The 67234-nt window shown below is 40.4% G+C and overlaps 1 protein-coding gene and 1 long non-coding RNA gene across 2 annotated transcripts; one reads left to right on the top strand and one right to left on the bottom strand.

Moving 5' to 3' along the window:
• The first annotated feature begins 6747 nt into the window (after positions 1-6747).
• LOC139828069 (uncharacterized) lies at positions 6748-30266 on the top strand. The gene is made up of 3 exons (XR_011739249.1): positions 6748-7152; positions 26771-27091; positions 27614-30266. It is a non-coding gene; the product is annotated as an uncharacterized lncRNA (long non-coding RNA).
• A 1105-nt stretch (positions 30267-31371) lies between these two features.
• Positions 31372-40958, bottom strand: ARL14EP (ARF like GTPase 14 effector protein). The gene is made up of 4 exons (XM_065840183.2): positions 40811-40958; positions 35492-35997; positions 34337-34467; positions 31372-32895 (listed from the first exon to the last, which is right to left on the bottom strand). The coding sequence occupies exons 2-4, from the start codon at positions 35912-35914 to the stop codon at positions 32667-32669; spliced, it is 783 nt and encodes a 260-aa protein (XP_065696255.1). The 5' UTR covers positions 35915-35997; positions 40811-40958; the 3' UTR covers positions 31372-32666.
• Between the last annotated feature and the right edge of the window lie 26276 nt (positions 40959-67234).

Below are 67234 nucleotides of genomic sequence, written 5' to 3'. Positions count from 1 at the left end.
CTGTGAGAAAAGGAACAACACAACAAATTTGGGTTTTTTGTGTGCTGTGCACAAGCATTCTCAACATTCGCTGTCATGTGAGTAATTCAGCAAAATAGTTATATTTTATTTATATTTTAGGGCAACGAAGATGATGAAGGGAGTGGAGCATCTCCCTTATGAGGAAAGGCTGAGGGAGCTGGGGCTCTTGAGCTTGGAGAAGAGGAGACTGAGGGGTGACCTCGTTGATGTTTACAGATATATAAAGGGTGAGTGTCAGGAGGATGGAACCAGGCTCTTCTTGGTGACAACCAATGACAGGACAAGGGGTAATGGGTTCAAACTGGAACACAAGAGGATCCACTTAAATTTGAGAAGAAACTTCTTCTCAGTGAGGGTGACAGAGCCTGGCCCAGGCTGCCCAGGGGGGTTGTGGAGTCTCCTTCTCTGCAGACATTCAAACCCGCCTGGACACCTTCCTGTGGAACCTCATCTGGGTGTTCCTGCTCCGGCAGGGGGATTGGACTGGATGAGCTTTTGAGGTCCCTTCCAATCCCTGACATTCTGTGATGCTGTGGCTGTAGAGATTCACTGCAATTGGAGGGAGAGCGTAACTTTTGGTTAATTGTCAGTGTATCTAGTACTGCCCAAAGTCAGCGTGCATCTGGTTGGTTTGGGAGCTCGTTATGCACATAACAAGGGATCTCCTGGGTACGGCTGAGTCTGAAGGGGCAGGATGCTGAAAAGGCAGAAGAAAAGGAGTCTCTTGGCTTAACAGATTGAAAAGTGATCATCTTGCTCGGGATCACGCAGATCTCACAGTCCTAAGAACTGAATCCACATCTCCTGAGCAGCGTTATAGGTCTTTAATCACAGTTTTAGGTTTTGTACACTTTTCTTTGCAAATAGATGGGAGAAACCAATTCCTTTGTTACTCCAAGAGCAAGGCTGCTCTTACGAAAATCTTCCCAAAAACCTGGACCACAGGCTGGCTTGTGATAGGAGGCACTTCCAGCTAGACAGAAAACAAAAATCAAAGCAAATTCCTGCATTTTTAATCAAACTCTAATAGAGGGAGTATAAAAAGGTAAAACCGAGCTCTTGGTGACAGAACAAGCAATCTCTATTAGAGGCACAGCAAAACTTCTGTCAATCATCTCAAAGTGTTAAAGTACATCTTATGTTTTTTTCTTCAGTGGGCAAATAAGTGATGAATTAGCTTAGTTCAAACTCTCTGAAGATGATCACTGGCATAGATTCTTTAAAAGGTCTGAAGCAGGTACACAATCTTTACATTGCTGTAGGATACAGACTGCAGCTCTGCCAGTAACAGCACATCGTTATTGGCTTTGTGTTATGAGGTATCTAGAGAATTTTGGAGACAACGTATTTGAGCATTGTATTGACATTACAAGGCATCTGGCTAAAGCCCAGCTCAGGCTGGGAGAGTGGCAGTTCCTAAGAGGAGCTAAATTGTATTGATTAAAGTCCCCTAATCAACAGAACAACTTCTGGTACAAAGTACTATTGAATTTACTGTAGACTTAAAACCACAAAATACCTAGGCTTATTATTCATAATCAATTATACTAGATATAAAACTTTGAAATTCAATAGCTATATCAGCTTAAAATGAAACTCAAGTGGTTTATTTTTATCTTTGATTTGGGTTTCTATTATCAAACTGAGGCCAGATTTTCAGATATCTTTATGTTGCCAGGAACGTTTGAAAAATCCTATAGGGCACCCCATGACTTTGGTGGCATATAAATCTTTCATCTTATGGTGTCTAGAAGTATGTAAAAAAACAATACCGGTTTTGTGACATTTCCTATGCAGAAATCTCAACCTGTTGCCCCAAGATTTCTTTGGAGCTACTACAGTTACCCATTAGACTTAAGCACAGTGGGTAGTTGCAAATAAAATTCACCGTTCTTGGTATAATGCCCTACAACAAACAAACGGTGATGCAAATACCGGCTCAGAAATGCTCCAGCTCTGGTTTGCATGACAGTGGCACTCCGGTCAAACCTGAGAACTTCTTGACATGTCCAACATTGTAAGAGAGTCCAAGTCCATGGTAAGAGTAAAGTCCAAGTCAAGCAAGAATCAAGGAAAGCAAAAAGCTGCTAACTATGTTATTCTTACTTTTGGAGGAGCCATGTGAGAAAAACAAAGGCAATCAGCTGAAGTCACACCAGTGACCTGTGGCCAAACTGGGGGTTGAACCCATATTTCCTGATCCAACAGCTTTTGCTGCTGCTCTGCTCCCCACAGCTTTTTATTTGGAGAGATCTCACAATTCTGAGCCAGCTTCCTAGGCTTAACTCGGAGAAACAAAATCATTTAAAAACACACAAAACCATTCACATTAAAGCTATAATTTGAACTAATGATAACCAATGGATACCAGAAAGTGCATTCTAAAGATATACTGGATTTTCAGGTTTAAGCACATATATAACTATATGTATTATAACTATAACTACTATCTATAGTATATATGCTATAACTGCTGGCTATGACTACTGGAAATGTTAGACAAATGTGATTTTGTTAGTTACTTACTGAAATCTTCTTCTGATAAACCTTACACTGGGGTGTATCCAGGACAGGGAGGATTTTGAGACCATCTCACCTCAGATTTTTGACAGGGAGGAATGCTTGGTTTGGTTTTTGGTTTGGGGTTGGTTTTTTTTGGTTGGTTGGTTTTTGGTTTGTTGGTTCATTTGTTTAGTTTGGGTTTTGTTGTTTTTGTTGTCGGTTGGTTTTTGTTTGGGTTTTTTTGTTTGTTTGTTTCCTTTCTTGCCAAGCAGTTCTCAAAGCACTACTTCTTGAGTAGGACTTTGTTGAAATCTTAAGCCCAGTTTAATTTGTTTCCAGACCAGCCTGTTGGACTTCCATACGTTGTGCAGTAAATCTTTTCCTTAAACTGTGTTTTGATAGATGTAGCTCCCAGCTGCAAAGACACGCTCGGCCGGCGGGGGCAGGTGAGCGGCACGGTTGCTCTGATGATTTAGAGTTTGCCGGGTTCAATACGGAGCAAGAGGAAAGCTGCTCTGGGTCAGCATTTGTTACCTTTGGTTTGCGATGTGCTTTCCTGGCACGGTGGCGATTGAGGGGCTGCTTTGTAGCCACGTTACGAGGAAAACAGACTTTTCCAAGGAACGAATTATCTATCTGGAGCGTAGTAACCAAACGCAGACAACCCCAGCTGTGGCTTTCACTAGTATCGTTTACAGGCCCGAATATTTGTATGAATGCCAATTAAGCTGTGGTAGCATTATTTGTCACAGAAAGCTTGGCTGTATAATGAAAATACCTCAGTTTCTGTTGCCAGACAATTTGAAGATGACTTTTACTACAATAAATCAGCCTTGCATGATTACAGGAACTGCGTTAAGTAGTTTCAGAACTTCTGTGGATCTGATTTTGTGAAGCTGGTGATGCTGCTTATGCGGGTGAGGGATGAAGGACGAGGTGCTGTGAAATCACTGACGAAACAGCAAGACCTGACGGGTTATAAGAAGAGCACTTCTATCTGATAGAATAACCTTAGAGACCAAGAGTATGACAATGGAAAAAAACACTGGAAATGTGTTTAGAATGAGATAACACAAAATTTACTCCCACCTCCAAATATACATTCAAACAAGAACATCTTGTCCAAAGTAAGTTTGGCCACCAGCAATTACAGCGCTGATTTTAGAAATGAACGTGAAACATGTTACACGTGCCTACGAATCTTCCTGTGGATTAATTTATATATTTATGCTCTGAAATGGCTGTCTATACTTTGGTAGCCTCTAAAACTCAGCGTGTAGCCGTGCTATTGTGTATCTGTTGCCGTACGCCCAGGCCAGCGCTGCGGTGATGACCCGGTCCATCCGTGGTAAGAAGCAGGTGACGCACCATCTAGGTCAACTGGTTCTTTTTCCTTCGAGACAGGATGGTAGCTCTTCACAGTAAATGAAGCCTCTCTAATCTCCAACCATTGTCCATTTACACATGAGTAAATAGGTTAAACTGTTCGTACAATGACAGAATCGTACCGACGAGTAATGCGAAGTGGCAGTAGCAAAACTGAAGAGCAGTCCATTATTTTCTGCTCTGCATAGTACCTGCCAGCAACCCCCAGACTGAGCTCAGTATTGGATAACGATCAAGTTAATGGCTGTGGGGAAACAGGGTTATTCAGAGCAGAGTCTTGCCCTCATTCCTCCTGTGCTCTTGCCACAGCCCTCCAGAGCTCAGCACAGAAATCCAGCGTTTTCCTGCGAGCGAGGACCTGCCCCAACAGCTAAATGGCCATAAGGGAACAAAATGTGCCCGATTACACTGTGATTGTGTCTCTGCATAAAAGCAGAGTGAGTTTCATCACATAATTAGTTCTTATCTTCCTGCCTACTTTGTGGTTTGGGTGGTACAGTAACCTTTCGATCCTATGGCACAGCAGTGTGGTATTCTTCTAAATAACCATAAAAAAATCAGTATTACTCTATCAAGCAGGAATTATTAACTGAGCTAGGCAATTTCTCATAATCCCTTACACTCTAGAAAGCTGCTATGATCCTATAATAATCACTGGACATTATCTTTCCATTTGGGTGGTTTGTCCAATGTAATTCAGCCAGGACTTACAGCTCATCCCTACTGTAATAGGTCACCATATGCTTCACATCTGGTCCTACAAAAAAAGCCATGTTACGCATACGATGGCAACTATTTTAGGGGACAGTCTCCAGAGACCCGTAAGTGTGACTAGCAGTCTTGACAGTTTAACGGTTTTATTAATCAGCATTAAAACCTCATTTTACTGTTACAGGCATAATTACTACTAGTTCAACTGATGACTAAAATAAGCAGTTTCATGCGTTTTGTTGTTTAGTGAGCTGATATAGCAATTTTTTTCTAAGATGTAGGCACTTAAAAAAACACAAACAAACAAAGAAAAAACTCCAGCACTTTGTCTCATCAAAAGTTGCTGGACCAAACTGACCCCATCAGTGATGGCAGAGCAAAAGTGTATTTAATCAGGAAACGAGAGAAGGATGTAGGCTGCTGTGTATGTATTTTTCCCAGAATTCAGATCTCTGTTTTGTCATGAGAGAAAATTCTATATTATGATTGCCTGTAACATCTGAATATCTGCTGTCAGATCAATATTTACATTTACAATTGGGATCTAACTCAAGCCTTATGTGGAGGGAAAGGGAAGGGAAGGGGAAAGGGAAGGGGAAGGGGAAAGGGAAAGGGAAAAGGAAAAGGAAAGAGAAAGGCCCTCTCTTGCCTCACACATCTCATCCTGGAACCCACTGCTATTTAAAGCTTGAAACATTTTATTTTCCATAGGTTTACCATAGAGGACTGAGTAGAAGGATACAACACACATTGCCATGTGCAATTCTGTGCATGTGTGTGTATTATTCTTCTCCAATGTCCTGAAACACTTTTCTTAACCTCTCATCCTCTAAATCCTCAATGACGGGGGGTGTGCAGGGTGGACAAGTATGTTGTAACTTTCAGTAGTTCAATAGCACTGGAACAGGCTGCCCAGGGCAGTGGTGGAGTCACCATCCCTGGAGGGGTTTAAAAGATGTTTAGATGAGGTTCTTAGGGATGTGGTTTAGTCCCAGAGTCAGGTTATGGTTGGACCTGATGATCTTGAGGGTCTGTTCCAACCAAAATGAGTCTATGATTCTATATTGTGAGACAGCTGCCTGCAAGAAGTCAGCCTGGCAAACTGAGAAAAATGTCCTTAAAAAGAGCCAGAGAATAATAATTTGGTTCCGGTCTCCATTACCCACTGAACCAGCATTCATCCTGTTGTCCACAACCCACAGCTGACAGCTTTTGCCTTCACTGGCTCCAGGTCCTCAACCTTAGGTAGGAGTCCCCCCAGCAAATGGGCCAGGAAAAGCAAACTTAAGCAAGATGCTTTTTTCTTCCCTGCTGAAAGAAGAGTTACTTTCCATCGAATTTAGTGAACATTTGGGGTGTCTGCACCTCAGACTCAGTGTAGCAGCAAGGTAATGTACTGCCTTAACACCTGCCAGGTAAGGGCTAATTTCCAGGTGGTTCGTTGTAACAGGAAATTTTCTATAAGTGCTCTGGAATAGCGGACGTGCCTCTGCTCTGTGTATGTCCTCCTCCAGAACAAATAATTCCTTCAGCACTTGCAGCCCAGATTTCCCCTTTCCCTGCTGATGGGCAGAAAGTTGTTTCATTCTCCCAACACAAGAGTGAGCGATTTATCGTGTGTTTGGTGGGCAGCTTTTGAATGCTCTGCATTACAAGCTATGATGTACCCATTTCAAATGAACTATGTTACAGGTACAACGCAAGGAAAGACGTTTATCCCAGGCACTGCAATTAAACTGAGTTTACTATATATCCCACTTTCAGATAAGGTAGATATTGGGGTAAATGAGCGGGGATGCTGGCCCAGAGCTGCACCGTGAGGTCCCTTTAAAGGCCACCCGCTGTCTTTCCTGGCTGGCTCCCTGCCACGCTCCAAACTGGAGCAGGAGGCATTGGAAATCCCTTGAAAACTGTCATTTTTCGACCTGCCAAGAACTGTGATGCTAATCAGGGAGAGCACGGGAGATGTACTGGATTCTTTACATAAGCGGGTCCCCAGGGTTGAAATATATTTTAAGCTTGGGCTTATTTTTAGAGAGTTTCTTGCTGTTGTTGTCAAGCCTATGCTAAAGCAATTATTGCCTGTGAGGGTCACCTGGAGTTCAGTATTAAAACTTAGGCAGAGCAGCCTGCACAGACTCTGTGGCTTAAAGAAACAGAGCAGCTTCCTTCCCACCTCTGCCTTTTTTTAATTCTTTTTTAATAAGAAGCAGGTTTGAACCCTTTTCTAACTGAAACGCAAACACTCTTCTTAAATAACATCTTTTTGCATTTAGACAAGTTGAGAGACTAATTTTCCTACTCAGTCCCTTGGGTTGGAATTACAGAGTAATGTGAGGCAAATGTTCCTGCATTTGAAAGCCCCAGGACTAAGAACTTGCTTGGAGAATGGAGCCCATGCTGGGGAGGAGTGTGATGAGAACTGCAGGGATCCTGGGCTGGTTGCTCAAAGGGAAGACAAGGATTTTATGAAGCTGTGTCAGAGCACTCTGGACATCCTCTCCACCATGGAAGCAGAACTCAGCAACCCAGGTTAGTACTACATTTCTAGTGTGAAAGCCACATTCATTGCTTTTCTCCCTGCTATAAAAGAGCAGAATGCATGTGGGGCTGGAGCTGTCTCAAAATGCATTGTATTTTGACAGTTATGCTCCAGAAAAAAAGTAGGATGGATGCAGTTGTTGTTTTAGAGAGAGAGGAAAGATTTTTAAAAATAAAACAAAAACAAAATCATCAAACTGCTTTCTTTGACTAATGTACTTTTTAAAGCAGATCATCAGCTGCTGTGAGTTTGAACACAGGGCTGGGAAGCTAAACTGTTTCATTTATAGCAGCTGCAGGTGGAGGGCTGCTTTACCTATGTGTGTATTTTTATATGCGTGTATACATACAACGTCATATTTTTTCACCTTTTTATGTGTCTGTGTGTGTATATATATATACACCAAAAATGAAAGCATGTTGATGCTTTGTACATTGACAAAGCATTGTACATTGAACACAAGACCTATGGGGAGAGGCTGAGGGAGCTGGGCTTGTTCAGTCTGGAGAAGAGGAGGCTTAGATGTGACCCCATCACTCTCTAGAACGACCTGAAGGGCAGTTCTAGCCAGGTGGGGATTGGGCTCTTCTCCCAGGCAGTCAGCAGTAGGACAAGGGGGCATGGGCTTCAACTCTGCCAGGGGAAATTTAGGCTGGATATTAGGAAGAAATTCTTTGCAGAGAGAGTGGTCAGGCATTGGAATGGCTGCCCAGGGAGGTGCTGGACTCACCGGCCCTGGAGGTTTTTAAACTGAGATTGGCCATGGCACTTAGTGCCATGATCTGGTCAATGGACTGGAGTTGGACCAAGGGTGGGACTTGATGATCTCTGAGGTCTTTTCCAACCCAGTTGATTCGATGACAAGCACTCACAGGTGTTAAGGCAGCTGGTTTTACGGGATACATACACACACACAATTTGAGGGATGTTTTCATTATACTCAACCAGGAGGATTTTTAATACCAGGGCTCAAGAAGTTGTAAAAGAGATTTACTTTCAACTCTGTCATTCATGCAAAATGCCTGCACACAGATAAACCTGTTTGAGCTTAAAGAGTTGTGATTATATGCGATCCTCAGCACAAACCTCTTAGACAATGTAGAAATGCCACAATTTTCATCACAAATGGCTTTTGTGAGGTACTGTGGAGCTGCAGAAGAGCAGGTACAGGTGATCCTGCACCCAGTGGAGTCACAGGTTTTGTTGCAAGTCTCCAAACTGCAGGCAAGCTCTGGTGCTGCTAATGCTAGCCAGGCACAAGGGGTTTATTGAGTAACAGAAACAACATCAGAATTCTGATCCCAGCTTTTGATGGAAATTAATACATTTTGTGCTCTGATCATGATTCTCATATTTAATAATGAGAAGTATGTGTACTAGGTGAGCGCAGCAGGATCAAAATAATTTCCTGATGAGAGACTGAGGCCTTCAGGAAAGGGTCAGTCTTTATTGCCTGTGAGGGCGCTGTCAGCATAAATAATTATCATGAACTTCAACTTCAAGCAGTCAAACTTCATCGCATTGAAGGCGCCCCATTAAATGCTCAGATTGTCCTTAATTTGATCTAGTGCAGTCAATTCCTTAGGGAAAGAGAGGCTGAAAAAAATCAATACAGCGTCGCAAAGGAAGCCGAGGTGTCTTGGTCGCTTCTACCAGAGGAAGTGGAACCATCGAAAGATGGAGTTTGTCTCAGATGAGACACAATGGAGATAAAGCTTGCTCAATGTGATGCCCGCTGCTCAGAAGTCCAGTTCCATTTATTTATTATTATGTTTTTTAATCTCTACTCATCACTTTCTTCAGAGGAGATAGTGAAATACTAGACATTAAAAGGGAAATATCCTGGATTTGTGGGCAAAACTAAAACTGAAATATAACCCACCAGGGTCGAGCTTTAATTTTCATAACATGTAGACATATTTAACTATATGGCTGGGACCTATACAAATAACCCTTTGCCATGAATTTCCTACCCTATATATCTTGCGCTGTGTGCTTCTGTAGCATTCCCTGTCACGACTGTTATTAGAAGGCACTAAAGAATTGTAATAATTGGCACAGATTTTTCCATTAGAACGGCTTTTATCTCTCATGAATTAAAAATGACCCTCTGTTACCTTGTAGTTATTCTTTTAACCAAAGTTTGTATTGAAGCATTTCTAAACAAAAGAACAGCTTGTGGTAAGCAGAGTGGGTTTTTTGCTTTGTATTTTGACCACAGAACTGTGGGAAAAAAATAACTAAAAAAAACTCCAGAAAAATTAATTAAGCCAAGGCCATTTATGAAGTAAAACGCCTTTTCATTTGAAAGCTCTCAATACCTGCCCACTTACAGGAGTGGGGATCACGTGTGTGCTTCAGACATCCGAGTTTTCTACCAAAAAGAGAATGAGAGAAGTTTCTTCTGAATTGTGCCTCAAAGAACTAAATTCATTTTGTGTCAGAGATATTGCAAATGATATAAAGAAAGATTCTACAGAAAGATTTCATGATATTTCCCTTCCTCATTGCTGGTTGAATCTTGGGAAACTTGGCCTAATTCAGAGCAGGAATAACAACGCCTACTCGTTCAAGTGGGCTTCAGTGGACCCAAGATGCCTTTTGCCTACTTCTGGGAGGTAAAGAAAGAAAACAGGATTTCGTATCGCTGTAGCCTTTCCCCTCCAGCAGGTTCAGAGTGCACGCTTAAATCTGCAAAGGGACGGTGCCCAGTGTTCCTTGTCTTTTCAAAATCAATGAGAAAAACTTTCAGCTTGCTCGTCCCAAGCAGCCACCTTTTTGCATGGCTGAAAATGGCTTTTGACTGACTGACACGGCAGGTGCCGCGGGAGCCAAGACAATTCTGCATTTCAACTGAATGTTGTCACTACCAAAGCCTATTATCTAGGGTAATAAAGTTTAAGATTAAGGGGATTCCGCATGTTTGTGTTATTCTCCACAAAGCTTATCTTCTAATAGACCAGCTGCTTTATTGCACTTCGCCCACCCCTTCTCATTGTATAGAGAAGCCACATGTGTGAATGGGAACGCGCTGAGGCAGACCTTGGCTACCAGCTGGGAATATCGTATCACCCTCAGACTCCATCTGGGAGTATTAAGTTACCAGCAGTTGCCAGCTGGGAACGTCACATCTTCCACCTTGCCCAGCAAATCACATTGCGTTGTTGTCAGGCGTCTGCCAAGACCATAACCTGGTTGCGTTCCCACTCTTCTTCTTCATGACTCGGGTGCTCCACATGCAACCGCCCCAGCTCTGCTGGCCATGCCTGCTGTGTGCTGGAGATGCCAGTGTTGCGATGAGAATATCTCCTCGTTCTGTTCTCTGGCGTATGCCCTTGGAAAAAGAATGTTAAACATCTGTAGCAGAAAGTACTCAAATGAAACTGCCAACCATTCATCACTCTGAGAATTTATGGATGTCTTTCCCTCAAGTTTTAAACCTTGCATTCACTGAAGGCCACAACATTGAGATATTATTGCCGCATATCTTATAACAAATGGACTCAACTAGCCTCGGGTTTTGGGGTGGAGGGGCAAGGAGAGATATTGTGTGTCACTGCCTCTTCTCCTCTTATATTCAAGATGCATTTTAAGAAATAGCGCCTTACCAGGATAATGCCCTGCCTTCCTCACAGCATATGTGGGAACGCTAAAATAACGTTAGCATTTCACTTCTGATCCAAAGATCTTGGAGTGTTTTGGAGGGACAGAAGCGGACTGGAGGAACGGGAACTTTACAATATTCAGCAAGGACAAACGCGAAGTGCTGCACTTGGAGGGACTAACCCTGTGATACGGTGCTGGGGAGCAGCCACGCTGAAAAGAAAGCGGTGGGTCGTGGGGGGCAGTGAGCTGATGATGAACCAGCAACATCGGGGCTGTGTTAGTGCACAACCAGCAGCTGAAGTGATGAGACACCTGTCCTGGGCACTTGTTAGACCCCCCACCTGTAACACTACATCTGGTTCTGGGCCCTCAATGTACAGAAGATGAAGAAACTGTGAATTACAAAAATGATTTGATCTGGCTTCTCTATTACCATCCAATTCTGCAACAGGAGCATCCTTAACAGCCCCCCCAATAATGCAATGGATGAAGTACAATAGCGTGTCAACCCCAAAGTCCCCGTCCTTCATTCAGGGCACTCAATATCAGATCTTATAATACCTTATATCTCCAAAATGAAGACTACAGCTGACAGTTTTGGTCTTTGGGGATGACGTTACCTTGAATTAGCAGATAAGACTACCCTTAACTTAGAAACTGAGTCGTCTTTGGGATTGACATAGCAAAGCCAGAATAAACTGTCTTGAGGTTTGAGAACAGCTTCAAATATCACTTATTTCCATGCCTGATTCAGACACGCTATCTTCATATTGGCTCAAGAAAACAAGCACATCAAAGATCAATATACTTTAGGGAACATCTGTGAGGAAGAGAAGAAGAGTAATGGTGAGATGATTCTCATATTTCTCAGAAGCATATTAATATTTCTTGGCCACAAAACATAGATCATAGGTGGTTTAAACTTCAAAATAAAGTAGGTCTTTGTTCCAAGATGCGTAATGCTTGTATGAGCTGGGAGACCTGCCGGGATCTTGAACAGGTACCAAACTTTTATTGGGAAAAAAAGGGGAAAAGAGTGGCAACTGGGAGCCCAAACAGTCTGCATGGGTGGGAGGACTCAGGCTCTTCTGTTCTGAAACATTTGCAACACTAATACAGAAACGCAGGCAATAATGTGCCTTGCTCTGCAAACTCAGAGCCATGGATAAAAAGACTGGGTGAGAATTAACCAAATATCAACAAAAAAGCCAAAAGAATATCAAACAGGAGATTTTCACTTCAATAATTCACTTTTGGGAAAATATCTAGCCGTTCTGACTAGAAACTGGGATCAGAGCACAGAGTGTCGATACACTATAGTGACAATACCACAGTTCACACTCCTGTAAGCGGCTTTATCATAAGGCAACAGCACTTAATTTAGCTCTTAATAAAAAGTGTCAGAAGATTAAGACCAAGCTGAAGATTTCTACTGCCATCCTGGGATTTAGAGGTTATGCTGAAATCATTAATACAACCACTATTTGAACTCTTTTGATCACCAAGTATTAAATTCATCCATAAGCGCATAAATCCTAGGAAGCAGGAAAGCAAAGCTACCCGGCATCGACGGTCCTTCTTCACTTGATTTTCTCATCATTGCCTGTGGTTGTAACATCTTCCAATTGTCTCCTGAACTACGTAAAGAACCACTACTACAGTCCCTCCTGATAAAATGCCGTCTTAAATTCTCTCAGAAGCTCCGTTCTCTTATTTCAGACTCAGAGCATGCATTAAAATCCCAGAACCTGCTCTACACTCAGGTTTTTGGTGAAGTACAGTCCCTTTTGTTTCATGCTAGTATCGTGCTAGTGTGTACAGCTTTTGGATTTACCCCTAAAGAGTTTATTCTGTATTTTATTATGATGCTGAGTCCATGGCTATGAATACTTATCTGCTGGCAGAGCTGATTTAATAGAGGTGTTCTGCCTTGAACATGCCACCGTAGTAGGTCTGGCTGTAGGTTCCACGACCTTATTCCTGTGCTGTGGTGATAAAAAACAAAACCTTTTTTTCCTGGATTTTTTGTTTTGTTTTGTTTTGGTTTGTTTTTTTGGTTGGTTTTTAATAAAAATGGGTGGCTAACATAAAAACCACCCTTTAAAGTCAGAAGACCTCGAACCAAGTCTGCGTTGGAAGTGGATGAGTTAGCACAGCAGTCAGGGAACTCCAAAAGCAATCTTTTTGACGTTGTTTTAGAAGTTCTTAAGAAACATTTCTGAATCAGACAAAGGATTATGCTAATGGTCCTGCTGAGTTGCCACTGCCTGCCCACAGCAGCAGCTTTTAAGACAACGGCCACGTTTTCTTCTGAAAGCAACTCATTCATTAAAAGAAAGACCTCCAGAACACACCGATTTTCACAGAGAAACAATTCCTCTAATTATATTTTCTATTCTACTTTAAAGAGTATTTGGATAAAGCTGTCACTCCACAATATTATACCATTGTTTCATATTGTCTCTTTTCACATCCTTTCCTACTCTTAAAATGAAGATTCATATGAAACCTCTATTTACTATTACAGAAAAGTGTTGTTTGGGTTATTTTTGTTTCAGTGCCCCTCACTGCAGCACTGACAGCTCAGGTTAGATTAGGGGATCTCTTTGGAGGTGAAATGGTCTTAGCAATGCTTTCGACTTTCATTACTCAGCCAGATTGTGGAGTCTATCAATTATACCCACATTGACACGCTGGTGAATTAATTGGTGCATTTGACAAGGACAGCTATTACCCTGTGTTGTTCTGTCAGCTGGGTTTGATATCAGAAATTTGTCAACCTTCCCCTTCACGTGAGCTGCTGAGGAACAGTTGAGTAGATCAGGTGAGGACATTGCAAGGCTTTTTAATTTCCCCTTGTACAATCTCAAGAGCTGGTGACAGCCTAAACCCTAAATAAAATCACAGACATTCATAACATCAGTAAGCAAACCACATGCCAGACCTGCACTATAAAACAATCTCCTGTCTGAGCTGACAAAGCATTCGAGGAGTCAGAAAACTAATTTCTTATCAGAAAAGTTAGCACCTTTCAGTAATGACTTTCTACGTGTCCTTCAAGCGCCAGTTATTGGGTGGGAGTATTTTAAGTTTATCTGAGTTTGGGGGTTGGCGGTTACGAGACAGCTGGTGACTTAAACTTCACCTCGCTCAAGATCAGGGGCAAGATTTGAGTTACAATTGGATGTAAATAGCTCTGGGTATGGAGCACCTTGCTGGAGAGCTGTGCTGCTCACTGCCTACTGCCGCCCCATTTTGACACCGTTCCTGATAGTTTCTCACTTTCTTTCTTCTCCATGGCTGCTCATGAGAGCTTTTCCCTTGCCTTTTAAGACCAGATTAGAGAATTACTCCGACTTTTAACAAAGAAAACGACATGCTCCCCTGGAGCTGGCACAGACTCACTGGTCCCACGGCCACGGTTGGTCTTAGTGCTCCCTCCTCCAGAGGGAAACACTTTGACTGGTCCCCAGTTCAATGAGGGATCATTCGTGTCTTGGGGAAAAGCAAAGACCAAGCCTTGGCTTTGTCCCCTCTGCATCCCATCGATGGGCACTGATGCCCTTGCAGCTGCAGTCCCTCTCTGAGCCTGATGGGACAGCAATCAAAATAAACTTGTTCTCACAGCCTAAAGCAGCTTTGAAGTGAACCCTCAGACATGTGACTTCATTAGGTCTAGAATTTAGCAGCAGTCATGCTCAAAAGTTAATTGGTAAACAATTAGCATATGTTGAAGCTATTAGAGAGTCAAGACTTACAGCAGCTCTGTAAAATGGAAAAAAAAAAAAAGAAAAGAAGAAAAAAAAAGAACCCGAAACTTCGTAATTCCCCAACTCAACAAACAAATAACAGCTACTTGGCTTTCCAAAGGCCCCATGGCAAATTGCAGGTGTAGCGGGGAGAGAACCAGGTGCTTTGGGACAGTCCTTCAGCCACAAAGCATGTATTATTTTTTTTCATGGAATAGAATGATTGTATTTTTTTTTTTTTTATAATAATCTGGAGAGCAGGTTATCAGCATCCCTTACCATAGGAATGCAGACATGGATGGACTTTCAGCTGAGCTCTGAAGGGGACTAAATCCACATGGAGACTGGTGTGTGTGGTTGGTGGCACCATGAGAGCAGAGTCCAAGCCTGACAGGAGGCCTCTCCAGGCACTGCTCGGAACTTCTCTGGTCCTGTATTTTGGAAGACAGCGTGCTCAACAGAGCTCAGCTCAGCAGAGCTCAGCTCAACAGAGAGCTGCCCAGAGCTGCATGAACTGGCCAGCAAAGGATGGCTGAGTCCCGAGCCCAACATTTTCCTTCAAAGCAAGTGAAGCGTTTGTCTCCACGTAGGCGGTCACTGGAAGTCCTTTCTCTTACAAGAAAGGTTCCCTTCCTTGAGAAAACACAAAGAAGGGGAGCTGCTCCCCTCCACCCGTTAGCCAGTAATCCCTGGGTTAATTGTGTGCCTTGATGGGATTCCAGCATGAGCCGGGTACTGAAGATTTCAGTAAACTCTGGCTATGCCAAGAGCATTTAGAAAGGTTTATTGGGAGACACTTAAACACCTAAGGGGTTAAAGCACAGTGGCTTGGTGGTAAGGCTGAGGGAGCTGGGGCTCTTGAGCTTGGAGAAGAGGAGACTGAGGGGTGACCTCATTCATGTTTACAGATATATAAAGGGTGAGTGTCAGGAGGATGGAGCCAGGCCCTTCTTGGTGACAACCAATGACAGGACAAGGGGTAATGGGTTCAAACTGTAACACAAGAGGATCCACTTAAATTTGAGAAGGAACTTCTTCTCAGTGAGGGTGACAGACACTGGACCAGGCTGCCCAGGGGGGTTGTGGAGTCTCCTTCTCTGCAGACATGCAAACCCGCCTGGACACCTTCCTGTGGAACCTCAGCTGGGTGTTCCTGCTCCGGCAGGGGGATTGGACTGGATGAGCTTTCGAGGTCCCTTCCAATCCCTGACATTCTGGGATTCTATAAGAGAGAGGGAGGATGGAGGTCTCATTACATTCATGGCAGTTAGATGGGTAGGGGTTTTTTGCACTTTCCCAGCCTCCCCACACTAAGAAGCTTTTAAGACTGTGTTTCTTGATATTACTCTTGCTGCTCAGAAGACTGAAACAGACTTAATTTTTAAATATAGTTAAGACCATGGCATGATAAAACATTGTTATCCTGGATAGTGCTTGGCTAAAAGCTTCAAAATGCCAAATGACCATATTATCACTAGATCTGGAAATTACTGATCTTTTAAAAAGATAAAAATGCAGCCAGGTTTTTGATAGTAAGTGGTATACAGTAAAGATTCAATCATCCAAAGCCTGGTGAAGAGGTACACAGGAACTGCTGTTACAGTGTTTGTGACTCTGTTGAGGGGAAATAGCTGTAACCAGCTTATTTATTTTCTGTAACCTGGTCACACGTTGGTGGATGGCAAATTCATTTTGACCGACACACGGACACATGGCTAATGACAAACTTCTTCAGCAGCTAGTCCGAGAAAAGTAAAGTTAAATAAGTAAAGGTCTTGTTATAACACATTGAAAAAACTAGCAGAAGGCGATCTGGCAGGCTCAGTCCCGCAGATTCTCATAGGAAAAATTTGCTTCATGAAAGTCAGTTGTTCCATTTACACAACCGGGGCTGCTCATGTGTGCGAGGGATCCCAGAGCTCAGCTGCGGGGCTGCTGCCCCTGGAACGAGCTCTGTGATACCATAAATAAACGGATCCCTGGATGGGTTCTTATTCTGCATTTCATCCCAGAAAAACAAGATGTGGGAAGAATGCAAGCGCAGCAGCTTGCTTTTTCTTTCTGCATCCAGCTGCAAGGCTGGGAAGTGATAAATTGTTTGCAAAGAGCTGGAGATGTACAATGGACAAAACATATCCCAATTTCTTCAGGTGTGGTGATATCACCTCTGAATTAAATGGATTATTTAAAAAGGTGATTTAATCAGCGATCAGAGAAAGCTGCAAAAATTAAATGCAGTTTAATGGTTAAAAATTTCCATTTTTGAGGCACTGCATTAAATTATGCAGCCGTACATCAAACTAACTTTCAAGTCAAAGTGACCTTTGGTTAAAGTATATTGAAATAATCTTAGTTTATGAAATATCTGTTAAGGGAAAAAAAACCTCAACATGTGACATACATGAGTTTTGCCATTACAGATACTCATCTTACTAAACTAATAAATACAGCCTTGTAAATGTTCATTAGCAGCAAAAGAAGCCCAGGGATACACACAGTTAGTGTGATCACACTAAAATGCTGAATTACCTGAGCCAGAACTGCAGGAGTAGATTTCTTTTAGAAAAAAAAGAAGATGGTCGAGTAGACATGGATGGTAAGATTACCCTTAAAATGTTTTACTGTAGACCTAAAATAGCTACCCAGCTTTTTTTTTTCTTTTTTTTAAAAAAACAGAGAAGAAAAAAAGAGTGAAGAGGAGGGGGGGAAGAGAGAGAACATAATTTCAAAACCCTTAGCTTATTTTTAATTTATGGCCCTTGGAAAAAAAATAAGTGGATAGCCCAATCATTTATATGCCTGGGCAAAAGCAATACATCTATATAAAAGTACAGTGATATATTTCTGTTGCTAGTTTAATGTGCTGCTCTGTGCCCTGCGTGTTCTGATTCATTGGAGAGCAGCAATCATGTCGACAGGAGCTGTTCTTCAGTTCCCATCAGCGACAACTAAAGGCCAATTCAAGGTTGTGGTGGGGTCATGAATCTCACATAGTCACTGATAGAACAATTTCCCTTCTGCGTGACACTGTCGGTGGGACACAGAGGGAATATACAGCAAGGACTGCTGCAGGTATGTCTTGTTATTCCCATCCCTCCTCTCCTTTCCCCCCTCCTTTTCTTATTTTTAATTTTTGTGTTGTTAACAAGGAGCCTCTGGGGAATACAGAATCTGTCAGTGGAAAATAAGAAGAGGGGAAAGTTCTAAGCCTTTGAGAAGCCAGCACACTCCTGGCCTCTGCTCAGGGCAACTCAGCAACATCAGCTCAGTTTGAAAGCCGGATCCACCTCAAGAAAATTAGAACTGTATATCCCTGCCAGTCTTATAAATGAGAAAGATGCTGGACCAAACTCTGCAGTGATTTCACCTCTGGTCCCACACCCTTTGAATTGAATATAGAGGCATTTTTATCTGGATATATCCCCACCAGAGTCACTATAATTTTGCAGTATGAAAATAAGTTTTGTCTGACACTACTGTTTTTGCACAGTGAAGCTCGTAGATGATCCTTCCAAGGGACTTGGCACGAGCTTCGAACAAGTCACAAAAAAGAAGAGCCAACCCCCACTATAATTTCTACCATACATGTCCCAGGGAGAGCAGATTTTGGACCAGATGAGTAATATTTCATTCTCATGCTGGTATTAGTCATCCCGAGATTGTACAGATAATACTGTGTGGCTCAGCCCTGCAAATGCTGACCACCGGCCATGGGGCTGGTGTTGAGGAGCAACTGCATTGCAGCTGGTAGAAATACCTAATGCAGGAAGCTTTACACCTCAGTTCTGCAGACTGTACTGTTTTCTGCCTTACCTATCAGAGGCAGCAGACTTGGTAAATGTGGTTTTGCAGATTTTCTTACAAAGAGACCACATAGCACTACAGTTCATTTGCATTTAATGTTGAAATGATGCTAGAAAGAGCTGCAGACCACCAGTTCAAAATCTAAAACTATCAGCTGCAGCAAGGTGCATGGTTATACTCAATGCTTTTTATTTCCCATGTATCAAAAGCCTCGGTTGTACCTGCAGTGAATATGGATAGGTCTAGGCTTTTCTTATGACCAGATTTTCCTCCCTCATGCATTATGCTTGTTCACACCCGGAGCAAGGCTGTGCTGCAGAGGCCTCTGGAAAGGCCATAACTGAGCTTGACCTCGCTGAGGCTCAAGTTCCCCTTCAAGAAGCTGAGCACAGAGGGCTGAAAGGACAACCACCCTTCCTGTTCACATAGATGCTGTTTGATGTGGGTATGGGAAGCTCGTGGGGTTGAGATGCTCCCAGATCCAGGCTTCCCCTGCTGATACAGATGCGAGGATGGGGGAGAGAGTGTTGCAGCAGTCCCAGAAAACATGGGGAGCCCTGAGATGATCTCTGATGAAGTTTTGCCCTTCCTTTAAAATAAGGCAGTTGCTTCCTTCTTTTAAGCAGCTTCAAAGCTAGATCACAGAATCACAGAATGTCAGGGATTGGAAGGGACCTTGAAAGCTCATCCAGTCCAATCCCCCTGCCGGAGCAGGAACACCCAGATGAGGTTACACAGGAAGGTGTCCAGGCGGGTTTGAATGTCTGCAGAGAAGGAGACTCCACAGTCTCCCTGGGCAGCCTGGGCCGGTGTCTGTTACCCTCACTGAGAAGAAGTTTCTTAAATTTAAGTGGAACCTCTTGTGTTCCAGTTTGAACCCATCACCCTTTGTCCTACCATTGGTTGTCACTGAGAAGAGCCTGGCTCCATCCTCCTGACACTCACCCTGTCTGCCATTCCCCTTCGATACCAAAAGAGTTTCAATGATAGTTTACATGGAAATATAAATACAACACAATTTAGTTATTGAAACGAAATTTGCGTCCTCTTCCTGTCTTTACTGCTCTGGCCTTTAGGACTTTTAAAGACCGTTGGCATTTCACAGCTCAGTGTTAGGAAACTTAAATGCACCTTGGCTGGCACATCCGTGTCAGGACCCTTGGGGGTTTCACGCGGGTTGTGTGATGGAACCAGCACAACCTCAAGCCCCGCTGAGGCCTCAACACATTCAATAACGTTATAGAGAATTCAGATGGTGTTTCGGTGGCATCACAATCACATCCCTTGCACAACTGGTATTGTGAATAGGACCTTAGTAGAGATTGTGGTGAAGGACCTTGCTGTGAGCACTCTTAAATCGGTGGGCAAAGGTGTTGGGGGAGGTCACCTGCTCTTTTGTGGTGGTTGCTTTCATGGGCACTGCTCATACATCTGCTTACACACACTGATATTAAAACACAGACAGTGAATGAGCTAAATCGTCCCTTTTTCTTGGCCAGTGATTCTTCAACAACGAGCAAAGCAGCTTTCTTTGCCCTTGCCCAGATTTGGATGGGTCTGTGAAGCTCCAGACAACCTTCTTGGCCCCAGAGATGATCCTTCTTGGGCTGAGGCCCATTGGCAAAGCCTGAAAAGTGACAGCGGGTCTGTGTATATGCTGGGTTATTAATATAAGGCCTCAAAGCCCAGAGTTGTTCCACACTCACCAGCTGCAAATACTAAAATCACAGTGTTTCTGGGAAACACTTTAACCAAATGAACAGAAAGCTCAAATCTAAAAATATAGCTGTAACTTACAATTCTCTTTAACAGAATTGTATTCCTGCGCTTGTTGTAATCGGAGATATTTATAGACTGGAAATTTGTGTTTCTGAATAAAAATGAAGAGCTGTAAATGGAAAGAAAAGAGGTTGTGCAACAGTCCTGCTGAAATACAGGCTCCCCCAACAACGTCCCATCAAGAATTTTAACTCTTACCTACTAACTCTCGACTGGCTCGGGCTGTCAGCTGTACACAGCTGTGTTTAAGTACGGGATTTCTTTTCCACTCTTGTTTATACTGTTGTGGTTGCTCCTCATCAAACTCACTGCTGATAATATCACAGCATGCATTTGAACTTGAAGATGAAAGCACGTCTTCATCTTTTTACTGAGCAACTTCCATGAGTGCATGTGCGGGCATCTGTCACACCTCGGGTGAAGAAAATGGAGAGGCATTACAGTTAAAATTCAATTTTTAGCCTTTCTTTGGGCAGAATGTTTTGCCATATTGATTTCACTTGTGTTAAAAATTCCTCTCTGGAAATGAGAGGCTTGGATCTGTCTCATTATTTTAGATTTGAGCTGGCAACTGAGTTAGTATTGAAATGACATACACACAAATCACATTTCCTGTGTTACAAATAACTGGAGCAAAGCGAATATACCAACATTAATAATTTAACTTATGAGCTTAGCTCCTTTTTTCTTTCTTTCTTTTTTTTTCTTTTTCCTGGAACTTCCACAAGCAGATTACAATTTCCTCCTATTTATTCATTATTCTAATTCAGTCAACAATTTAAAAGAAGATGTTTACCTAGCAGATAGCTTGCATTTTTCTTCCATTTTCACCACTCAGTATTTGTGACAAAGTGTTAGTTACAATTGTGTAACTACATCACATAATTTCTGTTTCTCAGCTAAATAAAAATGTAATACTTCTGGGAAAAAGTACTGTCCATGTGTCTATATAAAACAAATTTCAACAGTCTCATCTATGAGGCCTGAATTTTATCTGCATTCATTCTCACAGCTCAGCTGCTCAGATGTTTAGTGAATGATCATTAAAACAGGCAAAGCAGCTTGATTTCCTTCTCTGTAAAGAAAGACAATACCTTTTCTTTCCTTCAGCAATTTTTAATTCCTGCTACTCATTTCTTCCCCTTCCCATTACAAATAAAAGGCTACTGATACTAACCGGTTTTTAGCTGATTTTTATTAACTTCCTAGAAGTGGTCTTTGGGTTTCTGCAGATCCATGGGCCACAAGTGGAGATCAACACTAAGCCAAAGCAACCTCGGGTATCAGGAGCCGAACAGTAAGTCTTTTACTGTCCTTCCCACTTCACATTTTGCTTTCACTTTTCTTACCCAGAACCAGGTTTTTCATCCTTTTCTTGTTATTTTTTATTAATTTCTATTCTTATCCTCGTTTATTGGGGGTTAAGGAGACATGAAGCCTGAACATAGAAGCTTAAAAGGTACCAGGCAGACCTTTGCCACTTGCCCCAGTTTGAGATTCAGGTAAGCATTCAGGTGTTCCTCGCAGTCTCAGAAATTCGCAGCATCGTGGTAGGATTATTTCCATTACAGCTGGAAAGACAGCATCCCACCAGCCCCAAGTCCTTACCACGTACTGCAAATCCAAGCAGAAGACCAAATTTTATCAGACACAATCCTCTTGTGTGAACAGCGTAAGGTTTTTCATCAAGCCCCGCGGGCTGTGTGGTTCCTGTGACATGAGCCACCCCGCTGGCTCCTGAATATCTCTACCTTAAAATGAGAATAGAAACAATAGAAATAAAGATACAAAGACAAAAAAAACCTGTCCTGGGAGGCAGCGTTACTAAAGCGTACTTAGGAGAGGTTTCTCTCTGCTGCCTCTCTTTGATGATAGCATAATTTTCAGCTGTCTGCCACAGCGATCACGGAATGTGGTCACGTTGCATATGGAACCTGCGGACTGCTCTGTTAGACACTGTGACATTAAACATACCCAGCACAAGCACTGCGAGACCTACAGTGGGAGATGGAGTTCTACCAAAAAACAATCATCACTTATGGAATTAACGAAGTAAAGATGCGACGCCAGGTGACAGCTGTATGCAAACTGTGGATCTTCTGTTGCTAAAGCGTGAAGGGCTGCTCTTTGTGAGAGCGAGATGGGATTCTGCAGCTGTACTTGGCTGCCCCATCAATAGGGTTTGTCCACAGCGGCCACCAGCTGCCCCAGCAAGAGCTGTTAGATACCTCCAAGGTCTGTCCCACATTAACAGCAGCTGCTGGATCACAAAGCATAGATGCGATTCAACCGTGCGAGAAGACGTCATTCCACGGAGGATTTCAGCTAACTGGGTCTTTGATGCCGCTAAATGAATGTAACGGTTTTAACGCCAGTTTGCGTGTGTAGAGCCCTTAGAAATAAGCGTTTTTCCGAAGCGGAGCGGCAGCGGGAACCAGGCTGCGGGTGGGAGGGATGTGCGATGGCAGTGCCTGCAGCAGGTGTGCGGCTCTGGGAGGGCAGGGATCTCCCCTGCTCAATCTGTTCCGCCCGTGGAGCCGCAGCGCTCCCGCCGTCATTTTGGAGGAGGCAGAATGGATTTAGAAAGCGGCTGCTTATCGATTTATAGCCTTTACGCTGGACATAGCTTTTTATTAAGGAAAGCAGATACTCAATAGTGTTAACTAGTAATGGGAATTGACTTTTCACTAATTGCACAGAACCTGGCATTAATACACTTTAATAGAAAATAGGCCTGTGCACTCCGGATCAATCCAGAAGTTTTTCCTGACTACGCTACAGATAAAGGGCTCCAACAACACCACCACGGCTAAATAAGACATTTTATTTATTTATTTATTATTCCTCCCGTTATCGAGATAAGGACATATCTCCAGGGAATGAGGGAAACACTTGAACTCAGCTGCTCTTCCGCTGTTTGTTTGCTCCGTGGAGATTGTTATTTCCCGGTGTGCTATTCTGCCTCATTCACCGAGTTTGTACATGTTGGACCTTTTTGCCTGCCCCAGTTACTGTGGGATGCAGGCAGAATAAATATCCTGGAAGTACGGTTGACATTAGAAATAAACTGATTTATCATCTAATAAATAGAAATATTGATAAATATTATTTTTGTTATGATTATAGGTTTGTTTTAAATGTTAACGTCATGAAACAAATTCTCCATATGTTCAGCTTCGCCTAGTTTCTCACTAGAGGAGCAGAAGGGGATTAACAGCCGTGCGCTCCCCAGCCCTTCACCAGCCCTCGCCTCAACTACTCCTTCACTTGAGAAGCTCCAGCTTCCACTTTGCTGGGTTTCTCTCTTTTTGCCCAGAGAACACGTAGCCTCTGAAGTAATTCTCTGTGAGAAAAAGGCTGGTGGTTGTTAAAAACCACCTCAAGGTAATCTCAAGTGTGCAGCCCCCAGGGCTCTGGAGCTGGTTGCTTGGATATCCCCATGAGTTTGTGGGGTACAGCAAAGGAAAGCTGGTGTGCTCAGTTACAAACACCGCGTTTTTCATCCAAGCATTGCCACTAATTTTAAACATTTAACAAAATACGTTTTGCTCCTATTATGCAGTTTATTTTGCACTCCTGTCAGCCACCTCCATAAAAAGCTGAAGACAGAGAAAACAGGATGAAAACTCAAGTGACTGTCCCACTGAAACTCTCGTAGAAAATTAGAATATGTGCTCTCACAGCAAATAGTGGTTGAAAGTGGAGCAAACTGGAGTCCTGGACCCTTTTAGGCACTATTATCAGTCAAATAAAGCAGCTAATAATGAAAGATTGCTGTTTTATTTCATACAGTTAAATAAAACAGATTGGAAAAAACCTTATTAATGCTTTGTGCCACTCAGGCCTTATACCTGGAGACAGGTTCCTGCTAAAGGGCAGGTTTTTCCACCAGCTTTAGCCTTGTAAAAGGTGTGAGTCCATGATTCCAGCTGAATACAGTATGAAGCACCATCACCTCTAGAACCACCTCTCCCTTAGTGGTTATTTTAGGTTTCCCTTCAGCCTCCTCTGAGCCCAACAGAGAAACAAGCCCCGTTCCCCAAGGCAGTGACACAGGGGCTGACAAAGGGCAGTGCTAATTGATGCTTCATGCTAGTTAATGATGTATGCTCGTGTCATGAGAAAATCAGTTTTAGGTCCCCGTAGTTTGCACAGCTTGACTTCTATGGCCAGTCTTGCATCAAACAGACCTCGAGGAGCCGGGATGCAGCAATGCTGTATTTCTCCCCATAGAGGTGAAAGCAGCTCTGAAAAAGGGATCCCAAATTATAAACCCATATTACAATACTTCCTGTAAAACACTGCTAATGTGTTGTTAATACCCTATCCTGAAGTGAATTTATGGCGTTATTATTCAGTGAGAAACACACCTATACTTGTCATCTCATAATATTGAGTTTATACGCAAAGAGCCACCCTACCAGTAGTGCCTGACATTTGGTTTCTTCTGGATACCTGCAGATATGCAGAGTAATTTGCCCCACAGGAAAAGTTTTATTTAGTAAGACAGGACCTAGAAGTGAAAGGGTAATGATTTCTGATCATAACCTTGGCTTTGCACTTCTGGTAGTTATCCTTTAATTGTATCACTCTGTTTGAAATAGAGTTGTAATTGGAAAAAAACCCCAGCAATTTGACAGTCCCTGATGCGTGCTCCGACATGCATTATTTGCTTTTTATTCAAATATAAATGTTCTCTACAATATTATCAAAGAAAGGGGAAAAACAAAGCAAAATTGAAATGTCAGTAGCAATCTCTGACATGTGAGAAGCATCATCAACTAGTGCTGGATGGTAGGCAAGGGTTTTCTACTCACTTTAAAAAAGAATTCAAATTACAAAATTAGCAGAGGCAGAGGAGAGATGTAAAGGGCGAAAAGAGCTACCGCTCCATTACTCCAGGAGCTCGCTCTGTTGCACATGGTAGTACCAAAATACCCAACCAGCTACAAGCCATGACTGGGTGATGAACGGGCCTTCCAGGTTGTGTTGGAGCAGAAGATGCAGAAGGATAATTCCCAGCCTTCCAGTCAACTACTGAATAATTGTTAAGGCCAACAGGAATCAATGAAATGCAGGTTCCCTTCACTCATACCCTCCAGGACAGAACATCCACTTAGGTGGAAAAGTGGTTTTGCATCTTCCTTCTCAGCTCTTCTCTTCAAACAAATCCACTCTGATCAGTGGGAACTTACACCATGTCATTTGCACCTTGTATTTCTGAGAGATGAGCTTCAGCTAATTTGGCTGTAACAACTACATATACAGTCCTATATGCACTTAATGTACACACACAGCTTTACACAGATTTGGGAGAAGTAAAAACTACCTGATGGGGTTCAGGATCTGAATCAGCCTTAGACCTCTTGGCGCACTATGCCCCGAAATAAAATGTAATTATCTAAAATAATTAAAAATTAAATACATTATGGATACAAAGTTAGTGGGTTAGGTTTTGTCATTCTGAGGAAAATATATTACTTAAAACCAAGAAATCAGTATATGCCCAACCAGTACATGAGGAAAACTGTGGCTTGGTATGTTACCCCAATTTGGGATGGAAGAACTGGCTGGGATGGGGGTGCGTGTGTGTAGAGCTGGATGTTCCCGTTCGCTCCCACTGGAGGAGGAGAAATTGCAGACATCTTCTGCAGTGATTCCTATGATGGATGTCCTTTGTCAGCGGCCCTGCATTCTCATTTGCTCCCAACCAGATCTAGCCCGATGTTTTACTTCAAAGAGTCAGCAGTTCACAGGCAAGGAATTAACACAGGGGAGTCGTAAAGCAGAGGCAGTTGGCACAGACAAGGCTGGATAAATTGTGCCTTTCGGTTTTTTTGATAAAAGCAAAACCAACCCCAAAACACCACAGCAGCAGGAAAATCTTCTCTTGAGAAAAATAAAATTCTAGGTTTGCCTAGAGACATAAACAACTTTAATTAGTGTAAGTTAATTATTCTGTGCTTTCTACCCAGACAGTTTATTATGACCGCATCCAGCAGAAAGCATTTGAAAAGTCATCTATTCTTCTCCTCTGCATTGGGCTGCCTGACCCTGACCCCAAACGGGAAAGCCAAATATTTGAGTCCAGACCCAGGCATTTGGCACTTAACATTTCATAAAGATTTTGGCTTCTCCAGATCTGGTTGTCAGGGGACAATCCTGTAAAGATTACCCAAATATTTTATTTTGGGATCCCAACACCAGAAGGTGATTTTATTTTGAGCATACGCTGATGGTTGCTCTGAGCTGCCTTTCCCAGCAGCTTCACGAGATCTCGGGCACAGTTTCTGCTCCTGTGTCGGTGCAAAATCAGGCGTAACAGGTGAGAGTCAACAGGGTCTTTGTCCCAACAATCCTGTCAGCTTCAGCATTTTATCATGACACATTTCACTTGTGCAGAACCCATCTCTTTGCTTGGCCTGCTTACTAAGTCATTGCGCTGAAGTCAACAGGACACTTCGTATAAGCTCAATATCAAGACAGAACAGTTTGCTTTTGCTAATGAAATACATAGAAAAAGTGGCTTATTGCAACAGTGTAGCTGAGATTTGGGGCTCCCTCAGTGATCTGAGGAGTTTGTACAATTTAAGCGGTCTGGCTGGAGGTTAGGTGTACTACACATGTGTATTTAACAGAATCATAACTCTGATTTTCTTCTTTCTTTGAGACTGGGTGGAAACTTCCAAGAAGCAACACAAAGCTGAACCCTAAGCTCCAATATAATCACTCTAATCAATAAGATAACTACTAAGAAGAGGTGGTTACCAGAAGAAAGGTTGCAGCAACATTGAAGTCAGCTGGCAGGATCCAGCCCCCTTGATTGGGAACTGCCAAGGCCATCACCTGAGCACTACCCTGTTCTAAAACAGAAGGGAAGGAGCATCTTGGAGGTTTGCTGGTGGTGGTTTTTATGTTTGTTTGCTTGTTTTGGTGATGAAAAATGAAGTGAAGAGGAAACCTGTTCTTCTGAATACATCTGGATTATCAGGTACTCTTGGGAAGTATGAACTAGAACATGACATACTGAGTTCTGGAAATGTATTTTGCTACTGGAAGTCAGTAAAATCTGATTTTTCTGCTTTTGAGCAAAGCAGTCGCATTAGCGGAATAGGTCTGCAGTCTTTATATATATATATTAGATTTTGATGGTTTCTTCTTCTCTATCTGGGATGGGCTCTGAAGAACACACTTTGATCCCCAGTTACAGTTTCTTAGATGGCTTATGAGGCCTTATGAACTGTGAATTGAGTAGGATTTCAGCGATTTCTCTTTAAGAAGCTTTTAAGTTCTGACAACTCTAGTAAGTGGCTCACTTAGGATGCTTAGCTGGTGCTTGCTGGGACTATTTTGTTCCTATTTTCTGTATGTTAATTAAATTGTCTGCTCTGTGGTATTAATTTGGTAGCTTAAAGTAGGTAGCGCTATCAATTAAAATGCAAGAACAAATGGAAGAATAACAAGGTGAATATCAGAGGTGATCTAATAGAATTGCTTTTACTTCTGGTTGTAGTGTGGGGCTGTGCGTGGACACAAGGTCGTTGCTGACTCTCAGGAGGTTCTGTCTTCCCGTGGGAAGATGGAGAACTGAGTTTCCTACGTGCTGGTTGTTAATATTTTGCTAACTAGTGCCTAGAAGGGCACATCATTTAGTGTGCTACACAGATCCCGTTTGTTGGTGAGAACGTGTGAAGGGCTGCCAAAGGAAGCTGGGGGAAGAAAAGAAGAATTAGGGTAGTTTTATCTCCACTTATTAATAGCAAGAGACCCAGAGAAACTTTTCCCATCTCCAGCTGCTGCTCTTGTCTGTCTCCACCCAGGCCTGCCACAGCTTTTGTGAGGCTTCTTCTGGTTGCTTTTGCAGCTATTCTGGTAAAATATTGTTGGAATATTTTGTCTGGGAAACAGGACACGTGTGGTTCTTCAGCTGCATGTTGTACACTGGCAGTAGCAACAGTGCAGATGTTAAAGTCTCCTGTTTTGCTAATGAGTGCAGGACCCTCTTGTGACTGGGTTGCTCTGCTGCCTAATACTGAATTTCAAAGGGGATGCATAGGCAGAAGCTTTAAACCAATGTTTCATAGTGAACACTCTAAGTTGCTGATGTATCTATTATAAAAATCGTTTTGAGCTCTACTTAAAGAACTAACAATCAGCAGGGTATGTGGGGGGGCTGGGTGACAAGCTTTTATAAAGACCAAAAAGAAAATCAATTTATCTTATTTTTAAGAGATAATCTCATACTTGAGCCTGCTGTATTTCAGCCTCACTGATGCGGGTAATGATTTCTCATCTTGGGCTCGATTCCTGAGTCTGTCCAATAGGAAAATCCCCTCTGCTCAGACAACTGGGGTTGCATCTCCAAGAGGTGCAGCAAGAGAAGCTCATGGTTTGCAGTAAACTGATGCCCTCTGCTGGGTATGAGAATGTAAATGTGAATGTAAAATGTAAATGAAAATGTAAAAGCCCAGTTTCAGAGCAGGAGAATGTATTTCGAACTAAACCCCTACAAAAGGGTGAACTGGGAAGTTTAATCACAATTTTTCACATATCCCTATAATATCTTTTAATATGTGCTTGGAGGAGAATTCTTAATTTGAAATCTAATTGCAGTGAATAAATAGAAGAATAGTTCTTGTTATGGCTCCCACACTGGCAAATATTAGATGCAACTTGTAATTAAAGATCTTCAAATACAAATATAATCCTTTTAATAAACAGTTCCTCTACTGCTAGTAGGATTTAAAAGCATATATAACTTAAAGTTGGAGAGAACTGTTTAGCCTGTTTAAATAAAGTTGTCATTGCTATGATATTGACTGCTTGGAAGTCGGTATAAAGTTGAATAAAACTTCAAGAATGTTTGCTGAAGAATTTTTGGGGGAAATTACCTGGATCGCAAAGGACAAGCTACTGCATATCTGTATATCCTGCGTTCTACTGAAAGCTTAGTTGAAAAATGCTGAATATTTGCATTTATTAGGACACAAATATGACTGAAAACGTGGCTCTGATTTCAGAGGAAAACAAAATAATGGACACTGGAAATGGTATGTTTATGCTTTTTCATGAGACTAGAACTCAAAGGTTTGAGTGCTGATTCCAGCAAGATGGTGTAGCTGTTTCTGTCACATAACAAGTGTCAGAACCACCTGAACACTTGACCTCTGTGCAGCTGTCACTGCAGCATTTCGGTGTGAGCTCTTGTGCTGTTGGCTATCGGTCTGTTCGGCTAATGTGGGTAACACCTGTATGAAAACGCTAAAGAGAACGTTAAACCAGGTCTAAAATCAGGTTAAAAAAAAAAAAATTACCTTAACACTCTTTTTGGTTTTCCTTTAGAGACTTTAATTCTGACTTTGAGATTCATAAAGCCACACTTTTTGTTTAGGTTCCCCAGTTTCTGGTATCTTGAATGATCAGCCAAAAGATTCAAAAGTTAAGAGGCTCCTCATGTTAGATTCTGAGAGTTATGAACTTAATTGATTAAAAGAAAACCAAATTAATGCTGTGGCTAAGGATAAGGATATAATGCATCTTCCAAAGATAAATGCTTTTAGTAACGTAATTACCAAAGATGTTAATATAACACATTCTCTAATTACTTGACTGTACTATATTATTTGAGTATTTGCAGTCGTAATTCAACAGGAAGCATCCCAGGGCATGTTTCACCAGTTTGAAACTCTCATCTCCACTAGGGGAGGAAAAAAGGGACATGTCCTGTATCAGATATGACCCCAAAGTTCTGTGGTAACCCTCACTGACTTAAAGATGTTGAATTTGACCACGTTCTAAACCTGGTGTGAGTTTTGCTCTGTGTGAGAAAGAAACCAAACCAGAACTTAACAGTGTACTCAGCAGATCACAGATCTGGAGCTTCTGTTCAATAAACTCCAGTTGATCCATGTGATATGTATTATTGGTAGAATGGATTATTTTATTGTCATTGATTTCTGTCTTTTGAAAATGTAAACTTTATTTAGGCACTAATTTTTGCAGTTAATATCAAAAGGCAAGTCTTAACATGGTAACTGGGCTATATCTGCAGTTGGCTTTTTCTCTTCAATGCATGCAGAGTTTGAAGTGTTTTTTATACCTGGTCTATGGGCTTTGGGTTTTATGGAAAGTAGTTATTTCCTTTGGCTATATTAAAAGAACGTACTGTTCAATGGGCTTAGTTGTGGAGTAATTCTGAAAGATGGGGAACTACATATGCTTTTGAGAACAATATGCAATCACTTATAGATGATAAAATCGTTTGCTGATGGGATAAGTTTGGTGCTTATGAAAACATACAGGAAAAAATAGAGAAATTAATATCTCTAAGCATTTTAAATCTAGCCAAGATAGTAAAGTTTGACTTTCAACAATGGTTTTTAACAGAAAAATAGATGAAGGGGACGTGTAAGTATATAAAAACATGTTATTGAACTCAACACACTACAATCCAGGCATATTCAGGGAACAGAGCTAAATGGAAATCTCTAAATATGTAAGCAGGACATGAACAACCAACACCAAAAGTCCTATATTACTCGGGAGAAAACTCAAAGTCTCTGCAGCTTCTATAGCAATCAACAGTACTGAGTAATTAGCACAGGTTTTTATTCAAACACCAGCCCCATGCATTTTGTTAGGCAACAACTTGAGTGATTTATTTGGCAAAGTACTCATTGCTAGTCAGTCTGTGAAATGAAAGGCTGAATATGCTTTTCAGAGATTTAATGGAGATGGAGAAACACAGTTCTAATAATGGGATGCTCTAGGCAATTTAAACTACAGCTAGACTTGCATTTCACTCCAGTGGAAAGCTTTTAACAGTTACAGAATCCAAACTCTAACTGTGGACGTTGGAAGCCTGTCAGGTTTAGTAACAATGGGTACTGCTGACTTGGGTCTAATATAAAAAATAATAAATACATAAAAATTACAACACTGGACCAGCATTTTCCCTCTCCCATGGAGGAAACCATTCATATCTAATTCAAACAGTTGCTTAAGAGATGAAAGAGCTCCAAATATGGATCAAGCACACAAGATGAATTGCTGTGTCAGGATAAGTGTGCTCTCTAGTCAACAAAGTAAAATGTACTAAATGCCACTTGCATGTCAGGGAAGCCAGGGCTATTACTCATCTGTGGTGCTGCTGTCTGGAATAGAATGTAAAGAGTGTTGTGCTCTCCCTAAATAAACTCACATGATGGTTCTTGTGATACATATGACCTACACAGGAGACATCTATTGGAAGAACAGACAATGTTCTGACCATGAAATGAAAGGCTGTTTATTTTTGTAGCAGATGTAACAAAAATGTAGGGTAAGCTGATGCTTCTGCTTCACTAGGACCAGCAGGGGTCAGTACAATTCAAAGCATAACTTTGGATTTTAGTGATCAACCTTCCTGATGCTTATTAGAAAATACCCTAAACAAATAGTATGATTATACAACTTAAACTACTAAGTCTTCAGAAATCAGTAGTTAAGTTTTTCTTAAATAAATTTGACCCAATAAATATGCAGATCTTCCAAGTCTATCACAGAAGTAGGAAATTTATCCAAAGCACAACTAAATTACCAAGGAATAACACCTGATGTCACTTAGATTTCAATTATAAAATCTCTTTTCCATAAATCTTGTTATGTTGTGAAATTTTAATGTTCTGAGGACAGATATTGCATCAAACAAACGTAAATTCAACTCTTTGTTGTTGTCTAGATATTCTTAGTTTGGAAACAGATACTCAAATTTATTTCAGCTGCATATGAACATTTCCCTTAGAAACAAGCACAAATTCAAAAAGAGGAGAGGGCTGTTGAAGTACTAGTCCATTTGAATTATCAACTGATAACAAATACAGCAAAATTATTTCAATTTTGTTGCACAGAAACCAGCAAAACAGTATCAACAATTAAATAGCTCAATATATTTTTTTCAATGCCTTGACTGTTTTATAACACTTTAAAGGGAGGCTTGAATTCAGAAGGATAATTTGATCTTAAATCCCAGTAACTTGGATGGGATCTGAACTCCTAAATGCCTCTGAATCTATCTTAGTGAAAAGGATTTAATTCATGAGATGTATCTGGGATAATCAACAGAAGATACAGCATTTGCTATTAATACTAGAGCGAGCTTTATTGATACTGCATGTAAATTTACCGTGAACTTCAAGGATGTTTCACATAAAGCAGATTCAAAACACGAGATCCTGAAGTAGAGAAGGAAAATGAGATGGTACACTATACAAAAGAGTATATGGAACGATGGTGAGTGGCTCAGGATATGTTACATGAAAATTGAGTATCTTAAATACAGTGAAAGACTGTTCTAGGAGAACTTACTTGTATGACTAAAAAGAGTGAGTACAAAGTAGAAGGAAGTGTGAAAAGATGGTAGTATGATTAAGAATACTTCCATAATCATACTGAAAATGAATGTGAGCACATTAATCATGTGGATTATGATAAATTTAAATGGTTTTAATTAAACCACTAAATGATGAATGTGCTGTGTTTAACCAAAGCATTAAATATATACTCAGGATAAACACCCCGCATATACACTAACCAACATGCTTATTTCTAATTATTTCTCCTCCTTCTATCTCAATTTGCTCATAGAGCCACTTGCGGTCACAGCGACACTCGGCTCCACACTTGTTGGAGCCACATTTGGGGCAAGCGTAGAAACATCCCAGGCAATCTTCATCGAGACAATCGCAGAGGTCCATCCCATTGTAAAGCAGGAGTCCCTGGCTATCGTAGACTTTACTCTTGGCCGGTATAAGTTGCCTGTATAAGGAAAACAAAGTTATTTCCATGTTAAAAAATCTACCTGTTTTGATGCCAAGTTGCTAACAATTGAGAACAGAGGTTTCCTTTCTTCAGGTGTCCATTTTAACAGTCTGTCCATTTAAAAGATGGATATACGTTACTGTATTTTATGACATTTCTCAGTCCTAATTCTATCTTCACTATAGTGCTTTAGAAATAACTTCAAGAATGGGAAGTTTTTATTTCTTCAATAGCATACTTATTTAACTACTTATGAATATTCTTATGATATGAACTTCAGATTACCTTTCAGATGATGGGAAACTCTCCCTTAATTTACTTTTCTTTTGTAAGGTGTAGCTGTAGTTCAAAGAAGCTCACGTAGCATTATTAAGGTGTGCACGTGCTAATTTCAAAATATTATCCATCTCTGTAACAGTTCTGTTGATGTGCAGAATCACAGAAACACTGTTTGGAAGGGACCCCTGGAAGTCACCTTGTCTGATCCTCTGCTCAAAGACAGGTCAACTCAAATTAGGTTGCTCAGAGCTGCATCAAGTTGAGTTCTGAAAAGCTCTAATGTCAGGGATGCCACAACACTTTGGATCTGTTGGTTACTATATACACAGAAAAAGTTTTCCTAACATCTCATCAACATTTCTCCGGTTGTAACTTGTGCCCAAACTGAGCAGAAAAAACAAATAGAGGGGAAAAGGATGTGTGACTTGTGAACAGCACATCTAGTGTCTGTTTCTGTCTTGTGAAGTTAAACTTAGATGGAGAGCTGGGAAATGGTATTAATGTGATCTTTCTTGCACATTTTAACAAACATTGTATGACTAGTTAAAGCTGGGACTTCTATCACCCTCCTACTAGAACAAGACTGAACTGGTCCAAACTTTTAGTGGAAAATGACATACAAAATTCAGCTGAGTATACCTTTCCTCTATAGAAAGTATGATTTTAAAACTAGTCACATTAGAAGGCTGTAATTCATTATCCAATATTCTCCAACTTGGACACTAACTTCCTTTTTTTAAAAGGAAGGTGAAGTCCTAACTTGCACATGTTTGTTTACAAAGTATAATCACTGAGTTTATTGAAAGATGACAACTCCAGTATTTAAGTGTAGTCTAGTTGATCTTTGTTTTCAAACTTAGCCTATTATCAGAATTCCAGCTTGTGCATAAATTAATAGCTTAATCTGTGTAGTATTGTCACGCCTTACCAAACACTTGTTTATATTCTAATTGCCTGAAATACAGACTGTATGGTAACAGTTCATATTCTATTTTATCTCAGTCATGACAGTGAGCTTTAACATCCTCAAAACCAAAAAAGCAATCAATAAACACACAAACATCAATTTAAAAAAATGTTATAGTGTTACAGGGACACTGACCATTACGGTTATTTTATTTTGAAGTGAAGGTTAATGTAAAACCAGGAAAGACCTCACCTGTCTGAATTATATGATGCATTTTTTGTTTGCAGCCGTCTCTTTTCTCTTTTACTGGTTTCAGGAGTGAATTCAGTCTGTCGTCCTGGATTAGCAAACTGTAGAGACTTTAAAGCTTTAGCTGTACGCCCCTGAACAAAGACAGAAAATCTCATTTAATTACAAATACAAACCTAAGTTCATAAGAAAACAGCCAGTCAAGCCAGGATATTGTAATAACTTAGGTAAATTGTTGATTGTTGACCTCAACTCTAAGCATTGCATTTCCCATAAGAACAAACTTTAAGACTTAGAACTTTTATACCAGAGAACTGTACTAGTCTCAAAACCCAACAATACAAGCTTTATAGTAGCAGTTTTAATCAATGCTTTCAAATTTCACCCTGTATCAGTCTCCTAATCATATTGGCATGTAACTGAAAAGTACAGTTGGGCAGCAGCCCTGGGCTGAACAGGACAACAGCTCCTCCAAGGCAATTCTGCTTTGCTACAGGGCATTTATGGGTGAGCTCTGGCTGATTTGGCTGCCCACACTTCTGCTGTGACTTGCACACATCTTGAACGATGCATCCAACAACATATGAGCTGTATTCCAAACTCAGCACTCAAAGCATAATCCTCCCACACCAGTTCATTACTGGCCCTGAATAAATGCCATGGCCTTCACAGCTCAGATACCACATCAAGAGTACATTTAATTCACTTCAATGCATGTTCACTTGGTAATGAACTTCTAGAAAAAGTGGATTTTTTTTTTTTTTTTAAACTGAAGAGACTAAACCAGAAGCAGCTTATGTTGGCATCCTTAGACGCAACCTCTGAAGTGTTCAGTTCCAAGCACCTGTAGCTTGTTTTATGTAAGGCTTGAGTAACAGCTTAAATTACCAGCAGCAGTCTGGTGTTTATATAAACTCATGAGTTTTAAGTCACTCTCATACATGCAATCATTTGAATTTAAAAGGCCATAATATTAGGGAAGAGGATTTTTAAGGTCCTCCAAATAAAGGCTTAAACACATTAAACTCCCACACAACTATAAAGCTACACCCTTTTATATTAAAAAACCTTAATTTCTTTATGTAGGACTTGGATGAAGCCCAATTCCAATAGCTTGCAGCACTCAGGGGGGGTGGGAAAACTGATCCATATACATACATCAGAATCGAGTTTTCTTCTTTGGCGATCTTCGGATTCAACATCCATGCTTCCGTTTATTATCTGCATACACTTGGGACAAAGCTTCCAACCAGGTACAAACTGTCTTCCAAACTTGGCACTCAGAAAAGCTGCATCATCTAAGTCAATTGCACGCAAGTTTTTCTTTGAGAGTTTTCTGTGCACATTAAAGGGATCACAACATGATTTTTGTAAGTCTTCAAATCTTTCGATGTAAATTTTTGCATGGTGCAAGCAGATTGTATTGTTCTCTGAAAGGGTGATTCCAGTCCTAAGCTGAAGTAACAGTAGGTCAGATGAAGATGTATCTTGCTTAGTCTTGAAGCCAGTGTGACGGGTATAATATGTTTTATGGCATTCATTGGTAGCCTGAAGCTGAACTCCAACTGAACAAGGATCCATTTTATTTTATCAGAATGTATTTCACTTCTTTTTTGCCTAAAATGTGTTCTTTGAAGTCTTTAGTAGTTTCTCTGAAGATCACCCTAGAGAAAACATTAAAATCAGATTTCTGCTGTAAACTTTTGGCTGTAAGCTTGACAGACTAGGTTTAAGTAATTTAAAAAACATGCAAAGAAATTCTAACCTAGTCTAGATAAGACTAAAAATGCACTGAATTTAATTCTGGAATTAAACCATGCATCTTCTATTCCTTTCAGACGCAGTTTTCCCAGCTACAATAAGTATAAATTCAAAATGTTTAGTAGCATTACTTTCCCAAAAGCAATGTGGTAGCAAGGTGTGAGGTGGATGAGCTGTTCAGACAGCAGCCTGGTCTCCTCATAGGTTTCCTGGGACTCCCTCTCTTTGCACAACCCCTACCAGTCAAGACCAGTTACAAAAACGGCCCACAGGCAGAGATTGCTGATGGCTAAACAATTCACCCATCCTGTTTACAAGTAGTTTCTAGGGGAAAAAAGCTGCTGAAGGTAGGCTGCCCAGGCTGTCAGTTGGTAATTCGCACCCAGCAGCGCTTTCCTGCGTGTTCTTCCCATGGACACCCGGTGCAGGTCAACACACAGAATCAACCTGAGCCTTTTCAAGAACCAGCCTGCGGTGTTACACACACAGACGGATGGTTCCAGGTGTTTGCACTTGTGGTCATGTGCCCTCTGTGTGCAGCTCTCTCCAACTGAGTGCCATGTCTGTTGGATGTAAATATTGCGCAGTTATTTAAACACAAATACAATTACCAAATACAAAGTAATTACAAATTTCTTTGTCTTATTACAAATTTACGAATTATTATGTATTATTACAAAATACCAATACTGCGGAGGGGTTTTGTACTCATGCCAAAGTTTGCAAATCCAATGCTGGCCCTAAAACATCAGAGCCTGAGCCCATCTTGCACTGTTTTCTACTGCAACGTAAAGAATAAATTTCTACCCAAAGAAAGGAATTTGCTTTCAAAACTCCTGAGAACCTAAATTACAATGAATACAACCTACACAATACATGTATGGGGCTGTTTTGCATTTGTACTGAAAATAGTGTTGATAAGATGCTGATGTTTTAGTTATTGCTGAACAACGCTTACACAGTGTCAAGGTCTTTTCTGCTGCTCAGGCTGCTCTGCTGGTGAGTAGGCTGAAGGTGTCCAAAAGTTGGCAGGGGACACAGCTGGGACAGCTGAGCCCAACGGAGCAAAGGGTTTTTCCATCCTGTATGATGTTGTGCTCAGCAATGAAAATGGGGGGAGGTGGGTGTGGGTGCTGCTGCTCAGGGGCTGGCTTGGGCATCAGTTGGTTGGCAGTGAGCAATTTTCACCTTCATTGCTTGTTTTTCTGGGCTTCTATTTTCATTTTTTTTATTATTATTTTTTAATTTTTTTTTCACTTGTTTTTTAATTATCAAGCTGTTTATCTCAACACACAAGTTTGTCTCAGTTTTACCCTTCCTATCCTCCCTCCCATCCCACAGGGATGGTGGGGTGGGGAATGAGCAGCTGTGCTTAGTTGCCAGCTGGGGTTAAACCACAGCACAGTCATTTGTGCAAACCACTGAACAGGGCAATATGGCTTTTTTTTAATCAATTAAAGTCTCAGCCAGTTGTATAATGGAAAAATTCTGGGATGCTACTTTCAATAAAATAAAAGCAAATAGCATCACATGCAACCTAATGACATGGAATGTGGAAGTTTATCTGACAGACAGGAATATGAACACAGCAGTGCAGAATTCTAACAGAGAACAGAGAGGAGTTAATAGGCTTTTTAAAATCACTCTGAAAAGTCACTGCCTGGAGCATTTTTGCAGCAGAAATCCTCTTGATTGTAATACTTCAGTTTTTCTGAAAAAGATATACGTATCTGATGCAATTATGTAACACATTTCAACATATTAAATTGTATGCACAGTAACTTAAAGGCCTTGGATAGGTCATGCTATATTGTCTAGTGATTTAAATGATCCAAATATAGATGATATGCTGGGCTGTACTCAGGCCAGTGAGCTTGTTTTAAAGTATAATTTTATATCTGGTTCAAGACAGAACTGGGTATAACTGAACAATAGTTTTCAAACAAGTTTTCTCAGCCTATTGTTAAGAACGCTCCAGCTTTCACGTTTAAATTGAAGCAAGAACAGAGGCACAAAGAGTCCTGAATGGAGAGGCACGTTGTTATAAACACCTGAGTCTGCAAAAAAGGGTGTGTGCTTCATGCTGAAAATAAAGCAAACTCAGTTCTGTTTTTTGCAAGTTATCTGAAAAGAGAGTATTGTAATACTTAACACTGACTTTTCAGGTCAAAACCTAAATTCTGTATTTTAAGGACTAGAACTAGTCCGGTCCTAAATTTCTAGGCTGTTTGACCTCTTCATCACTGAAATTTCTGTATTCTAAGTTAACTAAGGCCTCTCCTGAAGTTTTGATGCTGCACTGAATAATAAAATAATGAGTAAAGTATACATATCAATGGAGTTTTAAAAATTCTTATTCTCAATGCCTGCTAAATTCTAAGAGTGGTATGTTAACTTTTACTACATAAAAGTTCCAGTGCCTTTGCCTATTTATCAATTTTACTGTGGTACTGACTTAGAATGATTTATACTTTTCTCTCTTTTAAAGACCATCTGCCAAACTTACCACCTACTGAAGCAGCTATACTCAGAGCTCATCTTTTTTCATTAGGTGCACAAAGTTTGTCTTTCAAACCAAAGTTACTGGAACTGTACGCTCAAAGCTCACAGCTGCTGAGTTAACAGTTTAACAGCAACTGAACTCAAAGTAGCTTGTAGGCTGCGCACCAGCCTGCTTCAAATGCTAAAATGCCTGATTTTTGCCTGATTCCTGCTGAGACAGGTGGAGGTGTGTGTAGGTGAGGAAGCACATTAGCTCAATATAAGACTGATCTGAATTTTTGAAACTTGCAGATGCATTAGAAATCAGAACTCTTGGAAGATGTTCTAACTAAAAGAATGTGTTTTCTATTAAACAGAAAATAATTACTTCACTGCTATCTTTGGCAGGCATCTGTTTAGACAGATGACTGCACTACCTGAAATATCACTATATTAGACAGAGGGAAAGTGCATCAAGTGTATCACCACACTTTGTTCAAATGATAGTGAGCTGGTGACATAAATTACACCTCACATGCACCTGATTTGTAAGAATCCTTGGTGGAAGCTTCAGAGGCATTTCTTTCGTCATCCCCTTGCAAGGAATACAAAGCTTTTTGCCTTTAATTTCTCTTTGTAAATAGCTTCAAAACCCAAGTACTTAAATGAAGGCTTGTATTCACACCTGGAAAATCTTTAATATGGTGCTTGGTGCAGTAAACACTAAAACTAAAGCAGAAGACGGTGATGAAGAGCAGTGAAGCAAATCACTTGTCCATAATTAGCCTGTTGCACCAGCAGGGATTCAGCAAGGGTTTTCTAGCTTCTGCCTGCTGGGAGATACAAAGGATGCAGGAAACAACAGTGTTTGGGGTGGCACTGCTGGGTTATAAGTGGAAGGGAAAGGGAAGTTTTGCCACAGCAGATGTGACCCCACACCTGAACACGTTACGCTGGATGTTCAGCAGCTGCACAGCACAACAGACCCTGACCCAGCCGGTGCCCCCAGCTGGGGCTGTGTGTTGGGAACAGTGTGCCAGGCTGGAGGAGAGAGCACCAACCCCTGTGATACCTGATATCAGCAATTAGTAATAAACTGTGGCTATACAATATGTCATATATTTTAGGCATTTACTAGCTTAATAAGAATAAGGTTCATAGGCACTAGGCACTTGTTAGGTGCCAACAAATACCATTCTTGTGACTTAAGATAAGCAGGAGAATGGGAGGAGACAATCCGTATGCTTTCAGAAGATAAGGTGGTGACACCAGCACAAGCAGGTTATGAGCTGAATAACAAAGGAACATAATGCACATACAAAGGATTTCTTGGAAGTGTGATGAATATATATGATCTGGGTGGGCATAACCTGTGTCTGGGAATTGTTTGGGACCCCAACTAAGCAGAAATGATTCTCATGAGAGCTGATGCATCAATAAAGGACGCTTGCTTCTAAAACCAACTGCAAATTTTCACAGAATCACAGAATGTCAGGGATTGGAAGGGACCTCAAAAGCTCATCCAGTGCAGTCCCCCTGCCGGAGCAGGAACACCCAGATGAGGTTACACAGGAAGGTGTCCAGGTGGGTTTGAATGTCTGCAGAGAAGGAGACTCCACAACCCCCTGGGCAGCCTGGTCCGGTGTCTGTCACCCTCACTGAGAAGAAGTTTCTTCTCAAATTTAAGTTCGTGTGTTCCAGTTTGAACCTGTTACCCCTTGTCCTACCATTGGTTGTCACTGAAGAGCCTGGCTCCACCCTTTAAATGTTTCTAAACATTAATGAGGTCATCCCTCAGTGTCCTCTTTTCACCAGGGCAAAGTAGAGGGGCAGGAGAACCTCTCTTGACTTACTAACCACCCCCCTTCTAATCCACCCCAGGTACCATTGGCCTTCCTGGCCACAAGGGCCCAGTGCTGGCTCATGGTCACCCTGCTGTCCACCAGGACCCCCAGGTCCCTTTCCCCTACGCTGCTTCTTGGTTTTAGAAGTTTCTCCAACTAGCCGATTTACGGCATCACCTTGGCTGGGCAGCACCGGAGAGCTCTCCCTCCGCGGGGCCTGGCCCGGTGCCGCTGAGCCCGTGTTGGCTCCCGCGGCAGGAGCCCGCCTCGGTACCTTGCCCTGGATTTTCTCCCGCGCCCAGCTCCCGTGTGACCCCGGCGGCGGCAGTGTTGCCCGTGGTCGCCGTTAACTGCCATTAACCGCCCCTCACCCGCCCGACCCCCGGCTCACCATAGAGCGGTGGAACCGCCGGGCGGCCCCGGAGCGGCACTTCCGGCGCGCAGGTGGGGAAACGGCGACACGGGGGGAGCGGACGGAAGGGCGGGGTGTGCATGTCACGTGGACAAGCGTGGGCTCGTGCGCGGAGGTTGCGTGCGCGACGTGCCGCGCCGCTGGGCGGGGCCGGCGGTGTGGGGCGGGGCCGGCGGTGTGGGGCGGGGCCGGCGGTGTGGGGCGGGGCCGGCGGTGTGGGGCGGGGCCGGCGGTGTGGGGCGGGGCCGGCGGTGTGGGGCGGGGCCGGCGGTGTGGGGCGGGGCCGGCGGTGTGGGGCGGGGCCGGCGGTGTGGGGCGGGGCCGGCGGTGTGGGGCGGGGCCGGCGGTGTGGGGCGGGGCCGGTGGTGCGGGCGAGCTGCGCTCGGGGCGGGTGGGAGGCGCTCGGGAAGGTCCGAGGTAGCGGTGGTAGGGGGTGAAGCGCACCGAGAGCGGCGGTTGCTGTGGGGGTTGGACGCGGGGGTGAAGCTGCGGAAACCCCGCTCTGACCTCAGGAAACGCGGCGGCACCGAGACCTGCCCGAGCGCTCCCGCCTGCAGGGGAGAAGCTCTGTTATCAGACTAGCGCAACCGGTAATTAATTTTCCCCCCAGGTTCCTCAGGTCATTATGTCCCCCGCCCCTGAAATCAGTGCTGCTGAAGCTGTTACTTATTCTAAATAAAAAAAAAAAAAAAAAATCCAGAAAATCTGTTGCTTCCTTTAAGAAAAAACAAACCAACCGAATAAAACCAAACCGAACAAAAAACCTCAGTTTCTTGGTCAGCAGAGTGTCTCGAAAGTCTGTTAGTAGGTGGGTTTTGTTTTGTTTTATGGGTTTTGTTTGTCTTTCTATGTGGTTTGTTGGTGTTCATATGTTTGGTTTCGTTCATTTTTGTTTGTGTTTTTATGTGGTTTGTTTGTTTGGGTTTTGTTTGTTTGTTTTGATTTTATTAAAGTCTATAGAGATCTCAGGACAATGAATCTTTCCAGGGAGAAGGTATGAAATTTCAACTGGTGTTTATTTGTTCTACAGCTGGGTAGTGACCCCACACTCCACCTGTGCTATTGCAACAATAATGATAATACACAGAGCACAGGTGTCCTGATAAATACCTTAAATTTATAATGTTGATGCCGGTTTTAAGTTACAATACTGCTAGAAAGAAAAAAAAAAAAGCCTTAAATTACCATTAATGTCCATGCAAAATTGGCTTGTCTGGTTTTGTTGAGACTTTTAGAGCATACAAGAAAAAAATGCTGGATGAGAGTATTTTTCTTCTATTTCTTCAGGTTCCTCTCTTTCTGGACTGGATTCAACCCAGAGCTTTTTAGAGGATGTGACTCTTCTTTCCAAACCTCTTCAAAGGCAGGATAGACCCTTTTGTGTTGCTCCAGTCCTGCACAGTAACCACCTATTGCTGAGTTACGACAAAATGACACCAAAAAAATCTGTGAGATAGCCTGCAATATGTTTCTGCCCACTTGAAGCTGTTGCCCACAGCACATCAGGATGTCACAGCCCCGTAACATCATTAGCAGCAAATTAAGGCCACCCAGTTAGTGATGCTAGAGGCTTAAGTTCCCTCCCCAATCATTTGTGAGTAAATAATTACTGATGGGCTTTTCAGCAGGTTTTCAGTGGATGGTAATAAGAAAGCTGAAGTATAGTCAGAGCAAATACAGAAAGGCATGGCATGAAGCTAAAAGGAATCATGAGCCATAGAAGCTGATTTTAGTAACAGAATATTGAGTAATACCACATTAATTCCTTGGGGCTTGCCACAGCTGGTGGATAGTACGATAACGGCTGACACCTCTTTCTAAACAAATAAGCTATTTTGGGACTGAGCTGGGGTAGTGATCAGTGCAAGGGAAGCCAAAATATTTGGGTGTAGATTTAGGTGGTTAAAGGTATTGAAACATCTTTTGGGCCTGGTTTCATTGGAAGTGTTCTTAAGCTGAAGCTGTGTTGGAATCTTGGCTTTGGCAAATATGCACCAAGCCTGAAAGAAACTAAATTTGCCTTAAAGGCTTGAAATATGTAGTCGACTTAAGCTAAAAAAAATTAAAAATAGACATCTTGTTTGAGGCCTCGCAGTAGATTTTTATGGCTCTGCTATATTTAGCCATTAGAGAAAAAAATCTTAGCATAATGAAGTACTGAAGCCAACAGGGCAAAAATGTTAGAAACAGCACAAAAGGTCCAAAGCGGTGAATTGTGAGGGTTTTCTCTTGCAGTCTGTTATTCACAGTAGCCTTTTTAAGTATTGGGGTAAAGAGATCAACAAACGGATATTTTCAGGTAGAAATATGGTTTTCAAATTGTCTGTATCCCTTCAAAATGCAAGACTGGAAATCAGGATGTCTTTTCATTTAACTTTTTGCCCCAGTGTTAAAGAATTGATGAAATAGTTGTCTGAAAATAGTTAAAAGCCTGTGGAGGTGAGAAATAATTTTATACTTGCTTCAGGAGACAGCCAGGATTTTAAAGCTTTAATTCTAATGTGACAGCAACAGCAGGTGGGCTTTGCCATTTTCTGTTTCTCCATCTGACCATTAAAGAAAGCCGTTACAAATTCCATATATATATTACTTAAGTCATACACTGGCTCACTGATGACAGATCATTCATAGAGGCTTCAATAAAGCTGCTTCTGCCAGCTTGTACTGCTGAGGATGGAATGTGTGGAGTTAATGAAGGGGAATAATTCATGAGGGGAGATATTTGAGATACAGGTTGTGACATCAATTTGTATTAAATAAATATAGGAAGAGCAGTGGGGTGTGTGTATTCACTTTCTCAGTGTTAGTGTCAATCTGTGAGGCTGATTGTATAGGGCTAGATAAAGATTTCAGGTTATACGCATGTTAACTTGTAACAAGTCTGCCGTCCACAGGTTTAGACTGGTTTTGGTTGATCACATTAGTTCTTATCTATGTAAATGGAATTGTGCCTTAATTAGGGAGAAGCTTGGGGTTTAGAGTAAAAGGATTCTACATACGTAAGATGAAAGGTAATGGGCTCATGAGCTAAACTGGATGCAGTAAGAATATTCTTATATATTTTGGTAATACTGGGGTGGAATTTAAATTTTATTCTCTGCCAATGCAGCTTGACTCCATGGGCCATTTTCCTACGTAAGTGTGACTGAAAGCTGCCAAAGCAATATACACAGCAAGGTAGTTTTTAATGGATTTCATGTTGAAGAGTAGTAGAAATCCTACTCACAGAATCCGGGTTTGGTCCGCCTGCTAAGATTCCATGATTAGTGTGTGCCTCAGTTCATTCACATGTAAAATTGAATAAAGTAGTATTGACACACATCACCACTTTAAAATTACTTTGTCTTTCTGTCACCTTGATTTTCCAGAATTTGAAGCGGTAACAATTTTGTTACTGGCCTGTAAGACACTGAGACAGACTCAGAAGAAAGATGGTGTGAGCACTGTATTCAATACAGTAAGAATTCCAGATAGCTCAGCTCAATTTCAAAAGTAATCAAGTGAAAATTTTTATAGGACAGGACTACCTGAGAAAGCACTGAAAGTAAATATTTTGGTAGGTTTTTTTCCTCTGCGAGCACTGCCTGGGGTTTAAGTTTTTCGTGACTTGGAATGTGAGCAGCATTGTTTTAAGAGCTGACAGCTTATCCATAGAAAACTTCCAGAAATTTAGTTTAACCACATAATATCCAGGTAGCTTGGCCTAGAAAGCAGCAAAATGCTGGTAAAGGTCAGAGATTTCATTTAATTACTTCTGGAAGCTCAGCAAATTTGAGGATGCTGATAAATTGTTTGTTATGAAAGTGTAACAGCAGGTTAGGGTAGTCCATTAGTACAGAACCTTTTATATCTCATGAGCTGTCTCTTTAAACCAAAGTGTTAAAAACAAAATTTGCATAGTGTTGTATTTGGCTTATTTGATAAGGAAAAAAAGCTTCTAATTTATTTTATATATTTTACAACCAGAGTTCCTGTTTATTTTCTTCAAAGATTATAGGCAAACATCTCTGTGTAGCTCCTAGCAAATGTGCTGGAACACTAAGTAGGCATCGCTGTTGTGTGCTTGGAGTTTTTCTGTGAGTTTCTTATGAAATATTGTCATGTGCTCTTTCAAAAACATGGAGTCAGAGACAGAAAGGGTTATCATGAATTACAAGGCTCTTGAAAGATTCGATGAGAGAAAGCAGGTGACAAATTTGGAGTAAATCCTTAGATGTGTTTGGAAGCTGCCACTCACCTTATGCCTTGGATGTTCCCTTCTGCTATGGGGGGTCCCCAGCTCAGGGGACTTCTGTATTTTCTGACTGAACATTACAGTCTGGGAGTAAGTATTAACCTTTCTAAATATTGCTTTTGTGGAAGGCTGAAAGAAAAGGACCTTAGAGAATTTATTAGGTTGGCTTTAAATTTATGATTTTTTTTGTTTGTTTTGCTGTTTATTAAGTTTTCTTGCATTTACTCTTTACAGGGACCTACAGTTTCATTTGAATGATACCTAAATAAATATATTCTATTACAAATAAGGGTGAGTGCTGATTTCACTTTTTTTGCCAGCACAAACTCAAATGCAAGCATAAAAAATTCATTAAACCATAAACAGAGTTGTAATTAAATAGCCCACATGAGTTTTTCCTTGTAAAAAATGTAATGCTACAGGCTGCATTTTATCTAAGGGTCATGAGCTAATCTCTTGTCACCAACAACTGTTTCTTTCACATAAAATCTTAAAGTTGCCAAAAGTCTGAATATCACTATAAAACTAATGTTTAAAAACCATAAAAAGCACCATGGCATATTTTGTAACACGATAATAACTTTTATTTTGTAAGATATGGATATAAAAGCATGAATATACTGGCTTAAATAACTTTCTGGCCTGGTTATGGTTGGGTTTTATTTTAGTTTGACCATGTTTTAAAGATTATGGATAACTTTCAAAATTTGCATTTAACTTTTGACCCACAAATGTTGAATGTTTAGATTCATATTGTGCTGCATTTTTTGAGTAAGAGAAATAACAGGAATTCTGTCAGGCTGAAAAAACCCTAAAATCCCCCCAACACTTTTGATTCTCACTGTGTCACAATGAGAATCATCTGCTTTACTGGCATCTGACTTTGGGATGCCTCTTTGGGAATCTTTTGCCCTTTCCAGGCTGATTTCTTGAAAGTCTTTATAAATTTATTGCCTGGAACATTCTGTCTGTCCGCTCAGAGAGGTTTTTGTGTGTGTTGAGCAGGATTTTGGCTGTTACTTCCAATCTGCTCCTCCTGTTTGAGCAGCTTCACAGATGATGTAGCATCACCCCGTTGCTCTACTGTGTTCTTTGCTTCAGGCAGAAGAGAACGTGCTTAGAAACATGGATGTCTGCTGTCCTTTGGAACTGGTGCAGAGTCTCACTGCCAGGTTTGTATCTCATTAGAAAGCCCCAGTAGATAGCATTTTGTTCTAATATTTGTGTCTCATATGGTGCTGGTGTTTTGGGAGAAGTTTTCTTTACCCATTCGTAAAGGTGTTGAATTTTTTTCTCTTTCAGAAAGTAGGGACCTTAGGTTTTGCTGTTATTAAAAAGCAATCTCATTCAGCCTCTTTCTAGGCTCTTACAGAGCAACTAATTTTTGCACAGACCTAAGACAAGTTAGTGCTTACTCACTGGTAACAGATTAGGGTGTCCAAGGAATTTAGTATTTGCCTTTTGTTAAGACAAGTGACCTCATTATGCTTGGTTTGATGGAAAATTAAGGTTGTTAATCTGATGATCTGATCTGGTGAATCAAATAGGGAAAACCACTGCCCAAGCATTTATCTATTTATCTGTTACTTCTTCCCCATGCACTCTTATGTGCAAGGAAGCAAACAGCACAGATAATTAATACGTGTCCATGAATGGGCATTATGTCCAAATGTAAGTGTGGGTTTATAAGTCATACATCATTCTAGGAAGCCTGGCATGATTGTTTCCTGTTAAATAGTAGGCCTTGATTAGTGGTTATTCTGCATTTCTTTTATGCTGTCTGCCACAGAGAACAAGCTCTAAGTTTGTCTGAGCTGAACACCAGAGTTGAGGGAAAGAAATGGACAGATCAGCATTCAGGTCCAGGAGTGTTGGTTGTACAGTGGCCACCAGCTCTTGAGAGGAAATGTAGTTAGGTCCTAGTCTTGGAAAACCTATGCAGCACAAATAGTTAGCAGTGATTATTAGCCATATCCTAGGAACTGTTGTGTGTGATATTGTCTGTAAAGGGAGACATTTTCTTGTGATATTTTTATTCAAGGAAAAGATTTGCTCTGTTGACATGGTTACACTGGCATAAAAGTGTTTCTGCTATTGTGGGTAGCTGATACATTCTGTATTTTAAAATTATGTTTTCCAGGGCAAATCACATCTGTCTTAACACTCAGTTTGTTATCTTATTGAGAAGGTCCCAAACAATAGCACTTAGAGAAGTTAAAGGACTTGCTGAAATCCTGAAGCAGTTCAGTAGCAAGTACCACCTAGCAAGTCTCAGCATAGACTTATGTCCCCAAGGCCACCTGTGCAAGGTTTTATTGGGGCAGTGGTACTGGTACAATTTGTATGGGTAGCATATTTTAGTATTGCCCGTTGCTTTAGTGAGGCCCTGCTGCAGGCGTACGGGTATTTGCTGAGCTTGCTGTTCCTCACACATCAATTCTACCACACTTCCTCGATTACATTCATGCAACAGCGAAGGCTGGAATGCTTGTGACAAGGCATGTCAGAAACTGGCTCTTATATTTGACTGTCAAGTGTGTTGCACAACTTCTTATCAAACATAGAATCTTGATGTTAAAATGGTTAGCGCAGCTGGTTGTGTACATAAATTAAAAGGAAATGTATCTGTGAGTTTAGATTTCTTTTTCAAGTCCTCGTCTGTTGCAGGGGTTGGGCTCTGCACATGATTCTGTAACTGTTCTTCCGTTCTACAGTCTTCTGCTCCATGACTCACTGTACAGCAGGCTTTTCTATCAGCTGTAGCTATGGGAATCACCACGGTTCCTTGAAACCATTATAGAAACAAGACATCCCATGAAACTTTTACTGAAATCAAGTTTATTTTACATTAAAGTGACTTTTTTTTTTCTTGAAGCATGGGAGCCAGTTACATTGTCCAGCAGTTTTATGGCCTTGTGACAGATCAGTGACCTAAAAACACACAGTTTGCCCCCTGGATTTCACGCATCGTTATGTGTTTGGAGACAAAATAGTGCATTTGTCTGCAACTGATAGGTCTGTTAGCAGGTACCAGAAAATACTGCGAATAGTCTAAACATAGCTGGTTTAAAATTCAAAAAAATAATGTAAAACCATTACAAATTGTATTAGGCTGTGTTATTTAACAGTGTTCAAGGAATCAGATTTTGGAGGTTTTATCCTTTGTCATTTTGAAAGGTAAAACAGGAAAGAACCTCTGATAAGTGGTGAGAGAAAATGCAAGTGTTTCCTATCCCCCCTCAAAAAAACCACAATAAAACGTGTTCAACCTAAGACCATTTTGTTGATGTACTTTAGAGTGTCAAAGCCAAACCAACACTATTACTTACTATTCGGAAACAAACCAACTTATGAATCAGTCAATCTACAGTGAACCAAGAGTAGTTTGTAAGTTACAGCAACAGTTTTCTTTATAGCTTTGTTGAATTCAAGTAACATACGTAAAGGGGACACCTCAGCTTCCTGAAGTAATGAATATGAGTTAATACCAGCAGCTGTATTGACAAAAGAAAGCTATTACCAAACTGAAAAGGTGTAACTATGCTAAAGACAACCTAGAAAAAGTTTCTTGTTTTTGATAGTACTTACAAGCTTTTATTTTTCAAATTAGAAATTTTCATATTATGTCTTTAGTGAAAGCTAGAGAACAAGAAAGATGGTGATACCATGCAGTTAAAATTTCTTTATGAAGGGTGGGGGGATTTGCATTGTGTATTAATACTTCATTAAGACTTACTGTTTCTCTAGGTTTTTTTAGTGCAATTCCAGTGCCAGCATCGTAGCTGAGGGGAAGAGGAAGGTCCTGGTCATTAGGGCTTCTGAGCAGGTCACCAGGTGCCCACAAAGTGCTGAGAGAAGACTCCATGTGTGTATGTCGAGGGTTAAGATTGCGGGGTGACAATCAAACCCTGGCAGATGCATTGTTAACCTCCTCTCCCCCCAACTTCCCCCTTTTGCCCCTCCCTCTCCCCCCTTCCCACTCAGGACAGGCGATCGGGAGGGAAAGAAGGACAGAGAGAAGAGAGTTGGAAAAGTTAAAGATGTTTTACTAATGCTACTAATAAGAATAGAGAAAATAATACAAAATATACAAAACCAATCTTGAAAGTCTCAGCAACTGCAGAGCCAGCACCCAAAGTCCTGGATTAGACTCTGTAGCCAACCGGAGCTGGATTCAGTCTCTCACTAGGCCTCAGTTCGCAGGGACGACCAGCAAGGTCCTCTCCTAATGTCAGCCATGAGGAAAAAAGGGAAAGAGAGCCGAGATCCTCGTGATCTCCCGCTTTTATATGAAGTATTCACGTGAATGGAATGTTATACACCGTTGGTCAGTCTCTCGATCACGAGTTTCTCGTTGCCCCTCTCGCGAGATGTCCATCCGTGCTTATCAATAACTTTGCATTCCACTGCTAGGTTTAACCAAAACATGTGTTGGGTTCTCCAGGAAAATGCAGCTAACACGAAGGCTTTAGCTGACAGGCAAAAATTCACTAAAAGAGAAACTTGTTTTTTAACAAAACCAGGACATTCCACCCCTTATAATATGACATTCACTGAATACTTAAACCTTATCAATACAATCTATCAATACAATCTAATTAATCACTACTACTATATATATATATATATATACATATGTACATATATACACAGGAGTAATTAATCAGTATCAAACCTCTTCTCCTGATATCAGCTGGAGACGACATAGACTCGGTGGTGAGTTGCTCTGAGACACCAGGGTTCCAGAGTCTGGTTTTTTCACTATATCTGAACACCTTCTACTAGAATATTCTCAAATGGCTTGTTAAGGCAGTTTAAACCATCAGCTGGGCTTACTTATTAATGTCTTAATATTCTTCTCTTTTCATTGTCAACTTCAAATGCTCTTTTGTAGTTTTTCTCCTGGGTGAGTTGCATGCTAGCTTCGCATTAATGACCTGCGAGCATTTCCTCTGTAACGCTTTTTCCTGTCTGTCTTGGATGTAGTCACAGCGTGTCAGTCTGCTGGTTGATTTCTGACAAAGTTCTGCTTTCCCCCAATAATATTTCAGGTATAAGCATTCCTTGTCTTCTGAGAAATCCTTGTCTCTATCATATCTCAAAGGTTTTGTTTCTTGTGTCAGTAAAGCGAATTTGCTATGATCTCTAAACATACTATGGAAAAATAAATTATTCACTAATTAAATCAATTTTTGTTTGGAGAGGCCATAGTTTTCCTGAACTTTAACAGTTAAGTAAATTGGTTTTTCTTCTATTTCTTACTTTGGAACAGCTTCATGTCATTCTCAGATGATTTAAGTGCTTTGTACCTTATTGTTTATTCATGCTTTAATTGTTATTACCAATTTTTTTTCCTAAACCAGTGTACTGTGTTGATGCTCTATTTATGTATGATAGTCAGTTTTTCTTGACAGTTTTTAAACCAACTCTGCTGTTCATTGCACTTCATAGCAAAGACTGACACATGACGAGTGTATCATGTGGTTGTTCAAAGGGTCACCACAGATAGGTCCGTAATGAATTCTGTGTGACTGCGGATAGAATATGCTCTTATCTCTTCTAGTCAGCAGCAAGATATTCAATATATTGTTTTTGGTGGCAGAGACTTGTTTTAAGTTCACCAAGATGTTTTGTAGTTGCTGAGCCATCCAGCCTCCTCCAAATCTGGTTATGTTAGGAAGCATCTTGTGCTTTTGCGTAGATCATAAAAACATGCTCAGTGGTGACTGAAATCCTAGGGAAACAATGATTTCATGGGTTAATTCTGCTTCTGAAATTTGCTTTGTGCACTCCTGAAGTACAAAGAACCATTCTGATACTGGGAGAAATACCACTGCATCAAGACTCCAGTTTCTTATTTGTCAGCATGAACAAAAAGATTCCCTTTATCTGCTTGTCCAGCTGCTTTGAGGTCACCTACACATTATTGTGAGCTTCCCATTGTAACACAATTGCTGATTGATTTGGACAAATCTCTTGGTACTTTCCCAGGTTTTATTTTCAAAGGAGCAGATACCTTTTTCTCATATGCAGTTTATAGATGACTCTTATTTTCATTTCTCATATATGGCATTTTAAATAGTTCTGATGAGACAAATACTTTTCTAGTCTTTTAGTTGTTATTTAGTTGCATTGTTACAGTTTGGGCAGAACTGCCATGCTGTCAGAGTGTCACTGTAGAATCAGGTTTTGTTGAACATTTGCTTTCAAATTATACTTCAGATTTTTTTGTCATGGGCTATGGGTTCCGAGTGTTTGTTTCTCCAAGACCTCTGAAGAGCAGAGCCAAGAAATGGCAATAGCTGATAAATCATCTTAAAACTTTGGTAAGCAAGATACTCACCCCATTCCTAGCACTTACAACCTCCTTTATGTTACCATGATAAACTGACTGCCTGAATACCTAAGTTCACACACTGTATAACAATATTAGAGGGTCTGGTCTACACTGCAGACTGTGAATGTTCTCCAATGTGCTGGATGAGGTCTCCAGTTGTCCAGACTGAGTGCCCTGATGGAATATGTGACATCTCTTACCACATCTGGGTTTGTTTGGAAGAGAAGAATGGGTTGGTGGCCATTGTGCAATCAGGATCTGGAGCCTGGGAAGTGCTTATAACACCCACAGTTGTGATTAGAGAAATGTGTATAGGGCTCAGTTACATACATTAATTTTAGTTACAAAATATTCATAACTATCTAGTGGCACTGACTGTGAAGTATCCTAATGAAAACACTTCTCAGGCTTATGAAGTGGGGAGTTAAAAGGCTGATATTTCAGACACTTGAAATGAATATTCTGCTTTCTGTACATGCTTTGTTTTGTTTTCTTGTCCTTTTTATCCTCCAGCTATAGGACACAAACATTTGGGCCATTTGTCATCTTGAATTCATGTCATTTTAAGTATACAAACATACCACTGGCAGATTGCCTTATTTATTCACTTTAATGGACTGTGACTAAAATTTTATTTTCCTTTTGTGTAATTTCCTTTTCTGTGATCTCTATGTTTATGGTGTTTTATATTGTTTTGCTTTATTTTGAAGCTTATGCGCATTATTTTCATACAGCCTCTTTATGGTAGTGTAGTGTAATGAGTGGAAGAATTTTAGAAGTCTCCGTGACCCATACTCTAAATGAGAAGCATGAATTTATTTGCTTTTTAATACTTTCTATGGATTTTGAAATATTAGGAAGTCCTTGGAAAAGTCCTTAGCATATCAGAAGTTCTTAGCTTTGTGTAAGTGTCCTATTGAAAACGTAATTAATATGTACAGGTGCAATTTTTAATTTTGGCAGCCAGGAACTACATTTATGGGCTATGACTTCTGTGTGTCAATTGCTGCATAAAAAAAGGGAGCAAACCCCAGAGGTTAGTTGTTCTTCTGTTGTTGCAAACAAATGGATATTAGAAAACCTGTCCAGAAAATGATTCAGCAAATAGGTTATGGGTGATGTAGTCAGACTGAGAAAATGTGTCCCTCAAAGGGCTACTTTGTATTTTTAATGTTTTATAGAATCTTGGAAATACTTTGCTGAGATTGTTAAAATATTATTATGTGTTGATCTGACTGGAGAGATGTTTTTGTTCTGGATTTTAATCTGAATTCTAAGTGCAGAAAGGCTTGAACGACCTTAATGTGCAGGCTCATCCTATCTCAGATTAGTGGTTTCTCAAGTAAGGGATATGCAACAGAACCACAGTTTTCTGTCTCAGGGGAGTATGTTCTCATAAATTCATGTTTTGTATATTTATCAGATGTCTCTGAATGAATGTGCTTTTTCTTTTGGTAGCCACAAGCTCTTTGGAGTGGTAGAACTCAGTAAAGTACACAGAAGCGTCTGCTTTGTTCTGTGTCTGTTCCCATGAGGTAACTTGTACTCTACACAGTGTTTCATTCTTTTGGAGGCTCTTTGCTGAAGGAGGGGGAAGCTGATTTTGTGAAGTGAAATATGGTCACTGTGTACTCTGCTTGAATCAGGAGTTAGGTCAGATTTGTATTCAATAGTTTGTTTTCAGTGCGCTTTTGTGTCTTAGCACAGATTTTTTTTTTCTGTTTTAGATACCGGAAAGCATCACAAAATAATGGCAAACATTAAAAAAAAAAAGGTAGAAGAAATTTTTTGTGTTTGTGTGGGAATAGATGATTTGTCTTTACTCCTCAGATAACACCATGACTAATAAAAAAGACCTACTGTGCTATGATATAATCATTTGCATAGAAAAACTGTATATACTGTCGAATATTTTTCAGACTCTTGTCTCCCCAAGCACCAAATAATGTCTGAACTGTCTTTTTTCAAGCAGAAGCACAAGCAGGCTGATGCCTCTACAGTGCAGCCCTGTGGGAAATCCTTTTGAGCTTTGCAAAAAGTTTAGCTCTGAGAAGATAAAGCAGGTGTTAGAGCAGAAAGAATTTATGCCAGAACTTTGTAAGATGAACAGGAGGGGAAAAGGTAATGGAGGAAAACACAAAACGAGGGACAAGGCTGGACTGGGGCAGAATCAGTGGAGGAACACTGAGGACTGACTGAGAACCTAAATTTGGTATGAACTGAGAATGCAAGATAGTAAGACTCAAAACCTGGAGAAGAAAGGATGGAAAGAAAAAGATGTAAACAGCAAAAAAGGCAGAAGCAAAATAAATAGTAGTAATGGAAGAGACCAGAGCTCTGAAGTTAGTGCAGTATTTTCCCCTCGAGAAATCTGGCTTTGGTCCTCCTGGCAGTCAAGGTACAGTGGTTTCTCAAAATAGGGAAGATAGCAGGAGAGCAATATGTTTTAACTTCAGGAAGCAAGTATGAGAAAATCCAGTACAATTATTGCTTTCCCATTCATTTAAAATGTAGCAGTTGAGTAAATGGTACAGAATACCCCCCTGGTCACCAACTGGGTGCTTTTTCTGTGTTTTGTGCAATTTTATGATGACTGAGAGCCCAGGGTATAGACATGTAAGAATTAAAATGTTAGATAGTGGTTGTTCTAAACTCTATAAATACTCTTGTTGTTCTGTCAAAAGCAACTGCCTCAAGAAAACACAAGGCGGCAAGCGGAAAACAGTTTAGAGATAACTGGCTTATGGAGACGGGGTTAAGAATAAGCTTACTAACTCTATTTTGGCTCACATTCTGAAGTAAACAAGTTTAAATTGTCATGTAATGATAATACATGCCCAGAACTGAGGGGAAAAAAAAACCAAGCACACTATTTTAATAGAGAAAACAGAGTTTGAGCCTGTGGCCTTTATTGAGTTTTTCACAGTACTTTATGAAATTTTCAAATAAAATTATACAATACCTTATTAATATTGAAATGTTACATAATAATAAGCTAAGAAGTTAGATTTCTTGATCCACTCAATTTTTACCCAAAAGTCAACATTTTGGCTATGAAGAAATTAGCATGAGAATATTCAAGAAGAAGGTATGTGCTACTAAAACATGGTAATTCAAACAGAAGAGAAAACCTTCTTACTGTTCTGTGCGTGTTCATTTTAGTAACAGCCTACATCTCAAATGGTTTCAAAATGTTGTGCAAATCATGCCTTCAGGTAAGGCTCCCCACAAGGATCTGTTTGCCCATGAATAGAACAGTGAATAGCAGTGAAAAGCAATTGTTGGCAGCAGTTAGTATAGAAGAATAATTTCTCTGTGTGTGGGAATCCTTGGTAGAAAGTTTATTTATATTACGTTTCATCAATGTAAGGTGTTACTTTTTGGTCTGTCAGGGCAACATGCTTGGTCTTGGCTATGAGCTGATAAATCACCACAGTTACCTCTTTGCTATGAACGTTTGACAAATCTTTTTCCATTCAATTCTTGTCAGTGATGCTCTAAAATTCCATGCAGTGTCACATTGCAAACCAAAAGCATGAGCAGTTACTTACATAGTAGATTCCTGATCTGAAGTGAAATGTTTTGTTTTATATGAGGTGATGCTAGATTTTAAACTGAGTGTATTTAAAATTTGAGAAGCAGTATTCAGTGTCATCAGACAATCTGGACTATCATTGCACTTCAGATATAGAGATTGAGTCTACTAGAGTCTTTATGAAATAAGTATATTTCAGTGTTCTGTAGTAAAACAAAACAAAAGCAAAGAGAAATCATGGAGTTGAATGGGGGCAGAAAACAGAAGGATCAGGTTAAAATTGTAGTTTAAAAGTCCGTTACATATATGCAGCAATCAAAGCAGCTAGATGTGGATATTTACTCAACAGACAAATTAGTTGTTTTCTAAATTCAGAGGAAACCAAGAAAAGCCTAAAGAGGGTTATTAGAGTGAGTTTGCAATCAAATATTCAGTTCAAATTACTCAGCTGGTGGGTGGGGTTTTCAAATACCAGGAACCGGAAAATTTGAATTGGCCTGCAGTACTTAGACAAGATTCACCAATCTTACCCCACTAATAATATGTTGTCATATTCGTGAGATTGCACTTTTCATTATGTTCCCAGTCACTTATTTGAATGTCAAGTACAGGAAAGAAATGTCAGTGCACCATCTTATTTTGCAGAATGTAATAATGTGGGCCCAATTCTCTTATCTTTCTTCTGTTGCAGTTATTTACAATTGTTGAAAAAAGATTTCAAGGAGGGCATAAGCAGCTGCCTGCTTTCTGAAGGGTTAACCTCGTTTGCCACTGAAAAAGGGAACTCCCACAAGTATTAGGAGTGTACTTTTAATTAATAGACAGTTTGAGTTTGATAGTGATTTTTTAATTGCCGTTCACAGATATAAATAGGCTCATAGTCAAAGATTATGAATTCAGAAGGGATCTTTAGGGTCATCCAATTTTATTTCCCGTACTTATTTAAAAAAATAAAATAAAGATCCTGGATCAAACACAGAGCTTCTCTTTGAGCTGGAACATGTCTGTTATAAACATGGAATAAGATGATAATATATCTGGTTATATTTCTAGTAGCTGCAGTCCTTGCTTGCTCATATATAGAACACGTTATATGTCATTTTGTCACTTTTGAAGAAATGGTATATTTTTCAGTGTAATCAGATTTGCTTAGAATTTCCTTTAGAACCCATGAAATTTTAGTGTAGATTTTAGCTGTATCCTTAAAGCCTCTGTAAAGTAAGTGCATTTATTCATTTTACAAATACGTGTTGATCATACATGTTAAACCAGAGTGAGCAACCTTTGCTCCTCTTCGTTCCTGATTCCGTTCTGAGTGTGAAATCGTGTTCTATTCCAAGAGTGTTGACAGTTAAGTGAAATCTGGTGGCAGCGACTTGTGCTTTGTGGAGAAGAAGGATCTGAGTTCTTTGTGAGTCATTAACTGGATGATCCATGACCGCTTGCTGAAGACAGCACAGACAACAATTTTTCTTTGCAAGAAGTGTTCTCCTATGCATGTTAGTTAAAATAAGGGATACTGTTGTCCCGTCTTTCCTAGGGCAACAGGCTGTTGACTCATTGGTGCATAATTTATGCAACAATATCGGTTTCTTTTGCTATTGGTGGCAGCATCAACTGTATGATGAAGCAGAAAGGAAAAAATGGTTTGGGAAGGAAAAGTTCTCCCCATGTGACAAGCAGCATGGATAATTTTGAAGGGAATAAGTAGCATCAGCCCATTTGCTTTTCGTTTTTAGAGGTACTTTTGATGGCAATTCTTTTAAATAGAACAGTATTCTGAGCAGCAATATTAGTAGTGTAATGCAGACAAAACTAAAGTCCTACATCTAAAATATCATTTTTTTTTCTGATTGCCATTGCCCAATTTTAAAAGTTTATGATCAAGTTATAGTGTCACGAGTAGAAATTTGCCATGTGTAAAACTTAGTTATTCTGTATTCGTAGCAACATAAATGTGATGTGGATATGTCCACTGGAATTTAAACTTTGCAAAACAATGAAAATCTTCTCATTAGAGATCTAGTGCAGAAAATCTAATAATTTGTTCTGAACTTATAGAAAATATACCATATCAACATGAAGTGTGGCAAGTGACCCTTACAGTCACAAAGAAGAAATATTCTCAGCAGTTTTCTGCTTCAGCACTATGTTTATTCCTCAGAAAGCAAGACCCAGTGCGTGTGTCCAGCCTTTTGTATCAACTTCCATCATTTTCCAGTTCAGTTTGAAAGACAGATATTGTGCACATAGTTTTCTCTGAAGTGTAGCATGAGATAAGGGCTGGACTGGAGTGCGTAGCTCAGGCTGCTTGCCATGTTATTGCTCCAAATGGCCTTGGATGGTTCTGTCCCCCTTCCTCCATAGTGTGCACACTCATTGGAGTCTTCCTGGTGGGGAATGTAGTGCTGCTGTGTTTAGACTTAGTCCATCCTTTTCACAAACTTCTATGTCTTCCTAACTGTTTGCCACTTCATATCGTTCGTAGTGTTTTTTAATCCAACAAATATCTAGTGAACAGTGACGTTCATATTGTGTCTTGCAGTTAGTGGAGATTCTGCAATGTCTTTAACATGCCCTCACCTCTGTTGAGTTCAAAAAGTCTTTAGAGTTCTTGTTTTTTCACACCATTGTCTTTTGTGTTTTTTTTTTTAACATCAGTATTTTTTGCTACTTGGAGGACGCCATGCTCTAAAAGATGCGCTTTTCTTTTAGAATCAGCATTTCAATTGCTACGATGATAGTTTGATCCTGAGATGTGGATCTGCCCCCAGTGAAGTTATTGAGATCTTCTGTAGCAACCAAGCGGTGTAAATACACTAAAGGATGCTGCAGTTACACAGCTTTTCTTTAAAGTTTTCTTGCTGATGATTGTACAAGCATATCTGCTGCCATGAGAAGCATAAAAATAAACGCATTCTCATTAGAGTAGCAGGTGGGAGGGCTGTTAATCAGCAGAGTGCCTTGTTAACGAGATAACTGAAAGGTCTTCCTCAGCTAAGGCTTGATCCAGAGCCCATTGAAGTCAGCAGGTGGCTTTGAATTAGATCTGGCCTGAAGTGTTTCAGATGGAACTAACAATAAAGCAGAAGCTGCCATGGATATTTGTTTTAATAGATGCTCCCACTACTTGATCTCTGGGAAAGAGGTAGGTTATATTAGTTAGGGCTTTTAGTACCTTTTTTTTTAATTGGGAGATGCGAGAATTTTCTGGCACTGGGAGTTTAGTGCACACTGTACTGCTGATTCCATGACTCTGTGTACCGTTGAACAGGACAATGACTATACAAGTGACAGCTTTGATACGAATCTAATTTATCTAGAAATAGCACAGGTACAACTGGAGATCGGGAATAGTTCTACCTGTCCAGATTATCTTGCTCAGCCTCTGAGATGTTAGTTTATAGGATCATTCCCCTGCTGCAGGGTTCTCTCTCAGGCTCTGCATACATCTTGCAGAGGCTTTCCTGCCAAAGCCTCTGAGAAGATACTGTTTTAATCTTGGTGTGGTGCTGGCTTATCTGCAATAGGCCGTGTAAATCTCATAATGCCATGTTTTTACTGCTGAGGTAGTATGCATTGGCCACACTGGCAATAATTTGAGAGGAATTTATTTGGCTCTCAGGAGAACACCAAATTACACTGCAGTTTTTTTCTTCAGCTAACTGCACACTCTTATTAATTGCACAGAAAGGCTGAGTCCCCATTTTGGTGCTCCATTAATTTGTACTGTATATAAATATCAAACCGCACTCCTTATGGCCGGTCAGCCCAAGTAAAAAACATTGTTCCAACAAGAGACTTGTGTTTGGTAGGAACTGAGTGAGCATCAGTGCTCAGGATGTAACCGAACTGCAGTGACAGTGAGCCTATAGTATCCCATACATTGCTCACACACAGTTTCTAAGTAAAATATCATCTATGAAGTAAGTACTCTGTGTTTTCTAAAAGGAAAAACTGTAGTTTTGGCTGTTCTGTGTTTTCATTTCTTTACATGTTTTCTCGTGTTACAAGAGCAGAGATCGGGATGTCTGTTTTCTGCACACTGGCTGTTTATGGGTGGTTTGGTGAGTACTGACTGAATCCTCCCTGAAAATGAGCAATCAAGAGAGTGAGTGTGTGCCAGTGCTTTGCATTCCTCCACCCGGGTGTAGTGTAATGCCATCTTGTGGAGTTGTTGTTATATTACTCTAGATTAAAGTTAGTAACAAATCCTGTGGGTTTGGCGTGCACTTTCCCTCTACCTGGGAGGAGACCTGCACATTCATCTTGCCATAAAAGACAGAATAAACCACCAAGCTCTAAAGCATTATGAAGAGGAGTAAATAATTCAGGGCTTTAAAATAACACAAAGGTACTTACAGACAGGTTGTCAAGGAGACAGTTTAATATTCTTGATCAATATATCTATTTTCATACAGCACAATATTATTGGCATCATAGCAAAGGAGAATTTTAAGGGAAGATACGAAGGAGAACCAGAAAGGGCCTTTTTGGATGTGTCAGCTCTTAACTTGACAGAAAGTATAGAGGTGCTTGTCTGAAAAATTAACAACTAGATGATGGAAGCTGTCACTGTAGCTTGATTGGAGGCCTCTAAATACTTGATGAGAGATGATGGGTAGAAAGGATCAATCATAAAGAGCCTTAATAGTGAGGGCAAATAGCTTATGGTTAATGCAATAGAGATGGGACAGTCAGTAGGAGGCTGCAAAGAGCAATGGTTTAGTTAGATTGGCAAGCATGGCGGATAATTTGTGCATCAGCGTTCTTCATAAATCTGTTATCTATAAACAGTGCAAAAGATTATTACTTTTCCATGCATTTTACTATTTGATGTTAACGTCACTGATGAAGAAATATTGTTTATCTTCAGTTTTTCCTTCTGTCAAATGTGTCACTTGTGGCACAATACCACATGGGTTAAGGCGTGTTCTTGGGAAGTTCTGCAGCTAAAACATAGGCTATGAGACACCTATGTGACAGAGATGTTTGCAGAAGGTATTTATTCATAGTACAGATCAAACCCTAATGCTTAATTCCCCATTGACTTTATGTTACATTCTTAGCACACAAAAACTATATCACTTGAGTGAAAGCAGCTAAACAGATAAATATTATTTCTATGAGTACAAAATGCCCTCTCAGCTGAGGTGGTAAGGCGTGTCTGGTATCTCTCTCCGTCTGTATGTGTTACTCTGCCATTATTTGCATTATTTGAATCTACCCAAGAGGAGAGTCTTTAAGAATCATTTCTGTGTGGGTATTTTAGGTTTTTAGGTGTGGTGGTTTTTTGGTTGTGTGTTTCCGCCCCCCCCCCCCCCCCCCCCATCCCGAATGTACTTTATATATGCTCAGCTAGTTTTAGCATCTCTTTAAACAAATTTAGGTAATTGAATGCTACTTCTGGTAGTTCAAGGAGTCTGAATTTCTAGTTACATGTGGGAATCATCATATGTGGGAAAATTCATATGTATACCCGTGCTTAGTGGATTCTTTGTAAAAGCTGACATTCTTCAGCTGAAAAAGAATTATGCTACTTAATTTATGTGACCCATCACAGCTGCTAAGGTTGATAGGATTTCCAGTATTGAGTCTTTACCACTTTGCTTGCAAATATTCTGAAACACTCTGTGGGGTAAAATCACCAGACAAATCAGTCTAGTTTGCTTGTCAGCATTCTGTGAGGGCGAGATCCCTACCCATTGGAATAAAAGGAAACTGACTCCTTATGAGTAAATGTAATTTACTGGGGTACATTTTAAAGACAGAGAATGTTATCATAGCATCATATTAAAGGAAAATCTTGCCATCTGCACTGAAAGAGTATTTCCCAGGAAACTGAAGAGTTTTTGGTGATGGGAGTAAAAAACAGATTGTGGCCAAATTTTAAAAAATGGCATTAGGCTTTGCTCCAGTTCTTGTTTTACTGACTTGTTATTGACTTATTATTTGGGAAAACGTACTGCTTCTGCTTTCAAAGAGTCTTTTATAGATATCGTATTTCACTTTAAAATAGTTGCTAATCAAGCTATGAAAAATTTAGAATTAGGTCAAAGTGTAAATTTCAGCACTACTATATGTGATGAGATTGCTGTCTGATGGCTCAGGTTAGGCCTGGACCTGGACCTATGTTTCTATTTTAAAGTCTGAAATACACTTGATTAAAAAAAAGGAAAGTTATTTTTTCACACTTAGCAGGAAAGCAGAGATAGTCCTCAAGATATAATTTGGATTTAATCCAATATAATACCCATGTAGAAAAACAATGTTTAAAAGGTTTTTCTTCTTCTTTCTTTCTCTACCTCCCCTTTTTTAGCATGCCCTTTCTTGATTTTAAATAAGTGAAGAATATGCAGTGGTTTGTCAGAACTGGTGTACATTGTGTTTAGGCATTTACTGCGAACTATGCTTTACTTTGCTCTGTTGAATGCCAAGGTGATCTTTATTAAGTTTGTAGTTCTGTGGCTTTAGTTTCTGAGAAACCTTGTAATGGAAGTGCGAAAGTCTCAGACTGGGCGTGCTATCTGAACTGAAACCTCACCACCCTTGAGAAGAAACAACTCTTCCTTAGGATGAGATTTTAAATATCCTCAACAATATGTGGTTGAGTCATAATTTCTTTGTTGGTCACTTGAACTCAGAGATTCCCTTTCTGCTGTACTGCTGCTTGGTCAGTTTTCTCCTTTTTAAATTTATCTGCTTTATCTCTCCTAAAGGTCACACTTAACAGTTGCGTGTTTTGTGTATCTATGTTTTGTTTTGTTTTTTTCTGGAAAGAACATACAAATCACTTATGTGGAAAGCTAGATCTCTTTTTTTCAGGTCCCAGGGCAACTAAAACAACTAAATAGATGTCTGTGATATAAATTTGCCAGCACTTATATGGCCTAGAAAAATATATACAGTCCATGCTTCAGGGTAAGTCCTCACTTGGTTGCTCCTAAGTCTTGTGCTTTGTTTCCAAACATTTGAAGATGTTTGGTATCAAAGCATTCCCATATCAAGGGAATGGTGTCAAGGCATATTTACCATGGTAAGTAGTTGACTCCATTTCATCTCTTCTCAACTTCCTGGAAGGGATGTAGCCCAGAGATGTTTTTAAATGTCGCTGAAGTTGAGTAAACTTCATGATACTGATGTCATAAAGATAATGGGAAGCCACCCATAAGTGAGTTTCAAACCTAGGTACAAGCCCTTGGATTTTGTTGCTGCTGTTAATGCTACACAGGCAAATGAGAAGGGTTCTTATGCTGAAAAGCCTGTTTGTGATTTAGAGTGTGTCTCTTTCATAAAAAAATTGTGCATTTAGGAAGGACTGTTCAAATGCAGGAGGTCTTACAAGTTAGGTGGAATTTCAGAGCCTGACTTCAGGCAGCTCTTACACAGACTCCCAGCTTATTCTGGTGAGCTACCTGCGGGCACATTACTGTACTAAAGAGTAAATTAGATTTAGGAAACCTGACTTGTGGAGATTTAATTTAGATAACGAAAGCTATGTTCCTGAAAGTATTGCTTACAATGAATTACGACGTGATTTGTTTTGGAAACTCAAGTGTTCACTGAGAAAATCTGTCTGGCCTTGATTTCCCAATGAATTTTACTTTAATGCAGGTGCCACATAAAGGTCATTCTCATCCAGGCAAAGAAAAACATTGCTTGAAATCAAAACATTGAGCTCAATAAATGCCAAAGGCTGTCTGAGCTGAAGAGGTGAAAGGGGGAAATTATCTTTTTTTCTATGTTGAAAGCAGACTTTGTGAGTTTCATTACTCATATGTGCATTTCTTCTTGTCACAATATCAATTTCATTCTCTTATATTTTGTAATTCTTGCTCAACAGCAGTAAAATAGATGGAGCATTGTGCTCAGCAGAGATGGAAAGCCAGCTAAAGAAACATTTAAAAATACCAGTGATAGCTTATTTATAGACTTTATCATACCTCTTTCCAATCTGGAGGGACTTATTCATATAACATAGGGTTTTTTTTCCAAGGAGAACCAGAGCTGTAGGTCCTTCAGAAGATTTTTGTGCTTTCTTCTTCACTATAGAATATGAGCATTTCGTAGTTATGCAGTGTGCTAACTAGCTTTTGTTGTATGTCCTTCAGATGACTTTTTAAAAAGACACATGCTGTTGTGCATTTAAGTCAAAGGCAGTACTGAAAAAATCTGCTTAGCATCTTAAGCAGAAGATGACTGATGATGGTTCTCAGTACCTAACATCACTGCCATTTATTAGTCATTGAAAATTTGACTTTCAAACTTGTGAGTGGCGTTCTGTATGCCCAAAAGTGAAAATGCATCCAGTTAGTATTAGAGCAAAACTACTGAATAACTTGATATATGCATATGGAAGCATTTAATCTGTGAACTTCAATAAGGTGGGCATAATGCGATGCACACAATTTGGAAAAATGGGCATGATGCCAGAAAATGTGGTGAGAAAAGGAAAGCAGCTGTTTTATTAGAACTTCTAAATACAAATGTAAAATAATTAATTAAGTATTTTTTTTTCCTTTTTACCTGAAAGCCTTACAAAGAGTGACACAACCTGAAATCCTGAACATCAATTAAGAGAGTGAAAGGGCAGTAAGATTTGCCGGGCTGGTGATCCTTGATGTGTTGAAAGGATGCCAAAGAAAGACTATTTGTCTCTTGGAGTTTTGCTAAACAATAGGGAAAATTTATAAATTCAAGTTCAAGCCTAGGTGTAATTGACAGTTGACTTCATGAGAGAGACTGTACACGCCCCTGTGTTGCACAAACAGATGATGATTAGCATTTTAAATTTTGCCTCTGAGTGAGTGTGAACAGCAGAAACTGATGGTTCATAAATATTCAGCTGTATTATTGGCTGGTGTCAGTTTGGTTCCGTGATAAAAGCCTGTCTGCACACCCAGAGAGGAGCACAGAGAGACAAGGGCAGGCGGCAGTGCCAAAGTCATGCTCAGCCCAGCCCATCAAAGGCTTGTCTCTAAGGCCAGAGGAGCACAAAGGCATAGCGGGAACCCAAATTAAGGACTCAGAGGAAGGCACCCCCCCTATCTGTGCCCTCCCCAGGACTGCTCCCCTCAGCCCCAGTTTCTAGGTGTGAAACCCCATCAAGATGAGTCATTGCTGGGGCACCTTTGGGACTGGGAGAGGTTGCTGCTGAGATACGTGATGCATTATCCAGCATGATATCTTTTTCCCTTAATGTTGTCTATACCTGTTGAGTCAGAGATGCAGTATTGTCATCAGAACTAAGCTGCATAACAGTTGATAAATAATGAAAAGTCTATCTGCAAGGGCATGGTCTGTTTCTGCTTAATTCTGCAAGTTTGTAGTTTCCTTTGTGTCTTGTTTTCTTTTGGGAAGAAGCTTTTTCTTCTCCAGAATCCAGAGCAGCTCTCTGTCTGTATAACTCTACTGATGTGAAATTAAGACTGATTTGAAGTATCTGTTCCTTGAATACCTGTCTTTCAGACATCGGAGTCTTTCCCTGTAGAAGGAAAATGGCAAACCAGGTTGCAAGGGAGGGATGCTTGACTAAAGTATATTATGCAGTTAATTCCTGTTTGCAATGTTTTTGATTGTGTGGTTGATTTCTTGCTCCATTGTTTGGCAATGGCTGAGGGTCTTTTGTTTTGTGCTGTGGTGGTTCTACTCAATTTGTTTTAACTGTGAGATCTCCAGTGCTTTTAGTTTCTTTGTTTTCACTGACAAAAATTTAGATTGTCAAATGTTTCAGAGTATGTCCAGGTTCACACTAATTAGTCCTAGTCACGTCACAAACAGACCAGCAATATTTATTGCCATGACATTACTCGCATAGTAACTGGAATGTATTGGGAAAATAAATCCCTTACTGTGTCCCCTCGTTAATATGAGGAAGAAATGTGACTAAAGCATGTTGCTTTGTAGTGCTGTTAGGTTGCATTATCCATTGCAAACAAACCAGTTATCAACGTCTACTTGGAAATAATTCACAAATTGAAAGGAGGACTAAATTGTGTGGATTTCTCACCAGGAATCTTCTGAGGTAAGCAGGAATTCCTTTGCCTGGCACAGACATGTTCACTGGGAGAATGCGACATATTTCAAGCAGGAGAATCCGATAATGACACAAAGTTCCTGATGTGTAGAAGATCTTATTTCAGTGCTTTTTGAACAGCTGTTTGCATAATGGTTTTGAAGCCATCTAACATAATAAGGATTTATGTGAGGATGTCATACAAAGGCTGAAGGGGTTTCCCAGTTCAGTTGTGTGTTTTCGAAACCTGGCAAGTCTACATTGGGTTCTTTTTGTCTAGCAGTAGAGTTATAATTTGACACTTCTCACTTTTTCTTTCTTCTGTCATTGGCAATAAGCTTTTATTTTCAGATCAAGTATCAGGATACATTTTTAGTAAGCTGGTGCAGTGCAGTAATATTACCAATTGTGTAATACTTCAAACTGTGGTTTTATGCAGCTTTCCTAGAGTGAGAAATCAGGAGATCCTGAAGTCTCCCCTGTTGATTGTCAAACCCTTGGGCACTTCACTTTTCCCATTTTGAAGTCAATGGGGCTGTATATGTCAAAAGCAGAATTGCTTGGTTCTTTCATATGGCCTACTGAGTTATCAAGAAAGAGAAGCCCCTTTTTTGTGCTATTAATATTACCTAGTTTGAGACATGGCAAATAACCTGAAATAATATGACAGAAATTAACACAAGAGTGACATTAAAAGGAAATTTTCTAATTTGAGATCTGACACTATTGCAGTCTTCAAAGTGTTGTGAATATTTAATAGATCAGACATCTACTGAAAGGACGTGGACTGAATTATTTCAGGGCATCACAAACCGTTGAGTATTTAACCCCTGAAGTGTTGAAATTCATAAGTGAGGTTTAGTTATTCTGATGTAATGCTGTTCATTCCCAGGCTTGCTATCATGCTATTTTGTATTTGACTATTAAAGCAATATTGGTCTACACAATACAAGCAAAACTAAATGGATATTCCTCAGATGCTACATAAGAATACGCTGTAATCCCACTAGCTACCCTAATATTCTTAAAATAAATATTCCAAAATAACGTTGTGTTGAATAGTCAAAAATAAATATTCTTAGAATGTTTCTCTTGAGTCTGTAAGACCATTTGAGACAACAAACTTTCCATTAACTACAGTGCTTGTTCTTAGACGTGATCTCTGGGACTTGTGTTGGGGTGAACTGAATCTTTGTCAAACTGCTGTGCCTTCATTACGTCTGATTAATTTATTGGCTGGATATTGGAATTTGACAAGGTAGTTTCTACACTCTGCTTACAGTCAGTCCTTCATGTGTTGTACGTACTGAATAACAAATATTAAGTAACTCGATTGTGCATAGACAGGAATTGATTTGGTTATGCTTTTACATTGTCCCTGAACTAAGCATCACGGTGTAGAGCGGTTTTGAGTTCCAGACATAACAATCCAAGTATATAAACACGTCCAGATACTCATAGATCAGTATCTCCTTGTCTTAAGGTTAGATCATGTAAACAGAGCCAATGCAGTAAAGTTTGCATCCTTTCACACTGATGGTCTAAATCAGTGTCCCGTCTAAAGCATTAGCTCACATGCGATTTAGAATTCTTGTGAAAATTCAGATATTTATTCTAAAAGGAGAAAATCATATAGGGAAGAAGTTTAACAGATTGGGCCAGATCTGTTTCTTGGCAGAGCTGTCTTTAGTAGTGCGGGCAGAATTAATTTTAAACTGTCTTTATTATTTCTTGATCCTTGTTCTAGCTGAAGTGCAGACACTACTTTTGCGGTATACAGAATCATGCTGTTGATGATTCTAAATGCCTCTTTGAAAGGCAAGCATTACCAGGGCATAGACCTGTTCCACAACCCTTTACCTCATTGTGACATACATTTTTACAGTGCCTTAACCAAAAGTTTTCTTTCTAACTTATTAACATTTTTCTTCATTATTCTATTATTTTGCCTAGGAGTTTCCACAAAATTTGCAAAAAACATCAAGACCTGCCAATACTGTATAATGAAAGAGGGAGATAATGAAAGCTAAGATCATTTTTGAATGACACTTTAGAAGTGAATACATGAAGTGAGAGAAAAAATGGATTCCTTAAGTTGTTCAAAGTTTTTTTCTAAAAGCAGTTGGATAACGCTGGATTATCTTATATGTCTTGAAGGATGTATTTGAGGGGTTAGATTCATATTCTGACTGAATAACATCTGTCTATAGTATTATTCAATGTATATGAATATAGTTGAATATAATCCAAATATATTAGATCTAGAATTTACCTTCCTTTCT

Source organism: Patagioenas fasciata, chromosome 5 (assembly GCF_037038585.1).
Source record: "Patagioenas fasciata isolate bPatFas1 chromosome 5, bPatFas1.hap1, whole genome shotgun sequence".
In the NCBI taxonomy this organism is placed as follows: domain Eukaryota; kingdom Metazoa; phylum Chordata; class Aves; order Columbiformes; family Columbidae; genus Patagioenas; species Patagioenas fasciata.
The sequence above is the reverse complement of the archived record's forward strand: the minus strand, read 5'-3'. Positions and strand labels throughout refer to the sequence as shown.

Excerpts from the sequence above, each read along its gene's own strand:
- ARL14EP (XM_065840183.2), bottom strand. The coding sequence starts at position 35,914 with ATGGATCCTTGTTCAGTTGGAGTTCAGCTTCAGGCTACCAATGAATGC. Across the intron at positions 34,468-35,491 it reads GAAGAAAACTCGATTCTGAT|GGGCGTACAGCTAAAGCTTT; the intron begins GTATGTATATGG and ends GTCTTTGTTCAG. Across the intron at positions 32,896-34,336 it reads GCATCATATAATTCAGACAG|GCAACTTATACCGGCCAAGA; the intron begins GTGAGGTCTTTC and ends TTCCTTATACAG.